The 72,089-nt window shown below is 28.0% G+C and overlaps 2 protein-coding genes across 2 annotated transcripts; one reads left to right on the top strand and one right to left on the bottom strand.

The window, feature by feature from the left end:
• Nucleotides 1-20,908: 20,908 nt before the first annotated feature.
• Nucleotides 20,909-34,161, bottom strand: LOC135928116 (guanidinoacetate N-methyltransferase-like). The gene is made up of 5 exons (XM_065464470.1): nt 33,831-34,161; nt 33,461-33,724; nt 25,644-25,859; nt 22,908-23,113; nt 20,909-21,837 (listed from the first exon to the last, which is right to left on the bottom strand). The coding sequence occupies exons 1-5, from the start codon at nt 33,994-33,996 to the stop codon at nt 21,700-21,702; spliced, it is 990 nt and encodes a 329-aa protein (XP_065320542.1). The 5' UTR covers nt 33,997-34,161; the 3' UTR covers nt 20,909-21,699.
• Nucleotides 34,162-52,534: 18,373 nt separating this feature from the next.
• Nucleotides 52,535-54,739, top strand: LOC135928811 (serpin B11-like). The gene is made up of 3 exons (XM_065465275.1): nt 52,535-52,965; nt 53,748-53,912; nt 54,481-54,739. The coding sequence occupies exons 1-3, from the start codon at nt 52,535-52,537 to the stop codon at nt 54,737-54,739; spliced, it is 855 nt and encodes a 284-aa protein (XP_065321347.1).
• Nucleotides 54,740-72,089: the final 17,350 nt, after the last annotated feature.

Raw genomic sequence — 72,089 nt, 5'->3', positions numbered from 1 at the left:
GTAGAGATGGAAGTAGAGAAGATTCAATGTGATAAATGCAGAGAGGAATGTTGTAATCGATAACAAAGAAATATGGGATACGTGGATAAAAAATGTATGAGAAAAATTACTAAATGAGGAAAACATGAGTGGGGAGATATATGGGACATGATAAGATTGAAGGTTCCGACTGTAGGTTTGAAGAAAAAAAAGCGGTATAAAGATGAAGGAAGGTAAAGCAGCAGGCCCAATAAGTTAATGGATAAAATAATCACGAGAAAAAACTATTACGGACGTATAAGATTTAAATGTGAAGAAAGGAAAGACTGATTCAATATAGCAGCCCAGATAAATGGGAACCTAAAAGATATGGTGGTGTGAGAGGAAGCTTAATGATAGATTACGCGGCTTTCATCTGTAGAATATGCCTGAAAGAGAACCATGATAATGCTAATTTAGAGAAGGGTGGCTTAGATATTGGTATTGAAGCTAATTTTGATAAAATGGGGAAGATTGTCATTAGGGGGTGATTCGCCGTACACAGATTTAGGTAATGATTCTATTGTTTAAGCTGTAGGAGAAGCTTTATACCCTACGACGGTAAAATGTGGACTATGAAAAAGGCTTACGAAGCTAAATTGGCGGGCAAACTTGGAAAATCCCCATGAAATGATGATGCATATATATTTTAATTAAAACCTATATAAATTACAGAAAAAGGCTGAATATCTTAATTTTTATTATAAAACATGACTAAGAAGAAAAAAACATAGTAACATTATATTTTTATTATTATTAATGAAACGCCTTATCAATAAAAATAATTACATACAATTTTATAAAAAACCGTTGTGAATCTGTTAAAAAGTATTTATAAGAGTTTGAAAAATAAAAAATCTTGAAAATTAAAATTTTTATTCCTAATTTGATCTAAAAATCTTCAAAGTTATGTTAAAAAATTATGAAAATTTTTTTTCAAACTCTGATTTGTAAGGCTTCTACTGCAAAAAATACCAACAGTTAGTCTCATCTCAAAATGATAATTAGTTATTTCTTTATTGGCATTTTATATTCTTTTGTGTTTATATTAAATTTTTGCATATAATATTACCTCAGCCGAGTTGCCTAGTGAGTACAGCCCTGGGTCCTTTAGCCCTGGCGTGTATCTTATCCGCCACCATGTGCTTAAGCTTCTGGTAGTAGAGTTGTAAATATAGGCCGATAGTAGTTTACCCGTTGGTTAAGAGGTGAAAATCGAAAACGATTATTTTAAAATGTTTTTTTTTATTACCCTTAAGGCTAAGGTTGTGCGATTGTTTAGTCAAATAATATACTACTATTGTATAAGCTTTTAAACTGAAAAATAGAGAGGCCAGATGCTAATCTCTTAACTAATTCTAATCATTGGAAAACGTCTAGTCTTAATTTTTTTTGTATGTGTTTATAATATTAATAATATTATTTATTCATAGATTTTCAGGATTTTTTTTTCACATACCTTTCAAAATAGAGCAAAAAATGAAATGATCTTAAATAAATGGAAAATTTAAAATAGCAGGGAATAGATCGCTTTCAAAGGAAGGGTGTCTAGGCATTGTGAGCTGGTCTGGTCCCTACCAGTTTGAGCCAATTTTACTTTCGATAAAAAAGGGTAGGACATGATCAAGAAGTTACGAATATTGAAGTATCTACTGATGAGGAATTGACTTAGAGATAATACCTATGTATGATGAGGGCGATATTAAGGAAGATTAACTGGTAGCCGTTGATTGTCTTTGCTAATACATTACTAAATAAATTCTTGGAGCAATTTATGGGGAATAGGTATTTTATTTCCAAAATTAGTCAAAGGAGGTGTTGCAGACAAAGTGTAGGAGTTAGACGACTTTGATTTGAAGAAATGAAAATTGGGGATTTAATTGCATTCATTGAATAATGAATCACTTCATGGAGCAAATATTAATGATATTTTGTAATAAATTATGGAAAGATCTCCAAATTAGCTATTGGTGATGAGTGATACAATTTAAAAAAAAAATATGGTAAAATTATTTTGAATTGATGAACATAGAATGGTTATTATAATTATTGATAATGAAATATCGAATCTGCAATATGAATATTTATAATAAAATTCATCATAATTTTATAAATATAACACATACTATAAATCAAAATGTTTATGCATAATAATTAACAACACAAATTCACCATATGGTTCTCTATCGTATATTCTTAATTAACTGTTTTTATATAAGGGAAGACATTGCTTTTTATTACAACACCCAAAGAACACACACAGCAGCTTATTGATTAACATTCAACTTGATATTTTTTTTCAGCAGATAAAATAATATAATTTTCATAATAAAGAGGACCTCTCTAAAACTCATAAAATCTATAAGCTATTGTGTTCTTTGGATGTATATTTTAAAATTACTTCAAGAATATTGATTCAGCTTGTATCACTGGATTCTGGGAGACTGGGATATAACTCTGAGTCATCAGCATTAGGCATAGAGGATTCATGGGAACTTTTGGAAGTTATACAGATAGAGTTAGTTGATGACAAAGATGCCGGTAAATTGAAATAACTTTATCTTTAGATATTTTTCTTTTGACTAAATATAAAATATGAAAAGAAAAATGATATTTTTATGAAGAGTATTATCACTTTAATATAAATCATTGATGCACCGATACCACCTTTTTGCCATTACAAATATCCCAATATCGATAAATAGCGATATTTATGTATGAAATTTAATGAAAATAAAAAACACAATAACTTTATCAAGTTGTAAGTAAATTTCATTAACTTTTATCTATATAATAACATTTTAAATATAAATTGAACATATTATATCACAACACAAATTATTATTAATATACTTTTAAGCCTAAAATTATTCTCATAAGGTAAGCCGCTGAGCTAATGATTAATTTTTTGTTTTCAAAATTGGAAATATTGGTAATCTATACTTAGTGATCTACAGTGGACCCCCGAATCAAATTTTTTTAAAATTTGACTCGAAAGCCCTGACCGGAAATAAAAATAACAATTATTTGTCTATCTGGTCCGGTCGGAATTTATTTTGAAAATAAAAAAATTTAATTTTTTTTAAAATTTGAATAAATATTATCCTCGTTTCTTGCAAGAACTTTGAAATATTATCAATTTATTACACAAAATTGAAATATATCATATTTAAAAAAAATTTAAGCCTCACACGACTTGGTTCAAATTTTTATAAAAAATTTTAGGCCCAAACCCAACCAGCCTACACCAAAATTATTTTCAAAAAATAGGCCTGGACCAGGATAGACAGATCCCTAATATGTATACTTCTATGAAGAAGAATTTATAAAAAACAATATAACAAATGACTCCTCCAATAATGAAATAAAAATTATAAAAATGATAAGTTTAAATATTAAAATCATTGCAAATGTCATGTATGGCCGAAATGAAAGAGTATAAACACTGCTTCAAAAAAATATTAATATAAAAAAAGTGCCTTGTATACATTGCTACAACTAGTGTTACATAATTGCTCCATTTGAGCCGATTTTAAAAAAAAACTCAATATTTGAGCCAGAAAAATATTGTCTAAGCCACGAAATTACGCTTATAGATGGCGAAATCTTTGTGTTATTTACGAGCAAAATCTTAAGGATTGCGTAATATTTTTCTGGATAAAATACCGATTTAGCCTTTTAAAAATTGGCTGGAGCGATTTTTGCATTATTAGCTACAATCACAAGTTGCATCTTGTGGTTCAAAATTGGTATGATTATAATTGTTATCAATTTTTTTTAATTTTTTTAAAATTTATCTAATGCCTTGTGTAATTTTTTTGAAGGTTTTAACGTATCCTGTAAATAATCTTAAGATTAGACCAGAGGTTAATATTATATATATATATATTTTAAAGGGATCATGACTATCCGGGATCTTCACGGGATTTAAAAAATTAGGTTTGATAATTAAGGAATGATAATACGGGATTATCACGTTTTAATCGTGATAAAGAGGAATCTTATTTTAAAAGCGTTTTCCACGAGTTTCGTTTAGTTTTTAATTTTCAATTTTGTTTTTTTTGGCCTTATGATATAAGATATGTCTAGTATAGGGTATCATTCGATAGCTAATCAAAGGATTTATTCAACTGGAGGTCAATCACTGCCCCAGTGATAATACCGTATAGTTCTTTATCCTTTAAAAAATTGAAATTTTAAAGGGATCCCTTTAAATCCCGTGAAGATCCCGTATAGTCATCATGATTATTTTAAAAATTACGACATTTATATAAATATCATCTTGCATTTAAAGAATTGTATAAATGCAACTCATCTACATTAAAGAGAGTTCTATCGAGCACTAGAGAATCGTTGAAAGATCGATATAAACAATATTTAGTTTTAATGGCTTATGGGGAAAAAATAGCAAAGATTTTTTATTTTGATTTCATTTATGTTTAAAAATTTTAATGTAAATAGCAAAATATTTTATATGAATGCCTAACTATTTGTTTTATTTCAAAAAAAAAATATTGGCTTCTTTAGGTAAACAGTTGCCCCTCCCCCACTGGAAATCCCTGGCTACAGCCCTGGATATCTGCAAAAAGATAAATATCAGCTAATACTAATATTCAATATCTGTGCATGTCTGATATAAAATTTAAATAATATTCGAAACAAGATTTAAGTTTTATCAATTCGTAAATCAAATTTTTTATAAATTAATAATACATTTACCAATCAGGTATGGGATCTTAATCTTCTTCCACACTAGATTTTTAACTAAATGTATAGAAGGTATTTTTATTTTTATTTTTATTTATATAATAATCTATATATATGCCTTATTGGGATATGATTCATGGGCATTTTGAATCTTTTGATCTTAAATCATCATCATTCACTAAAATTTTAAATATCTTAGTTGACCGGAGTGAATCTCAAACAGTCTTGCAGTGAGCTTTAGAATTAATCATAATCAAAAGTAAATTACAAAATAATTATCACAAATTTATAGATAAGTTATCATTATAACGCATGCTGGAATAGAATTCCGGTCGTATCACATTTTTAAAATCAAAAATAGCCCCTTAGTAAAAAAAATTTCAAATCAAGATATTCCAAATCTTCATGGATTCATAGCCCTATATTTAAAATTTTAGTGAATGATGATGATTTAAGATGAAAAGATTCAAAATGCCCAATCATATCCCAATAAGGCATATACAGTTTATTATATAAATAAAAATAAAAATACCTTTTATATATTTAGTGAAAAATCTAGTCTGGAAAAAGATTAAGATCCCATACCTGATTGGTAAATTTATTATTAATTTATAAAAAAATTGATTTTACGAATTGATGAAACTTAAATCTTGTTTTGAATATTATTTAAATTTTATATCAGACATGCACAGATATTGAATATTAGTATTGGCTAATATTTTTGGAAAGTTTAGATAAAATATTTTAAAAGTTTTATTACCAAAAACGTCATGAGTTTAACCTTTAATTGCTTTCTTTAATTTTCTTCACCTTCATCAAGGAATAACCCTTCTTTGTTAAGATCGGGTTAGGTGGAATTGAGAAATCAAGATAGCCTTTAAATAATAAAGATAAATATAAATTAAAATTATTGAATGATTTATATGAATTGATCTTTGAAATTCTTTCAATTTATATTGGGTAAAGGTGTCATCATATGTATGTTGAAAGGCGAGAAAAGGAGGTCTCCTTCCCTGGCCCCGGAAAATTGTAAATTGTTTAATATTAAGAATATATAAAGATATAATATTTATAAAGATAATAAGTATTTTATATTTAAATTTTTTATTAATAACCTTTAAATATTTAATGAATCCTAAATAGACGTAACATATTTTATCTTTGACAATTTTTTCCGTCTTACATATAATGAAAATTTATTTTATTTTATGTTCTTGATGACGGTGATCAACTATTTATGATTTTAAATTAATTTAATTTTTAAAAAAATTACCTCTGGAACCATAAATTTGCCGGGTTCTATGTATTATTTATTAGGGTAAGAAGGAGAGAAAAGCCCATCTTCATGGTATACTTAACATTGATGTCGAGTTTATACTTATATTGAATTTCAAATAAATTTTATTTAGGATTAGATTCATAAATTAATATATGATTTTAATTATTATTTGTAATTTAATAAAATTTCATTTTGATAATAAAGGGAAATTTTTTTAGAACCATTTCTTATTATACTTCTAGAACGTAAGTCAACCTCTGAACTGCGTACGAGTTATATCAAGAAGATTTTTACTTATTAATTACATAATGGCGGTTATTTGCTAAAATAAAAACTTATTATGGAGAAGGTTAGAAAGTGTGGAAAAATTTTTTGGATGCTTTTTATTGTAGAATATATTTAACAGTGTTCATTATTGAGTTGCCAACAACTTTTTTTTAAAATCCAAGTAGATAATTTTATATATACAAAGTTAAATAGCCAAAGTATTCTATAGAAGTGTAAAAAATATTCAAATTAAGAAAAAAAAATTTTCACCAAAACTAATATGTTTTAACGTAATTTACATAGGGATTTAAAAAAATATATAACCAAATTAAGATCTAAAATAGAATATTTATATATAATTTGTAACTAAGAAAGAAAGAAATTGCATTTATACAATTTAGTAAAAACTTAAGTTGAGATTCAAAGGGCTAATTAGGATGTAACAAATATATACTTTCATTGGGGGTTTTTCACGCTGGCAGGCACCTATGCTTCTTTTTCTGGTCATCAAACAAGGCTTTGAAATAATGATTGTAGATAAAATATAAATTAATATATAGAAGAAGAAAAAAAATACTTAATATATAATTGTTTGGTTATGTGACAATGACATATATAATACCTAGACTGACGATTCCTTCATTAAATGCATTTTTAAGCGTCAGTTAAAGCAAATCAGCTGGACCCGCCATTTTGGTAACACATATAGTAGTTAATCATCTCATGTTAAAAACTACTATTAAATTGATAACTTGCTTCCTTATTATTATCTCGATGATCCGATAATTCTTTAATATAGTTTGCATCGGATATCGGAATAAATTAGGCTCTCGTTTAAAATTTTAATAACGATTAGTGTAACCAAGATGGCGTCCCCAGCTGATTTGCATTGATGCACACTTTTAATGAATGAATCGTCAGTCTAGGTATCATATATGTCATTGGTATTCGAGCGATATTTTATAGGTGAGTATTAACATATACGCTACATATAATCTATAAATTTATAATTAACGTTGAAAGATTATTACAAGTTTTAGAACCCCTTTTACAAAGAAAAGGAAACAGAAATATTTTTTTGAAAAATAGTAGAGGAACAGGAAATAGTTCAGATTCAAAAGTTTTATTGTTAATATAATTAAAAAAGAATAAATAAATTTCTAAAATATATTCTTTCACTGGCCTTTTCTCTATTTTTGTTTGTAAGTTGTTTTCCCTTGCTCGTCCCAAGGCTTTTGAAATATTTTATTGTAAAATGCTCAGTATAATATTTGCTGGTAAAATATTTGGAAGCATCCCACTCCCCACCCCCTCACCGCTTTCCCTTCTCTCATAAAAAAAATATTCAAATTGATATGTAATAATCTTATTTATAAATTCACAATTATTGAATATATAAAGCTTACATGATATACTAATTATCCACCTATCAAATATTACTCAAAAATATTCTACCAGCAAATATATATTATAAGTATTTTATTGTTTCCGTACAAAGCCTTGGACGAAGTACAAAAGGGAAAGGTCCAATCGAAGTATATATTTTCGATTTATTTAATTTATTTGAATTATATTTCAATCAGACTTTTGAATCTAAAAAAACTATTTCCGGTTATTTTAAAAATGGTAGTGCTTCCGTTTCTTCTTAAAATTTGTTCTTTAAACATATAATTTATAATTATCTTCATATTCTTTCTTTCAAGATCTCTTTTCAATCATCCATCCTCTCCTACCATTCAAGAAACATTTCAAATAAATTATTCTCTCTTTTCCTAAAATCCTCTATTATTATTATCTTTTTCCCTGTTTTTTTATAAAAATTAATATTTTCTAGCGATATTTTATAGCACGGGGAGAGTGGGGTAGATGTTGTTTTTTTGCTTTGTATTAAATGCTTTTTGTTTTATAGAATAAAGGCATTTTATACTTAGTAAAATTAATTGAATAATAAAAAATTATAACGAATATATGAATTTTAATTAGGAAATTTGTTTTTGCCATTTATATCTTCACCCATCTCCTCATTTTTTTTTCTTCTCATCTTCGTACTCCTCATTTTCATAATCCTCATATTGTTTACACTTGTAATCCTCATCTTGGTTATATTTGTATTCCTCCTGGTTCTCCTCATACTCCTCATCGTGGTTCTCCTCGTATTCCTCCTCTTGGGTCTCCTCCACTTCGTTCTCTACATCTACACTCTCCTAATCTCCGTCGCCTTCAACCATCAAAGCTTTAAATCTGAAAAAATGTAATAGTTGGTAATTTGATCTATATTTTTATTAGTGGATAATTAGTATACTATACCCACTACATATTCATGTAAGGATGAATCAGATTGCTTATCACCAAGCGGAGGAATACGAGGAGAACCACGAGGAACAGTATGAGGAGAACCAGGAGGAGTACAAGTACAACCAAGATGAGGATTACAAGTATAATCAATATGAGGAATACGTAGATGAGGAGAAAAAAAATGAGGAACAGGGTATAGATATAAATGAGAAAACCAAATTTCCTAGTAAAAATTTATATATTCGTTATAATTTTTTATTATTCATTTAATTTTACCGAGTATAATATGCCATTATTCTATAAAACATATTACTAGTTTTAATTCTTACTTTGCAATATTATATTTTCCCATGAGGAAGGGGTCTGGGTGAAGGGGGGGGGGGGTGTTAAAAAATTTAATTCTTTGTATGAAACTTAGTAATGTAAAACTAATGTGATGTATGGAAGAGGATAATAGTTTGACGATCTCATTTACATTTATATGAATATATTTGATGATACTAAACTTTATCCCACTATAGCTTAAAATATTTTAGCAACAAGTATTTATTAAGTGTTTTTCAGTATGTAAATTCATATTCCATATAGCCTTGATTTATGCTGATGTGAACAAATAGAAGCTTAGAGATAAAAACGGCAAAAGAAAAGCGCAGTAAAATTATATAGATATATTCGTTATCATTTATTAATTTTTTTAAATATATACTTACCAGAATTTCAAGATGGTATTCTTTTTCTTACAAAATATCCAAATTGTCTTAAAAAGAGGAAAGAAAAAGAAATCGATAACATTCATTGTACGTTAAAATACTTAATAGATATTTGTTGGTAAAATATTTTAGGGATCTAAACAGGTAGAAGTAAATACACACTTGATATTGATATAAATGGAAATCAGAGTGTCCATATAAAATCTTCAACTGCATACCACTCAATTACATACTCCAAATAAATTTATTTCTATTTCTTTTTTAGGAAATTTTTAAACAAATTATTTTTTCTTATAATCAATGATTGTTATCAATTTCTTTTCCTTTTTTTTAAAAGAAATTCGGACTTAGTTTAGACATTTATAAAAAATATCCATCTTGAAACTCTGAAATATATTGGGAAAATAAATCATAACGAATGTAATACTTTTACTTTCTCTTTTGCGCTTCCTTTATTCAACAATCCTTTTAGTCCTGATCAGCATAAACCAATGCATTAAAATGCATTATTATATAGTATGGATTACTTTGATAAATATTTGTTTTTGAAATATTTTAATCAATGTTTTATAAGTGGATAAATAATGTGAAGACACTCGCTAGAGATTCATGTAAAGCTGAATCAAATCGACCATCCATAAATTAAATAGTTTAATAAATGGGGGTGGGTAATATTTTAATTTGTTTTACCGGCATCATCCCCTGGACTGTGCCATCATCGTCATCTTCTCCCATAAAGCATCCACAACAGCACCGAATGAATAGTTTCAACATATTTTTTTCAAAGTTTTACCAAAATAGTTTTTAATAATTATTGATTGTTAAAAATTTCTTTCTTTAAAACAATCAATTACTTTTGTTATGAGCGTATTTTTTTTTTCTAATAAAAATGTTAACATAAACATTTTATATTTTCCATTAAAGAAGAAAGGCTTATCAATTATCAATATTTTTCGACAAAGTTTTTAAAAAGAAAATTTTAAATTGCATTTTCTGATGTTATGGAGGTGCAGATCTCTAATTTACAGATAACATTTTAATACAAAGTTATAGAAGCTCATAGCTAATGTTTAGAATATGGTTATTATCACCAACTAATATTTATTTGTTATTTATTAAATAATCATGAGAACTGAGAAAGTTTAATTATAGTTCTAATAAATAATGGCTCATTATAAGATTTATTTAATTAATATCACGGGGTTGTTATAATATAGTTAGTGGATAGACAAATGGTGTAAAGGCATGGTCACACAAAGAAAGTGACATGATGTTCCAAATTAAGACAGATAAAGGTACTTTGAGGAGACACTTAGATCAATTAAGATTAAGAAACTGTTTTAACACACTTATTAATGACTCTAAGGATTCTTTTAAGGAGGGAAGTGTGGACAAAAATATAAAAATTACTGAAAAGCGGCCTTTGGCCATGCTAAATTTTATTTATGGGTGTTAACATGTAGACATTGTTTACATAATGTTTTTGAAGAAAAGTAAAAATATTATTTTTTATCTTGTTTTATCTCTTTTTCATATCATTTATATAACATTTTTACAAAAATGAAATTAGAATATATAAAAAAAGGTTAACTTAAAGTAAAACTAAAATGAAAATATAATTTGAAAGTAAAACTTAAATAAAGATATAATATGAATAATACACGTTGAAATTTTTAAAATTAAAATAAAGATATATTATGAATAATACACGTTATAATTTATATTATTCAACATTTTCCTTCTTCTAAAAGAAGCCTTCTCATAATTTCAATTAAGCTGTCATAATTAGTTTGTTGTCCAAGTGGTTTATCGTTTTGACCATCAAGTTGTTTCACAAGTCATAGTAATCGTTGGCTTGTCCCAATAGTTGGTTTGTTTAAATCGATTTTGCACGTTGGTTTGTTTAAATCATAAGCTTGATATCCTTATCATAAGTTATCCTTATAAATCGTGAATTTGTCATGTAGCTTGCTTGTAATGCTAAGTCATTATTATTATCAATTTTCAAAATTGTTATTATCATCAGTAAGTTACGAATAATGAGAAATAATAGTCATCTAGTTGGATATAAGAATAAATGAAGAATGATAAATCAATAAGATTATTATATAATATTTTTAGTTTTCATTTTTTTGCGTTTTAGTGTAAGCGTTTTAATATTTAATTTACTTTATGCGTTTTAATATTTAATATACTTTATGCGTTTTAATATTTATTTTTATATTTTAAGTTATGTAGTCTTTTAAATAATCAGGTTTTTGTTTAATTCGCACTGGTCTAGAAATCGGTGTTATATCATTTTTATCAGTAATTTTTATATTTTTGTCCACACTTCCCTCCTTAAAAGAATCCTTAGAGTCATAATTAATAAGTGTGTTAAAACAGTTTCTTAATCTTAATTGATCTAAGTGTCTCCTCAAAATACCTTTATCTGTCTTAATTTGGAACATCATGTCACTTTCTTTGTGTGTGACCATGCCTTTACACCATTTGTCATCACCTTGTACTTTGTACCAAACAAAATCTCCTACGTTAAAGGTTCTATTTCGTGGTAAAGTAACGTTTATTTTATTCTCCTTCTCCAACGTTTTTAATAAGTCCTATTTAACTCTAATATCTCGATTGAACATTCTCTTAGAAGGTGTAACTCCTATAGTATCATTACGCGTATTTCTGTAATTAAATAAAAATTTGTCAAGTGCGATGTCTAAGTCAATTTCGATATTCCTTTTCATATGTGTTTTGAACGTTCTTACCATGTGTTCTACCTGGCTATTTGATTGCTGGTGATAAGCAGATGCGAGCACATGTTTGATACCATAATCATTGCAAAATTTTTCAAAATCATTACTTGTGAAGTTAATGCCGTTATTATAGTTTCAGGTATACCATATAGCATAATAGTTTTAAAATTTTTTTTAAAGTATCATCGGTCGTAATATTTTTAACAGGAACAATAATTGGAAATTTACTGTAGGCATCGACTATTATCAATCAATTTCTTGTGAAGAACGGACCGGCATAATCTATCCAATGGTATTTGTATCTTTTTAGGATTGTCATGATATATATTACAATCGTCACAACATTTCACTTCCATATCTATGTCATTATTTATACCAGACCACCACATGTAATCTTTGGCTAAGGATTTGATTTTTCCTGCTCCCAAGGGACCTTTATGTATTGACTGTAGTACATTTTTTCTCATAGAAGACGGAATTATGATTTTGTTGCTTTTGTAAAGACAATCCTTAATTATACTTAATTCCAATTCAATGTTTTTATAGATATTATTCTTTATAGGCCTATTGTTCTTAATATCATTTATGACATGTTTTAATTCAATATCTTTCAAAGTTTCATCACGGTCTAGGTGGTATAATTTTAGGATGGGCATCTCTTTTTAAATGAAATTTGACACTTGCTTTGTTGATTGGCCCGTTAGTCAATTTGGATTCGCACTCTTTAATCAATTTTTTTATTTCATCTTCGTAATTAGTGTCAATATATGCTATAAATTTATTTAAAATATTTTTGAAAGCGTTGATCCATGTACGTCCCAACAAGGCATTTTTCCTTGATTCAACGACTACCGCTTGTAAATATTTTGAGATACCTTCATAAGTCACTTTAACTTGTGTAATGCCGATGATCTTAATTAAATTTCCGTCATAAGCAGTAAGTTGTAACTCGGATTTCTTCACATCTCATACCAAGATTTTTAGCCAGATCATGAGGTATGATAATATGTTTGGTACCTGTGTCGACTTGCATAGTTGTAAAAATATCATTCACTTTTAAAGTAGTCATCATTATCTTTATCATTAAGCATGTCCACAGATAAGTTGTTAATAATAAAATCGTTATCACTTTTTTCTTTGTAGAATCGATTTTCTCTTCAATATCCATATAATAATCATTGTTGTTGTATTGTATTTGCTTTCTATTACTGTTGTCGCTACCACTATATTTATTTGAATTGTTGTTATATTGTATTTGCTTGCTCTGACTGTTGTCGCTACCTCTATAATTATTTGAATTGTTGCTCTAGGATTGGTAATTGTTACGATTTCCGTCACCATATTGGATCTGTTTTCTTTGATTATTATCATGCCATGTATTATTTCTACCATAATTAGATTGATTATTATTGTAGCGATAGTTGTTGTAGTTATAGTTATTATAATTATCTTGGTATCTAGAATTATTATTACCGTAATTCCTATCATAGTATCTAAAATTATTATTATTGTCGTAATTACTATTTCAATTCCTATTATAATTATTATCTCTATTATCATAATTATTTCTAAAATTATTATCAGCTCTAAAATAATTATTATTGTTTTCTATTTATGTTGTTAAAGTTTTTATCTTTATCAGACTTTTTGTCGTGATTCATATAACTTATATTATCAATATATGGTTTATCATTAATACTTAATCTACTTCCTATCTCCACCTATTCCTTTAAGGTTAAATTAGTATTTTTACAAAATTTATATTTTATTTTATCATTTAAGGTGGACGTTCTAAATTTTTCTTTTATTCGATTATGATCTAAAAAATCACATTTTTTATGCAACTTTGATACTCTAATGTACCATTGCATAAAGTTCTCACTAGAATTATGGTATGATAAGTTAAATTTGTTGATTATAATATTTTTATTCTGTATGGGTAAAAGGTAACCTAATTTCTTAATAACTATCTTAAGATCTAATACTCAGTATTTGAACAAATTGATTTAATATTAACAAACACATCATCAGATACATTATTTAGTAAAGTATTTATTTTAACGGAGTCCGGTAATGTGCTGGTCGAATAGTAACTAACACTATCTAAGTAATCAGTGAGTGGTCCAATAAGTTTTGGGAACTTATAAAGTGTGAAATCAGGTAATTTTATGTCCATTTATTGATAATTTTTATAATATATCACATAAGCATTTAAAAATAAAAATGACACGTTTATATTTTTGTAAATATACATTGGAGTTTTATAAACTCTACTATTGTTCAAAGCAACGTAACATCTCTTTTAAACTAAAGAATAGAAGACATATCTACTGGTAGGTTCTCGAGTATATTGGGCGTCACAATTATGAGTGAATTCCCAAAGTATATCATAGAACGAGACCTCGTGTGGTAAGTTTATTAATTTAAAACAAAACATCGAATATTATTTACCTTTTGAAAATTATCCACCTTCAAATAGAATTGTGTGGAAAAAAAAAATTTATTTATTTAATGTTTTCCATTAAAAAAATGGAAGAGAAAAATTTTAAAAAAATATATAACGCATGGTGGCGAGTTTTTTTTTGCCATCCTCAACCGGGATACAATGAAGAAAAGTAAAAATATTATTTTTTATCTGTTTTATTTCTTTTTCATATCATTTATATAACATTTTTACAAAAATGAAATTAGAATATATATAAAAAGGTTAACTTAAAGTAAAACTAAAATGAAAAAATAATTTGAGTAAAACTAAAATAAAGATATAATATGAATAATACACTTTACAATTTATAAAACTAAAATAAAGATATAATATGAATAATACACGTAATAATTTATATTATTCAACAATTTCATTTTCAACATGTTCCTACCAATGATTTATTTTTTCAAATATTATTCAATTGAAAATGGTTAATTGATAAAACACAAGAGCGGATAAAAAAATATCCCAAATTATTCTTTTTTTCTCTAAATTCTAACAACCTACTTATTTGAAAATTTCAAATTCCTTTGTAAACATTTGAAAGAATTGGTTAAATTTGGTATATTTCTTGCCTAGTGTTGTTAAATTGGCTATTCTAACAGTTAGAATAATTGACTAGCCTTGAGGCAAGAGTGCATTCTTTTAATTGAGTTATCCTTTGAGTTTAAACCTGATCAATGAAAAGAATATTGAAAAATACCTTTCTTCATCTATATTTGGATTCATCTCCTCAAAATTTGGAAAGGAACCAAAACTCAAAAATTTTAGCGGAGCTGGCTTCATTCCCCTATTTTTCCTTACAATATTGCTGATTGTATTTGAAAAATAACATAATTCTTCAATATTTTCATATTTAAAACATGTTACCTGACAGGTGACTATTATTATTAAGGCTCATCTATCAAAAATCTGCTATATTCGATTTTTATCATTGTAAAATAAAAAATACAAATTTATCGATTGGATTATTAAAAAAGGTACAAAAGATATTCTCATATTGTAATAATTAGTAAAATTATTATAGAATGTCAAATATTGCTACTCAGCGCAAGCTTGTTGAACAATTGAGAAGTGAAGCTAGAACCAAGCGTACTCCTGCCTCCACTTCTTTGCAAGATATGATCAGATATTGTGATGTGAGTATGAATATTACCTAACTTTTAAACAATTAATTATTATAAAGGATAACAGGAATGTTGATTTTTTGTTGATTGGATTTGCAAGCGAGAAAGCCAATCCATTTAAAGAGAAGAGCAGTTGCCTGATTTTGTAACACATTCTAATTTTATATTTGGACCAACTGCAATTTGCTTAAATAATTTATTGAATAAACATATTTTAATAGAATATACTTATTTATCTTTTAAATTATTTATTGTATAATATTTAATGTTATTTTGTCTTTGTTCTCATTCAAAAGAAGGCATATATTATTTTATAATATAAACATTTATCTTATACTTGTAGAATAAAATCTTTTTATCCTTGAAGGGAATTATTATAATTTAATGGCAAAAAAAACTTGCTCTCTACTAAAGCTTAACATTATATGAGCCAAAGAGTAGATTTTTTTTGAATTAACATTGTATTTTGTTACCCCGTAATAATATTTAATTTATAAATGCATAAAATTCAATTTTTATTAATTAATCTTGAAATTTAAATATATTATGGATTGTTTATAAACATTTTAAGGGTTTTCTCTTATTTGTTTTATATTGTATTATGCCATTTTACTTGTGTATTCAACAAGAAAGGTATTTATTTATAAAGGTTTGGTTAAGTTACATTTTAGGGGCAATTATAAAAGCTATTATAGTTCGATATGGTTTCTACAGCCTAAAATTAAAAGTGGCATCAGATTGGTGTCACTATTTATTTTTGAAAAAATATTTTATCAGCCATTACTTTTTTAATGTATGATTAGATTATAAATAATAATCCTATTTAATTTGAATGAGTGATCAATCATATAAATATACAGCTATATCTTGAACAAAAAATATCCATTTACCTGGGTAGGATAACACAAAGAAAATTCCACTTGAAAGTAATTGGGTCTAGTTAGATAATTTCTCTATTCTAAACAGGTTAATAGAATGGCAAAACTTATTTTTAGCCATACCAAATTATATCAGCTCAAGTTTTATATAAGGCATGGATAATTGCACTAGGCAGGTTAATTATTGCTCAGCACCCCATTTTGTAAAATGAATTGATACTACCCATTTACATGAAAAAAACATTTCGCATTTACACGAAATTACAATGTTGTCTATTCGGAATTGCTAAAGTGATTTGACACGTTTTTGTATCTAATATACTTTTAAAATGTATATTTATATCAGTCCGATATATTTTATGTATTGGTATTGAAAATGTATACTTTCTTATACTTTTTAAATCGAGTACTCATTTTTTTAATACATAAGAAAAAAGATATCTAAAATGTTTATTATTTGATAAAATTAATTAATAACGTTTTACTTATGTGGCATAAAGGCAATAAATTGAAATTTTTTTAAAATTTAGTTTTCAATTTTATATTTTAAATACAATAATTTGTAAAGAATTTCATCAATATATGTTGATGATTTTGAAATAGCTACTACGCTCCACCATTCCAAGCCTTTCCCATTTGCAACAAGCTTCTAAAAAATTGATTAAAAAGAAATCACACTTTTTTGATGAACCTGTGCGACAAATTAATAAAAATATTTATAATTACACAAAACCTTATTAAATTTATTTTAGCAAAATGAGTAAAGATTTCGCCATTTTTCGTTTTGGTTCCGGTTCAGAAATGTCAATCAAATGACTTTGCAGGAGTCTATTTCCTATAGTATATAGGGAGTTATTATGGGATTCCCCAAAAATAAAAAAATATTTTCTTTTTCGCCTTATCTAATCTTTTAATGTTCTGATCTCATCTGCGATATAGGGCAGAAGTTCCTTAAAATGGACCAGGTAATAGCGAGTATGGGGCCATTCAAAACAAAAAATAAAATACCTTTTAAAATAAACTCATTTAAATCAAATTTTTTTTAAAGAATAAAGCTTTGATTCTAATTCAATTTTTGTATAGCCCCCTATTTTTGAAGAAGAAAAAAAGTAATCATGGCCAGTCATGGCACTTCTCCTTTACCATTTTTTTTAAAAATCCTTGTTTCTAGATATATTATTTGGGGTGAGGGAGTTTCTATTTCTCCAATTACCGGTTTGACCTGGCTCTTACATCCTGGATTTGTAGTGTTCTCCATAAATTTTTATTTAAGAATTTGAGCCTAAACATTTTAAAAAATAATGACAAAGTTATTAATTGGTTTAATTTAAGATAAGCTGGGACCTGGCGTTCCTATTTTATTCAGAACGTTCCAGAAATGCTGCCGGCATCACCATTCCTCCCACGTTCCAAAATTTCTTCAAGTTCAGGTCCCTGAAAATGAGATTTTTTTTTGTTCATACTTCTAAATTTGCAGGTGAATTTAGAATATAATTATTAAGCTGAAATTCGGGTTATGATTTTGATTTGATGTTTAACCTTACCGGTTGTGTGGTTCTCGAATGTTCCAAATCTTAAGCAGTAGCTCCCCCCCCCACCATGCTAAGTTATTGATTGACACAAAATTGGATTTGCATATTTTCCATTCCTATCGATTGCATTTCTGGAGCGGTTGAAAAAATAATAAATACATTTTAGGTCATCTTGAAAGAAAAAAATTTTCCCCTCTATATTCTTTAGGAATTAAATGGCCGTTTAAAAAAAATGAAATATGAACGGCCTTCTATTCATGAATGTAAACAATATTCATTATATTTTTGGACGAACAATGAATTGGTTTTTTAACATTTTATTCAATTTAAAAAAAAGGTTTAAATTTTAAAATAAATTGAATTTTTTGATAAACAAAATTTTATTTTCATACTCAGCTGTTTCCTTATTTTTTTAAAGTTTTCTTTTCCTACTTACTCTAATGTTTTATTATTTTTGAAGTAGAAAGAGTCTAGGATAGCTTTTTAGCTAGTAGACTACCATTAAAACCGATTTAGCTCGCTTTAAAGAGATATGGCCAACCTATGTCGAAGAAAAAACCCTTCTCGAGGTTCTTCTGAGAGTTTGCTGATTTGCGACCCTAAAAACTATTAATTATTTTATAGATTAAGATATATCTCACGCTGTATTTATAGTAAGCGCGTTCCCAAGCAATGTGACGTTAATCGCTGAGCAATTCACTAAAGTAAGCCAATAATAGGTAATAATTTATAGATACGGGGCCAAATGATGAAATTCACGATGCTCTGACGAATCAGCTGTGATTTCGCTGGCTAGTTAATTTCGCATCGCTTGAACAAATCGAGCTCACTATAAATGTGGCCTTGGAGCAAATCTTGCATTATACCTATTTTTTTAAGGTCTGACAGATTTGCTTCAGGATTTTACCTTTCTAATGATTCCATTATCTTTGGAACAGTTGAAATAGCACGAAATACGAAAAATTTAAGAGAGCTCAAGGATATTAAACAATTTTTTATAAATTAATTCTGATAAAAAATCTCGAGATCCGTGTCCCATCTGGTCCAAATTAATTTAAAAATCAAGGTCCAAATCGAATCGATAAAATGTCAGTCCGAGTTTGTTTGGATCGAGTGCAGAAAGTCTTTTTTTTTAACTAAAAATTGGTAGATAAACATTGATAGGGGTGATAATATTTTCGCCATAAAATTATTTGGGCTAACTAAAAGAGTTGGAAACTTATGAATGCCTAGATCCTTATAAATAATTTAACTCGCAAAAGAGATGCTGTAAAGGCTATAAAAAAAATACAATACGAAAATATCTTGAAATATCATATCTGTAACCAGATATACATTTTACAAGAGTGTATGGGTATCTAGATACTTTTGGACCATGTATCTGTATACATTTAAAAAGAATCTTAACAATTCTGCTAGGAAGGCAAAAAAAACCCTTGAATGTATAAAGAACACGGTTTACTTCATGATGCCACAATAGGTGAGTGTGGTACCACCAGCGGAAAATATTTAACTAATAGGGCTATCTAAAAAAAAATCCCTCAAATTTCAAATATTTTTTTCGTAAATTACACCATTAATTTTATTCAAAAATATTTAAACAATATACTTTGCAATACAAATATTAAAAATTATTTATTGATCTAAAATATTTCAAGGATATTGTTGAATTTTCTTATTCGCATTTTTTTTTAAAAAGGGGTCTCTCTGACGAACCCTATGATTATTTCGCATTACAAAAAGCGAGGCAACTTAATCTAAAAGCTTACCTATCAGAGTTAATCGTCATTGAATCTGGATACTTTATACAGTTAGCGTAAATTAATCACCAAAGCTAAATTCGTTCTCAACTTTGCGATGCTAATAGAAATTGTACTTGCGACCTTTTTGCCAAAACTTTTACAAATAGCGTTAGGGATGAGAAAGCTGCAGAATTCGATATAATAATCCAGAAAATTCCCCTAGTCATTTTGCTTCTTCTTCAATTCCATTGACAGAGTGAATTCCGTTTATAACGACGAAAAGTTCCCCTTCATCAGGGAAAATATTTTGAATTGTTGATTTATTAAAAATTGATAGTAAAATATTATAATTTATATTTTTTTCTTAAACGTTTATTTTCAAATATTTGTCAAAAGTTACTTTTCAAAAAGAAAGTCCTTAGCTATATGATTAATATTACAATACATTGCAGATTATTTTATAAATATTATTGTTTGGAATTTAAAATATAATTTAGGCTATGACCTATATATATTTTTTCAAAAAAACCTCAAAAAAGCTTTAGTATCTTTATAAAATTATGAACCATGTCCAAAATATCCATTGAAAATTTTTTAAGATTTTGTAAATTTATAATTCCCAACCAAATTATTTTTATATTTCCCATTTTTCTAATGTTATTATAATTTGAAAAATATGAATAAATATTGCTTACTTATTTATTTTCAAAAAGTTAAAAATTTTCTTAATTTCTCTAACTTAATAACTTTTGTAGATTCAAAAAAAAAATGATTCAGCCCACTATTTTATTTTTACATTTAAAATAGCTTATTTTGTTAATTGTATTTTTGATATTTTAGGATATAGCCTTAAATAAAGAAAATTATAAACCCTTACCCCTCACCTCGTCGAAGATCTATAAATATTCTCTCGCAATTTTAAAGGAGCGCAGAATTTATTTTCCATGGGCTACCCTGATAAATCATCGCTATACTTTCGTTTATAAAGGTGCAATTGTTAATATACAAATTTATTGTTAAAAAAATGTTAATCATTTTCTATATTTAATTTAAACAATTTTTTTTTAAAAAATGTTAAATGTTTAAAAATTACTAAATTTCTGGGTCAAAATATATGAGATAGATTTATTGTATTTAAGTTTTATTTGTAATCTATATGTGTGATGATTAATATAAATCTATTTTTTTAAAAAAAATGATTAAATATGAAATGAAATATTATTTTTAACGATATATATATATAATATAAAAAAAAATATTATTTACAATTCGTTTTGTATAACGATATACCTACACCTATAATATAATAAATTTTGTGTGATAAGAAAAAAAAGACACTTAAAAATTTAATTATGCGCAGGTTTAGTTGGTGACTACTAAAAATAAAAATGTCGAGAATAATAGTTTTTCTTTTATATTTATAATAACAATCTTAATATAATCATTATTAGTAGAACTTAGGATATGCCAATGAATGCACCAATGAATATTTTTTTTAAAGAGAATAATATAAAGAAATCAATAGAAGTCACTTAACAGATTGCTATTGCATAAAATAAAATTTATAAAACTACAATTTTTTTTTAAAAAAAACTAAAAAAATATTTAAATTTTTTATTAAGTAATTTAAAATAAAATTCATGTATATATTATAAAAAGTATATATGTATAAATAAACACAGTTTTTTGAACTAAATATTGAAGAAAAAAAACAGATTTTGCAAACTAATATATAAAGTTCTTATATTAAATTTGTAACTTCAATATAATAATATATATATAATAAAATAATATTTCATAAGGGAAAAGGATGGTAAACTAGGAAAAAATATAACACGATGATTAATTTTACAAACAAGTAAATAAACTGAATGTAAACTATGAATATGAAATGGGGTTAAGAAATCTTTACATTTTATTTGGTCAGCTTAACTAGCATGACTTGTTCGTGGGAATAGTATTTGCATCCCTCGGGGACTGACACGTCTTCGAGTTCTATTTCTATGTTTTCGGGAGAAAACCCTATCTTTTTCAGTTTTTCTACTTGGGACGTCTAGAAGTTGGGGAAGATAATGTTATAATATTTGAGGAATAAAATTTTAAAAATATAAATTTGTATTTTTTTTAAAAATGTTTAAAAAGTTTGATTAGTGTTGTTAAATGGCTCGATTTGAGCCGATTTTTAAAAACGGCTAACTCAATATTTTATCCAGAAAAATATTACGCAAGCCTAACGACTATGCCCATAGATACCACAAACATTTGGACATTTATTAGTGAAATTTCGAGGCTTATGAAATATTTTTCTAGCTAAAATATTGAGTTAGCCGTATTTAAAAATCGGCCTAAATTGAGCCGTCTAACAACACTACGTTTGATAATAATCCGTTTCTGTAATTTAAAAGACGTCGGGTAATAACTATTCTAGTGGGGCATATAAAGAGATGATCGTTCCTAACCCTTAATATTGTGTATCGTCGTCTGAATATTATAGTGTCCTATATCTACATTTTTTTATTTTTACTGAACAACACTATAGTACTCAGCCAAAGACGATATGTCGTGGAGTTTTAGAAACTTCGAGATTTTTCAATTTTTTTTTTAAAAAAAACTTCAATCAATTAGCGTGCCTTTATAAAAAAATTTTTTTTTTATATTAAGATTTTGCAGGAATATTGTTTCATTTCAACCATCATATTCTTATATCATTTATCGGGTTTTCCAGGTTTATCGAGCAGGTAAACCAGATCCCCCCACGATCCCTTTTTTACGGTCCTGCGCATCGCTATTTGTAAGGCACATTATTCTCATGTAACAGGTGTAACTTTCATCCTTATTGTGATAGAATAATACCCACCTAGTGAATCAGACAATTTCGGCATGCTGAAATTCAGCGGGTAAAGTTCCTTACAAGCTGGAACAGAGATTCGGGCATTTTTAATTTTTTTTCAAAAAAAAAAGAACGGGTGGGGCAAGATAAAGTTTTAAAAATATCTCTTACCCTGCATTCACAGTTAGCGCGAATTTGTATATTACGCAGCGAAATTCGCGCTAACTCTGGATTCCATTATTTTTCTTCTTCTCTTAATTATATTTTTAAAGTCATTTATTTTTCTTTTTTACCTCAAACATCTTCATAACGTTGTTTTGATATACATCGTTTTTCAGATGGTCTCCCCAGGAACGGATATTGCAGTAAGACATACGACCGCCTTTTTTAAGTATCCTGTACCCCATTTTGGAAATGAAATCGAAATGAGACTCGTTTGAATCGTCGTTACCGGATTTATTGGGCGTGATTATGTATGGATGAGAGTAGTATAATACGCCTTGTTTTAAAAAAAATTTAAAATAAAATAAGGAAAATTTAGTTTTCAAATACGGTCACCGGGTTTGGGATTCTACCCGGCACCGGTAGAAAATCAGAATTCGGAATATCTTTTGAGATTAAAAAAACGTACAAAAATGTCGATTTTAAAATATTCACATAGGTATATCCGGATCTAGATCTCTTGTCAACTGTAAAATATAATTGAGAATAATCTTTTATTTTGTAAAGGCAATAAATATATATTTTTTTTAAATGGATATAGACCATTATAATATAAACGAAATCGAACCAGAGCAAATACCGGTTCGAATAAAAATTACGGTTCTACCGGGTCGATTACCTTTAAAAACCTGTTTCCAACCTGAGTTAAAGATACAATTTAAGCTAATTTACATAAATTTTGTCTAAAATGGATTTTTTTGCGATTTTTCTGCATAAAAAAATCTTCAATTTCTGTGATCTCCAAAAAAAAATTGGTCAAAATTTTGGAGAAAAAATCTTTTTTTTTTCAAACTCTGATTTAAAATATTGACTATATATAATATTATACAAATAGTTATTTAAATTATTTTCCTTGAAAATACAATTAAGCCGTAATTTTTATGAATCTTTTAAGTCAAATTATATATATATAATATAAAGAAAAAGAAGAGAGAGGGAATAGTTGAGAAAACTTCTATTATGCTGATTAGGGTAGCTGGCTCTAGAGATCTGCAGGCCCGAGGCCTAATTCTATTTAAAATAGTTGGGTTCGGGCTGGGCCGGGCCTAATATTTAAAAAAAAAATTCGGGCCGGATCGGGTCGGATTTTGAAATTTTTTTAAAATATATCTAAATTTATCAATTTTATATTGAATTTTTTAGGTAAAATAAAAATATCTTATTTTATTTATTGAAACTAAACGTCATATAACAAACATGTCTTGAGTAATTATAAAAATTAATTTCTATATTTAAATAAATTCAAGCCGAGCCGGGTCGGTAAATTTTTTTAAAAAAATTTCGGATTCCTGCCGGGCTGGCAAAACTTTTTTAAAAAAAAATTACGGGCCAGGCTTGAAAAATTAGGCCCGATGCACATCACCCAGCTGGCACCATCAATTAGTAATATGCAAGATTACCTCAACATGAAAAGTGATATTAATCGATCAAAGTTTGATTGATAAAATATTATTTAGAACAGTTCAGGTATAACATTTACAGACTCTGAGATTCAAGTGACAAATTTTAAAAGGATTCGGGATTCGCTAAATAATAATGTCCAATAGAGGTTAATCCCAAAATCATTAAAGAACGTTTATTAATAGTATATGTATATATAATAGAATTAAATGGGCCAGTCATGAAATCTATAAAAAAAAAGTACGCATAAAGACCATATGGTTAATAATAATAAAAAAGATAAACAAATTTCATTCTAGATATAGATATGCTCCATTTTCAATTTTTCTTAAAATAATAATAATAAAATTATGTGCCTTAATAATAAGGATTATTATATTAGAACCGGGATGACTATTTATCATTTTGGAATTTGGGATAAGGATCAAAAATCAAATATGATTCCATTTTAGTTTATTTTATAGGTAAGAACCAATAAGATTCACCATTCAAAATTAATAATAGATAGATTAAATTTTCTATCTAATAAAAATAGTGTAATCGTTTTTTAAACTTAGATAAATTAGATATTTATTATATTATAACGATTTTTTTATAAGGGCTTTGATGTGTAATGTTTTAGAGAGTTTATTTATATTTCCGCTTGAAATGGAATAAAAAAAAAGATCAATATTTATTTTCGAAATTTTTCGAGTAAAATCTTTATAAACATTCAATTAACCAAATTCTCTTTTTCTTTCTTTGGCACAAAAAAATAAGAAATAGACAAGGTAACGGACAAGAAATAAATCCCGGGAACATTTAAAAGATGAGAACACTTCCATACCAATTTTGTAGCTGAATTTTAAAAAAATATTAATAATTATTTTTCTTAAGTCGGATAAATCATTCCTTGATAAGGACCGAAAAAAAAAATAGTTGAATAATCTTACTTTTGATTAAAATATCGCAATTTTTTTTAAAAAACAAACACTTTCATATCCCTTTTCCTTCAGTAATATTGGGGTTGCCTTTCATATCCCTTTTCCTTCAGTAATATTGGGGTTGCCAATAAAGGTTTTAATTATTTTTTATGTCTAGAAATTAAAATTTGATATGTGTTCTGAATTTCCACACGTAAATAGGACTTCATTTAGGCATTTTTACCATATGAAACCTCGAGTTTGCTATAAAAATAAAATAGCCTAGTATTCATTTTTTACTTTCTTAGAAGAAAAAAGTAGGATCCTTTTTTAGTTCTATTAGAAATGAAAGAGAACATTTTTACAACGATTCCCATTATAAGGACGCCTTACTACTAGTTAGCTAATTAAACGATTTTAGAGAAAGTATAATGAATTCTTATAATCGAAACATATCAATATATTATAAATATCTTAATTTATTTAAATAAATAAATTGAAAACCGTCAAATTCGTTTTCTCCGTATTCTTTTATCTTATCCTGCCAAGCCCCCTTGTAACAAGTAACGATATCGGGATACTCCGCTTCCACCCGCTCTTTGAGGTACTCGAATAACTGTTCGTCCTCTTCGATAATGTATATATGGCTGACATTTCCTTGAATAGCTATGGTTGATGCACCTATCCCGGTCCCATATCCTACGATCAAAATTTTGCCGCCTATTTTTTTTTGTTTGGGTAAATAAATAATTTAAAATTTTATATAAATATTTATGAGAAATGATATAATATAAGTAATCATTCAAATACTCGTTAGCCAAAAAAAAAAATTTATATCTCCGAGAAATATTATGTAATATTTATACAACTCCTCCAGGTAAAAAAATATAGTCATTAAAATAGCAACGCTCTTGACACCTGCCATTAAGGTAAATAATATAATTATTAAATAATTTTTTTAAATTTTTTAACGTCTGCAGATTTTATTTTAATGTAATAAACGAAATATGATATTTACAATGATCTTACCAGCCGCCCGTCCTTACTTAAATAAAACATGCATATGTTATATTCAAAATGTTACATAAATAGTAAATTTTGATATGGTAAAAAAAACAATTTATGGCTTCTAGGAGGAGCTCTGCATCGAGCTTTTTCCAGGTCCGGTCGGTTTGACCCGATCTAACTATTCCTCGAGGATCCGATTCTTATTCGAAAAATTTAACCCTCAAAATTTAAAGAAAAATATTGGACTGATAGAAAATATGGCCCGGTCCGACCCGACCGAAAAAATGTCTGACCATCTTGACCGATTCGAATTTTGTCAAATATGGGCGGCAGGGCGCTCATTTGAAGGAGTCCGCAAATTACCAACGTATTATAGTGGGAACAAATTGAGTGCTTTAAACGCTGCGTTGCAAGCGCCAATAATGCCTTTCAAATGGCCTCGTGCAAATTGGTAAAATTACCGTTTGGCGTTAGCGGCCATTTTAAAAAACGCAAACAAGTTTGCTTTTTCTATACCTTTTTTATTCTTCGTTTTGTAATATTATATAAAATGTAATATAAATAAACTTACTTAAATCCTTAAAAAGGAACATTTAAAAATTAAAGAAACAAGAAGGCAGACGATAATATAATTTTCAAAGACATTTCCTTTTTTTTTAAAAAAAAATTATTTAAAAATTTGAATCGACAGATATATACAAACATAGATAACAATATATCAATATAAAATAAAATATTTTAGGGAAATCCTTAATTTGGGACTTCACATGCTTATCTTCTTTCCCAAAAAATTTAAATTCTAATCCGGTTAATATAGCCGAGGAAATAAAAACAATGTAATATTCCAAATTCACAAATTATATTTTTACACCAATCGTTATCTCTTCCCTATGCCAAGCGGAACTTTAAAATTCTTAAAAAATATAGGCGATGAGATAAGAGCCCTTACATCAGAACCAAAAGAATTCTATTTTTTAAAACAAAACCTACAAATAACTATTTTAAAATATAACTATTCATGTTTTTTGGGAACTTGTAGTCCCACCTCCGTTTTTATAAAATAATGTTTTATTTTATTTTATATCGACGGATATTAACAAAAAGACAACCTCAATTTAAACAAGGGAAGAAGCGTTACGTTTTTTTTTAATTTAAAAATTACGGCAAAACGTAAACGCTCAATTTATGCGCACTATTATGCGGACAATGGTCAGAATGGAAATATTTTAAATATAATACAAGATTTAGAGGGCCCTCTAAAAGTGTAACTTTCAAAAAAAAAAGGATTTTGACCCCTTTAAGTTGGTCCTCCTTGCCGTCAAATCCCTAATAGTAAATCACATCAATATTTCTATGTTGACCAAAAAAAAAATCTTGTATGCTCACCTTATTAAGGAAGGTTTATTATTATTATTGATTTTGAATAATTTAATTTGATCTTATTAAAAAAAAATTTTTATCCTAGAGGAATTAAAAATATATAATTATTATTTACTAAAATCAGCGATATATTTATTTTTATTTCGCTTTAAAATAAAAAAATTAGTAAAATTGGATAAATATTTATTTTTAGTCTAAATTTTTTTTTCCTAGCCTGGCTGATCCACTTCTTTAAAAGGCTTTTAATGTTAAAATATAGGAAATTGACTTTGAAGGAAGCGTTTTGAATCGCAGCCAGGACGGCCTCTAATATAGCTTACAAATTTAAGTGCTTTAAATAATGTATGGTAAACGTGTAATTTTGTTCCTTATTTTTTTTTAGAAAATGCTACTTCAATTTAAGCAATTCTAGGGAAAAGGTAACGCTATAAACGCTTCTGTGCCTTTTATAAGCACTATAAACCCATAAAAACTTTATATATGAGATATTTTATCTAATAGGTCTGTAGATCTATAAGTCGAAAGGGTGCAGTTGTCAAAAAGCCCGTTTTGGGTCGATTTTTAAAAATGGCCCGATTACGGTTATAACAATGACATAAATAATACCTAGACTGACGATGCATTCATAATAATGCATTTGAAAGTGTCGTTGAATGCCAATCAGCCGGACCCGCCATTTTGGTAACCCATATGGTAATTATTCTCATGTTAAAAAACTACTTTTAAATTGATAACTTGCTTCCTTATTGTCTCGTCTCGATGATCAGGCAAAATTGAAAATAAGAATAGAAAATAATTAATGGGGAAAATGATTTGATTTTAGGCTTGTGTCCAAACCAAAGTTTCAAAACTATCGCAAATCTTAATTTTATGAAAAATCGTATGTTAAATTTTTGAGATTTATAAAATTTTCTAGAATTATGTTTTGGGTTTTAAACATGATTTTATTTTTATATTTTAAAATAGCTTATTTATTTATTTTTTATTAATGTTTCGAAAATTTGTGAATTTAAATCTTTTTGATATTTTAGACACAGACTTAAATATAAAAATATTATATGCAAAATAACATTATACATATATTTTTTAAAAAAATGGAAATTTTAATCAGCTATGATTTTATATGAATAAATATTTCTAAAAAAATGGATTATATTTTTATTCTATTTATGTTATTTTTTCAAAACTAAATTGAAAGTAAGTATAAAGTTATTGCAAGTAGCAGATTAAGAATTAAAATGACAAATATAAATTTTAAGATGTATTTTTTTTAACGTTTTCGGTTCTTTTTTTTTTGTCGCGAATACATTCAGGGAGAAAAGGCTAACATCTTAGACATAATTTCAAAATATTATTATATAATTGAATATAGAATTAAATTCCCAATCAAAAAATGCTTATATGTTTTTCTTCTTCAAGTTTCCGAAATATATATTTTTTTTATAGCAAAAACATTCGAGGAGGGCTAACATCATAAACGTAATTTCAAATATTATTATATTTTCGAACTAGCTGGTGTTGTTAAACGGTTCGATTTGAGCCATTAAAAACGGCTAACTAAACGTTTTATTAAAAAAAATATTACGTTAGCCTAAAGATTTTGCTCATAGATGACACAAAGGTTTGGACATCTATTAGCGAAATTTCGAAGCTTAGGCAATATTTTTTTTGACTAAAATATTGAGTAGCCACTTTTAAAAATCGGCATAAATCGACTACATTGAACTCCGAATTAAATTTCAAAAGAGTAGTTAATGGGGTAAATAAATTATGAAAAACCCTCATCTAACAATAATAACTTAATTTGGCTTAAAATTATAAATAAAAAGGTTTAAAAAAAAATTGCAGGCAAAAAAGTTAATTAGCCCATCATTCTCGACGTGTTAGCTACTAGTACTATTTAATTAGCTATCATAATACTATTAAAGAATATAATGTTTGACCATTAATATTCTTCAACATTTTGTCCATAGCTTTTTACAATTTAACTCTTGACACTTCCTATGCAAAAATGTATTTAAATTAAATTAAATGTTGTATTGAAATTATCAAACTTACATCCCTCAAATTAGAAAATATTCGTATTTATATCGATCCTATATATTATAGGGTATATTTACTGACGTTTTCCTATTCCTATAAAATAGGGTATATTTTAAAAATATCAAATGAATAATATATATGATTTTAGGGTTGAAGAATTTATCTTAAGATCTTAAATCAAATGGTTTTTGCACTGGCCGTTACATAAATTATGGCATTTGTGACAACAGAAATTGTGAATTTAAAATTATCCTACACAATTCAAATAAAATTATATTGCATTTATATGCATTTAAAAATAATTAAATAATATCTATAATTCGGCCATAATCGTGGTGTTAAAACTATAATCCTATTGTATTAGTATTTGTTATTATATAGAATGTTTCATTGATTACATGCCTATTTTCGCCAATTTCTGTTTTAATTCGTTGAAATTTATTTCATACATTTTTCCCAATTCTAAATATTGTAGTAATAATATTCGAAGAAAAATATATCACTCCTATTCCACAATCTGTATATACAGTTTTCGAATAAAAATAGATCACGTGTGAGAATAATATTTTCGACCAATAAAAATGGAGTTGGACTTGTATTTTTATTAATTAACTCTTTTTAAAGTCGTTTTGAGACAATTTCTAGAGTTTGGATATAATAATTGTTCATTTCTATCTAAAGAAACATAATATTCAATTTGATATGGGGTTCCCCTATAATTTTCTTAAGCGTCTAGAGAGGTGTCAGAAAATTTGATGGATTGTTATGGACATTACATACTTTATTTAATCAGGGTAACTAATTCCTGCATAATATAAATAAAATTTATGAGAGAAAATATTTATATATGCCATAATTATTTGGAATATAATAAAACTATGTAAAAAGGAACAATTTGAAATTAGAATAGAATGTTTTTTTAACCATATAATTCAATGACACCTCAGAATAATAGATGTTGGTCGATGAATTATATCAATTTTACCAACGAATTCATTGCTAATAATGGATAAAGCTACTATTCATCGAGTGAGGTATAATTAGTGGAAATTAACCGAATATTATACTTTTTACCACTCTAATTCGCCATAATTAAAACCAATCGAAAATGTTTGCGAAGTTCTTAAAAATTAATACCGTTCAAAATTATCCGAAACCAATTAACCGAATAGAAAGTATATTGTTACTGCTACGCATATTTTTGGCAGTTATTTTATATATAATTTTTCAAATTTTTATTCTCACACCACAAAATTTGTTGAAAATGGAATTCGATGCATTCCTTTAAATGATTGAATTTATAATTGATTTGTAATGCATAATATTTTATATACTTACAATAAATGAACAGCAAATGGTTTTATTTTATTTTTATGTCCTCGAATTGACCATTAAAAAAAAATCTAAACAAATAAGAACGAACTGAAAACCCTAAATTCGAATTTTTCATTATGTTTATTAAGAAATTAATCTAAATTTCATATCCTAATTTCCAATCTTTAGATAACTAAAAGTAAAATTAAAATATTTGAATAATACTTTTAAATTTTTGAAAAAATTATAAAACATTTTCCCACTTTAAACCTATGTCCCAAAACATAAGAAAAACTATATTAGAACTAGTGTTGTTAAACGGCTCGTTTTGAGCCGATTTTTAAAATAACTCATATTTTAGCCAGAAAAATATTGCCAAGCCTCGAGATTTCGCCAATAGATGCCCAAACCTTTGTTCCTTCTGCAAACAAAATCTTCAGGCTTGCGTAATAGTGTTCTGGGTGAAATATTGAGTTGGCAGTTTTTAAAATTCGGCTCATAACGAGCCATTTAACAACACTAATGCGAACGTTTTCACATTTTTTTAAAAAAAAATTTTCCATAAACTTTTGACGTTATTCTTCATTTTAACCTTTTTAAAACTTTTAAATTATTAATAAAAATTTTTTTTATATCAAAATGTTTTTTTATACAAATAATTACGGGAAAGTTTATTTAACCATATAAAGAATGTCATTTTACATTATGGAAATATTTCAACAGAATCATATTATATTACTGGTAATTGGTCATGACATCATTTAAAAAAAAAATTATCTAAATAATTCTATTTGAAGTTTATTAATAACTTCATTGATATCATATCATATCATATAAACTTAATGTTGGTTTTTTTTTTAAAAAAAAACTAATATTTATTTCTTTTTAACCCTCACCCCTCCCAATACCCGCCCCTTATCCACCATTGTTATTACCTTTCAATCTGACAAAATATCATACAATTTTTTTTTTAAACAGGTAATAAAAACTTATTTAAATATTCACTAGTCCGTGTCCCAAATCAATAAAAAGAAATAAATAAATGGTGAAAAAGGGAAGGATTCATAATTATAAAAATTTGTATTTATTTTTTATATTTTTCATAATGAATGATGGGTGAGGCGATTGTGCAAATAATGATAATATTTTATTATATTAGGTTAGTGTTTTCTTTCTTTCTTTTCATTAACAACAAACACAAAAAATAGATAGAAATGGAATCTTGTATAAAAATGTAATTAGTTTATAAAAGGTAAAAAAAAAAATTGAATAATTAATTAATTAATTTGTCATTTATATCTTACCTTTAAAATAAAAAGTTTATTTTACGCTTAAATATTAATTTTTTTTATATATATTATATATTATAATAATTTTTAAAAATAAATAAGTGAATTGTGTGATAATTTAAAAAATATAAGTATACCAAGGTATGGGATTAGATTTTGTGATGTTTATTTTTTTAAAAAAATGTCGATAATTAACGTCAACTTATCAATTTTTTTTTAATTTATAATTTTCTGTCGGTAATAGGGCGTTGTTAAATTCCATATTTTAGCCAGAAAAATATTGCCTAACCCTGAATTCAAATGTTAGCGCGAATATCGCGGCGTAGAATACAAAAATGCAGTGTATTTTGTATAATTCGTGAGGAGTAAGACTATATTTCGCGAATACATGACCAAATATTTGTGCCATTTACCGAACAAAAATCTTCAGGCTTGCGTAATATTTTTTCCAACAACCCTAGGATAATTGTTTGATGATTTATTTACTGTTCGAAATATGTTGATGAATATCTTTAAGTATAAATAATAAGGTTACGGCTACACCACCAGAGCAATTCGAGTTATAGCGCATGTTTATAAAAGATTAAGAACAAGAAATCTCCCATTAACAAAAAAAAGAACTTCAAAAATGTCAATCGAAATTATCGTCTGGTTATTTCTCGTTGTATTAATTTTGAAGAATTTCCATATTTTAAAAGTGTAAGGTATTATAGTATCTTTTTTATGTACCTTTTCTTTAATATTTGAAGATAAAACATTAAACCATTCGAAAGCTTAAATTTGGCATTATAGCCTGCTTAAAATGAAAATGCTAAGATTAAAATATTCTTATCAATATCCTGCCAAGTCTTATTTATAAATATAAAATCAATTAATAATGAAGAACAATTTCACGCTTCTTGTTTTAAAAAGAAAAATAAACAAATTAAAGATTCACAAATCAGGGGGACAAATAGACAAAAAAATATATAAATTAACGTCAAAGATTATCGATTTTATCTTGTTAGCATGTATGTTATTAGTAAGCTTTTTTTTAAAGCGAAAAATCATTGCCAAATAAAATATTTTTGTATAGTAATGTAAAATATAAATTAAATATTATCGATAAATAAATGGATAATAACATTTAAATCACTAAACGCAAACATTTGCAGAAAAAGCAATAAGAAATGAAATGTAAAATTATTGCAAAAAACGAAATTTGGATATTAACATATTTACTCGTTTTCAAAAATTCCTTTTTATATGAATAATATTTATTTATTTGTATTTAATTTTATTATTTACCTTTCGCTCCTACAAATGATGCCATTTTTTCTACGTAAGTATCTTCCCATTTCAGTTCCTTAAATCTTTCCGGTAAATCTTCGATATCGTCTGCTTCGTCGCTATCTTTGTCGTGAACTCCTTCATTTTCGCCGGAAAAATCGCTGTCTTCTGGCTCTTCTTCCAGATAATCATGTTCCTCCACCTCGTATACCTGCTTACCTTCGATAGAATCTCCCGTATGTTCATCGTCGTAATCGTCTAAATGACGGTTATTTTCGTGGGCTGTTAAGTTTTATAAAAACCATATAATAAAAACATTATTCAAAATAAATATTATAAATAACGAAATTTTTAAATATTATAAGAAAGAAAGGTATATTAAACGTACCATTTTCGCCTTCGGGATGTTTCTTACTTTTTTTGTCAATTAATGTATCTTTATTATTCTTCAGATTTTCCGTTTCTTCGAATTGCCTTTTTCTAGTACTGGTGATATTTTCGCTATTATTTGTAGCGTCTCCATTAGAAAGATGTTGACCATTAGCAGACGACATTTTTTATAAGAAATTGTTGCTTTCGTTTTTTATAATGAATATTTTTGAGGTTTGGTAATTAAATTAAATTTAAATAATTGAAAGAAATTAATTAATTTATAAATAAACTTTAATTAGTATAAAAAGAAAAAATTCGAGATCACAAAATTTATAATATAAAAATGAGAGTTTAATAAAAATAAAATAAACAAAATGTTTTTATCTATTTAATTCTTATAAAAAAATTTAAAGCTGAATAACGATTATTTCGATATTTTACGTTCAAAATTCAAAATATCGATTTTATTATTATTTGTTTATCGTTAAATGAATTATTTATTATTATTTTTTTTACGCATTTGTAAAACACGTTTGTAGTAAAATATTTCGCGTAAATTTTATTATTCCTCGAAAAAAAAAAGATAAATTTATTTATAATATTTTTTGTATTATATAAATTTTTTTTTTAAAGTTGTTGGATAAAAATATTTAAGAATATTTAATTTACTAATGTAATCAATCTACACAATTATAATTAAATTTAAATGTCGATTTTATTGAATATTTTTTTTAAATATTTGAATATAGCACTTACATTAACGAATGGAGAAGGGGTAGGGGGTATGAATATTTTGTCTGTAAATTTTTTGAAAGAGGGGGTGGGGGTGGTAGGCATATGGAAATAGGGCAAACTGCTGTAAAAATTTATTAAAAACTTTTTTACAGATCTATTATAATATACAGCTAAACATCGACCAAACACATAATCATAGTTATTATTTTTCAAGTAAACTTATTTCTGGAACTTTACTTGTTATATTTTTATATGTAATTCAAAAGGGTTATACATTATATTCTATCAGCAAACTCCTATTCATGCCAAATAATATATTATAATAATAAATTCATCGCAAATGAAGGGAAGGTTTTTAATTTAATTCTTGTTATTTAACGATTATTTTTTGATAGTTGATAGTTGAGTTATAAGTTACTTTTTTTAAAAATGTATGAAGAGAATGCCATTATTAATAAAAACATGTTAAATAATAACAGGAGAATAGCCAGGAGAGGGGATTCTTGGGAAGTGGGGGTGGGGGGGGGGGGTAGGCATAGGTTTTTGAAAAGGATTGCCTTCAGTAAATATCCTGTCATGTGATTTATTTTAACAATTATAATTCAATTTTATAATATTTTTTAAAAAAATAATCGAAATAAAATTAAAGTTTTATGTAGCAATTAAAAATAAGATATATATTTATATATACAAGGAAAGAATATAACAAGGAGCCAATAATATATATAAAAAAAGACTGCTAAAACAATATCATATGGAACTGTGGATAGAAAATAGATAAGTTCTGCACATTTCTATTTATTTTGCTTCTATTAAAAATATTCATTTGAGTCGCCAGATATAGCTAATAATCTTTCCCTAGGAAATTATGTTATTTGAAGAGGAGTATTTATTTCGTTTAAGGTTTTCAGCCGAGGATTGGCAGTTCTCATAAGTGTTCTATCGGGAAATATATCTATGCAGATAAAGTCCAGTGGGGTTATCATTTCTCTCATAGGATAAGGGCTAATCTATTAGGTTTCGCCCTTATTGGAAGGCCCATAAATTGTGGAGAGCTTGGTTTTGTTGCAAGCGTAATCTCAGGCTCCGCCTACATTCCAAAAAAATAAAATATTATTGAGACGTATTTCACGTTTGAAAGGATATTTACTTTTCAAGGCATTGTCGATATTATATTTTTTTATTACTTTCCGGTATCTCCGCCGTTAAAATATCGGCAATGCTATATATGATCTGGAAGTGGTGTCGTTATAAGACAATTCGTGTGGAGTATTATAAAAACCCGATTATAAGGTTTAGAAAATACCTACATTTTCGTTTGAAATTATCTTAACTCATTAATATTTATATAATTAAATCGAGACTGTTTTCTTTGGAGGATTGTTGGTTCAACTTAGAAGTAGAAACATACTCCTGCAAATCGCAGTCTGCGGTGGATATACTGGACAGAACAGGAAGGGAAATTAGTTTAACAAATATATTTATAGTATATTAAATATAATTACATTTTTTAAATTTTAAAATGTTGTAAATTCGTTTATTATTAGAATCCATTGAAATTTTTTATGAAATGATGCATACTTAGAAGGGTAGCTTAAATAGTCGGAAAGATAAAGAAAAGTTTATTTTACAAAATATTCGTAAAATATTTATGTTTATACCAGGGAGCCGAAACGAATATTGGTTCAGGTTCGGCTCGTAATAAAAATCTCGGTTCAGGTTAATTTCCAAAAACCGGTTTGAAAACGGTTCAGGTTGGCGTTGTTATAAACATTTTTTTTGGTCATTTTTTATTAAGATAGGAGAAAATATTTTATTTATTGTCATAATTATAATAATATTAAAAAATACATATAATTGTGGATATATAGAAGAATTTTTTTTTTTAAAAAAAGGTTAAAAACAAAATATCCTATATGATTCGTGGATATAACAATTATTAATATGGTTCAAAATTTAAAGACGTTTCCTTTAGCTTTGATAAGGAGCTGAATCGGAACAATGCCTGCCAGTGCTTAGATATTTAATTTCCCAAATATTTTTAATTACATTATTGTGCACTCAAATTCTAATACAAACTTAGATTCATTGCCAAAACAACTATTGCCCATTCGGTAAATATTCAATCTTTAGATATATTTGAGAAATAGTTACGTTTCTTCTTTGGGATAACTGTCAATAGTGATTTTTTTTCTTAACCTAATGTCAAACTAATAAGTACAGTTATGGTATAAAATTTTTAAGAAAAAATTATATAAAATATAACCCAAATTATACTGCATTCTGTTGTAGATAGTGATAGATAAAATCTTCTTTTTTTTGTTGCATCACTCGATCTCTGAGTCAAACAAAACAAGATTTGAGTCGCTTTCTCTTATAATTTTATGAAAACTATCGTTATCTTTAGATGATGTCACCTTTGGAAGCCCTACAAGATCAATGTGTGTAGATACTATGAGATCTTTCAATTTATCAATACTGTCTCCTATTTTCTCTGCTTGCGTGAAGTATTATGATGGCTATTTATTCCTTTATTATGTGAATCAAGAATTTTCTTCTTGACAATCCGGTCAATTGGAATTCCACAGGGCATTTGAAATCAAAAATTCAAAAAATATTTTCCGGAAAAAATAATGTCGAACTTTGTTGTTACAGATCTTTAAAAAGCAGACGATCTTATCATCACTCTAAAATTAGTTTAGATCATTTAAAACAAATGACTAAAACACGAAATTCGAAAATGGCGTTATTAATTTAATCCTCAAAGTTAGTTATCCAAAATATAATGATTACATCATTAGAATCTTGAAGGAACTAACCATAAAACCATTTTTAAAATCATTTCCGTCAAAATATAACTACATTCAAAATTTTGCTTGCAAAGATTGGTAAAATAGACAAAAATGTCAAAAACAGGCGTTATTTTTGGTTTTGGGTAATTTTAAAATAATCTCCAATAACAACAACAATTTAAGTCAAAATAATATTATTGAATATTAATCGGTTACAAATTATATCAATATATTATAAATCGATCACTAATTTTACTCGATTTGGACGATTAATTACAGACTACAGAACAAAATATAAGCTTTGATGCGTTTCATTTATATAAAGTGATCTTCTACATAAGCCAGAAAGTAATAGGAGTTGGTTGATAATAGTATTATGTTTCTAAACATGGCTCTCATGAAAGAAACGGAAACTTTCAATCATGATTAAAATCACTATTTTTTTTATAAAAATGACGAATTCAATTAATATAAAGCAAAATAGTTTAATTGAAATATGGAAACTAATAGAATTAATAGTAAACAATAAACGAGATGAATGTGTTTCCTTATTTTTAACCCTGCATTCACAGTTGGAGCGAATCAGCGGTGAAGTACACAAAAATTAATGTACAATTATTTCTATCAATCATACACTGCTTATTGTTTAAATCACCGTTTAAGAATTACCGGTGTTCAATGCATTAAAAAATGTTACATTTGTTAATCACTGTAAAGTTTTTATTAACGCAGAATATGTTTTTATTCAGATTAACAAAAATCAAAAGGCACTGGATCAAATAGCGTCTGAATAGGGAATTCGTTTACTGATAATTGGAAGGTAACCTGAATGCACGACAGGTATCTAGCAATGTTAGTACTTCAGTTTCGAATAACTATGAGGCCCTATTTTTAAAATTCAGCAAATTTAGCGACTGCAAAAATTTAACAGGCTGACAGCCCTATTATTGGTGAATTGTTAGATCTCACTTTGATATATGATGTTTATTTGAAATCCAATCTCTCTTTAAAGTTTCCGACAGGAACTATCAGTTTACTTAAAGTTGAAAGAATCAATAAAGCGAACGATTCGTGTTCGAAAGTCATTTTAGGATATGCCTGCTAAGTTCTAAATATTTTTTTTCCTGAATGAATGATTTGTTTAATATTTTCTAAAGGAGATATGAAAATAGCTTAAGAAGTTAGGGAAATAAATAAATTTGGATTAGTAATATTGAAGGAAAACAGAAGGCACTCTAGTGTCAACAAAAATCAATTCATTATTGCTTTAATAGACAATATGCAAAATAGGTAAATGGATGCTAATTCCGATAATTCTACTAATTAAAATACTTCATACAATTTTATCATTTTAGCTAACTTTTACAGGACAGAATTATTTAGAAAAAGATAACTGGCCAAAAACTTTGGAAATACATTTATTTGAATTTATTTTATTTTGATATATTTTTTTATTTTTAGAATTGAAATAAAGCTATTTTTAATGTGAAAATAAAATAAACGCCTAAATTATTTTTTCGAATTTACGAAAGTTTAGTAATTTTTTTATATAGAGAAATTAAAAAAATTTAATAAATTTTTGATTTAAAGTTTATAAAGTTGTGAAATTTTTACGAAAAAATAAATAAGTAAGCAATATTAATTTATATTTCTCAAACTGTAATATGAAACGGGTAGTTTTATCAATCAAAATTGGAAGTATAAAACAATTTGAGGGGAAGTTATAAATTTCAAAATTTACATAAACTTTTAAAACTTTTTAATGGTCGGACAGGTTTTCATAATTTATTATAAAGTCGAAAGTTTTAAAAATTTTGATGTTTTTTAATATATATATTTAGGGTCCATTCCATAGTCTTATTATAATATTCAATAAATTTTAATTAAAAAAAAAATCGTTTAAGTTTAAAATAATCAAAACAACTTTTTTAAAAAAATACACAAAATTATATGAATTTAAAAAAAAAAATGATGGTAAAGATAAATGTCCCGGGAAAATATTCCCCCGAACTAGTGTTGTTAAACGGCTCATTTTGAGTCTATTTTGCTAACTCAATATTTTAGCCAGAAAAATATTGCCCAAGCCTAGAGATTTCAATAATATATGTCTAGATCTTTGTTCCTTAGGTGAGAAAAATCTTCATGCTTGCGTAATATTTTTCTGGATGAAATATTGAGTTAGCCGTTTTAACAACACTATCCCGAACATAAGAGGACAGGGACAAAGATAAATTTGATGTACTATGACCGTATTTGAATTAATCACTAAATATGAAAATATATAGTATTTCGGAGTTAAAACACAATCAAACTTTCTGTAATAATAAGGACATTAATTTATTTATTACCTATCATAATTCGTTATTACTTTAATTCTTTATTTTTGCATTTATAAAATTTCCTTATTGGTATCTAATTTTATCATTTCACCTAAATACACAAAATTATTCCAAGGATTTATATTATTATTAAATAAATAATTATTTTATTAGTTTTTTTTTAAAAAAAATATATTAAAAAACACAAAAGTTAAAAAAATAAATTGAGAGATGAAGGCTGAATGTTGCCATATCGCAGGCGATTCGAATCTATCCCTTCTAGCCAGCTCTAACAATCAATTTTCCGTAGACGTCTTGAAGACTTTAATAGGAAATGAGAAGGAGGAAAAAAATATAATAATGTCACCTTTCAATGCTTCTCAGAGCCTTTCAATGCTTCTGTTAGGATCTAAAGCCAAAACTTTCACTCAGTTAGCGCAAACTTTGCATTACGATAAAATTTTGAAGGACACCTCTTTGTTAACTCCAAAAAACCAGGAAACGCTTCATGAGACCATTAAAGAAATGAACGAAGTTTTGACCAAACTCTCCAAGCATGTTACACTAGACTTTGGGAATGGTTTATATCCCGATGATCTGTTTCCATTAGATTCTCATTATTTGGAAGTCATTAAGGGAATGTACAAGGCCAAAATTCGGAACCTAAATTTTATGAAAGATCCAAGTAACGCGGAAAAGATTATAAATGAAGATACTGCGCAAGCTACAAAAGGTAGAATACAAAATTTATTGCCGCCTAATAGCTTGGATAAGTATACTCGTTTAGTCTTGACCAGTACGATTTATTTCAAAGGAGATTGGAAAGATAAATTTGATCCTAGGTATATTACAAAAAATAAATGAATATTTTTAATATTTAATACGTGTAAGTCTGCCCCAAAGCGGACCGTATATATTTTTAAAAAAATTGGGGCCAGGCTGGGCCGGGCCAGGCATTAAAATGAGATAAAACCTTAAGGCCATTAACCATCGTAGGCTCATTCCAAAACGAATCGAATAGAAAAAGATGATTATAATAATCTGATTATATAATAATATGCGATCAAGTTATAAGCTAAATTAAAATGCTTATTTGGCTAAAGCAAATTTTTGAGACAAAGAGGTTTACTTATTTGTTTCCTATATCTGAAGTGAATCTGTTTTTTTAATTGTCAGAAAATGAATTCCAACTTCGAAAATCTTTTTACAAGAGACTGTTATATAAATATATATATACTTTCAGTTTGATAGGTTATCAATAGAAATGGAAAATAATTATTTTTAAGAAAAGTACATATAAATCAAAATATTCTAATAATGTAATTTGAATAAAACAAATCACCTGAATAATTTATCGAATATTTCATTTGTATTGAACAATTCAAATTATCCGTATTCATTGCTATTTGATTTCGTCTTTGATTATACCCACCAGTTGCTTAGTTGGTTAATTTTTTTCTAATTTCTCTTTATTTTTTTGCTAAAGGAAAAGACTCTAGCAGGGCCAAGATTAAGAGTTATATAATATAGAATAAAATATCATTATTTAACATTTGAAAAAAATAAAATAAAGTTTGACGCAAAAAATGGCCTTTATGAGTGACGACGGTCACGCGCATGATATACCCATGATGCAAGGCGTTAAGAAGGCTAATTACTGCAAAATTGCTTTTTCCGAACATGACGGTGTTGGATACGAAGTGAAGGTATTGAGGTTAGATTACGTAGACGAAAAATTGGCCATGTTTTTCGTGTTACCACCGCAAAACGGTTTGAGCCAATTTATCAAAGACTTAACTCCGGAAAGGTTGAACCGAATAGTTACAGATTTGCGTTTGGAAAAAGAGATCCGGGTGACTATTCCCGTATTCAAGATCGAGTACGAGACAAAACTCAAAGATACCATACAGGCATTAGGATCGGTTGATATATTTGGGTATTTTCTATTTATTTTCATATGATATCCATTTTCTTTTAAAAAAAATTATCTTAAGAAGAAAGCACAATGTAATTTAGCCAAATAATGGATCTATCTCAATTATATTTTAACATTTTTATTGTGGATATATATAAGAATGTGGTATATTGAAGAGGAAAAATTCGTTTAGTACCTAGTCGATGTTATATGAAACATAAATATTTTTTTTCAAGTTAGTGATTAAAATTTAAATATTATGAACCTTTTAACAGAAACAACGCAGATCTCTCCGGTATTACAAGTGCTTCGAAAGGAGATATAGAGCAAAAATTGTATTTGAGCCAGGTTTACCAAAAAGCATTTATAGAGGTCAACGAAGAAGGATGCGAAGCGGCAGCCGCTACTGGAGCCGTGATCGCTCTGCGAGCTATGCTAATACCTAAAGAGTTTACTGCTAGCAGACCTTTCCTGTATTTTATAATGGATATGGTTAATAGCTGCATACTTTTTATAGGAACATTCGTCATACCTAGATCGGATTAGGAGAGAGATAAAAAAACAGATACTGAGAGAGATAAAAAAACAGATACTTTTGTATTTTATTTATTTATGTATATATCTATATATCTATATAACCTTCATTACAAATTGTATATTATAATGTATTATTATGACCATTTCTTATTATAATGATATATATAATATTTCATAATTTAAAAGGGTAACATAATGATTTAAGGCTGTTAGAAATACATGATGACTAGATAAGATAAAGGATAATATTTTATTAAATTAAAATAAAGAATTACATTGCGATATATATATGATATTGATCATCGGGCCTAATTTTTAAAGGCCGGCCCAGCCAGAACCTCAAATTCCGAATTCATTTAAATATTATAGAAATCATTTATATAATTACTCAAAATAATAAGATATATGTTATATGGCGTCTAGTTTCTAAAAATAAAATCAATTTTTATTTTACATAAAATATTCAACATATAAATTTAGATATATTTAAATAAAAAATTCTGGGCCCGACCTGACCCGACCCGAATTTTTTAAAAAAATATTAGACCCAACCTACCCGGATCGGGTATAATTTTATTAAATTATTAATTTAATAATTCAAGGCGATTGGTTGGTAATTTTAATTGCGAGACACGTGGGTATAGTATAGTATGGATATTATTGATCGAATAAATAGAAATTAGAACCCGAATAAGGTCAAAATCTCAAATCCATTTTATATTATGGAAATAAAATTATTTTTTTGCCTCTTGAGTGGTAATAAGGGGTTGAAAGTGGGGAGTGATGTTCCCCACAGTAGCAAAGAATAAGGTTTGTTCAAAAGAACTCACCTGTTAACTTACAGTTTGTGCCCTATTATAGCGCTAATTTAGCTAGTATGATATAACATTGATGCAGAGGGAGGTCACTAAAGCTTTTGAAAATTTTTTCTACAAAAAAAAAGCATTTTATACCAGTTCTGGCCCTACCTTCAGCCTGGTTAGAAGAACGTATTTTGGCCAATAAGGTGAAGGGGAGTCTTATCAAGAAGTAATAGATATGTTCGAAAAAGAATATTCATATGCTCACTTATATAAAAATGAAATATTTGTTAAAAAAAAATACCGCTAATTTAGAGAGCGGCATGATTCATGTTGTTAAACGGCTTGATTTGAGCCGATTCTTAAAAACGGCTAACTCAATATTTTAACCAGAAAAATATTGTCTAAGCTTCGAGATTTGGCAAATAAATGTCCAAACCTTTGTATCAACTATGAGCAAAATCTTTAGGCTTACATAATATTTTTCTGAATAAAACATTAAGTTAGCCGTTCTTAAAAAAGGGCCCAAATCGAGCCGTTTAACAACACGATATGACATTTTTATTTTAGCGGATGGATACACAAACCAAATAGAGTGTGGTTGAGTTCTTCACTCTTGAACAATAGATGTGATAAGGAACACTTTTCCTGCTACAATTTCTCTACTCAGAACGAATGTAGAATAATTATTATAATGTAAGCAAATTTCATTTTATTAAGAGGATAAAAATAAAAACATTTATTTCGGTATTTGTTTTTGCTACTTCAATATTTTATTATAAATATTTTTCATTTGTCACAATCATTTTATAATGCTCTGGCAATTTTTAATCATTTCAAATTGTTGTTTATAAACCTTTATTTTTGGTATTTTTAATAAGATTTTTATCAATTTATTTGCTAAACATTTCTGCAATGTCGTATGAAATTTAGGAATCAATCCATGGTATTAAAAATCTCTCATTTTTTTAAAAATCATTTACTGATATACGCGAGATTTACCTATATACCAACCCTATGAATTTCATAACAATTCCGATACAAATATTTATGCTAAACCGTCGGATTTAACTCAATAAAAGTAACGAGTTGCATTAAATTGTTCTGTAAAAATGTAAAAAATAATCAACATATATAATTCGCGGCGAAGTTATACAAAATTTTATATAACTCGCCGCGACGCGGGTTACCAAAATTCCCAAAACGTTATATATTATATTTATGAAAATATAAAAAGATTGCAACCATCTTTTTTTCTTCCCTTTACATCGATAGATTAATTATACAAATTGAAAGATAAACATCTTACTAATGTGTGATAGAAATAACTAGAGTTGACTCCGCATTCGGCTTTTCAAAGGTTACTACTTTTTTTTAAAGAGGGTATCTAAGGTTTAGTTTACTTAAGTCTCATTTATAAATGCGTTATGTTCAAGCGTTGCATAATTTAACTCTATCGAAATTACAGCTGATTCTTCGATAATTATAGAAAAATACCGCTCAACTCCAAATTATATCATAGCGTTATCATCAAACGCTCTATATTTCTAAATTATACATGATGTCGGAAAACACTTTATTTGATAAGATTTATCATCAGCCATTTTTTTCTAATTGGATTATGTGTAGAAGTTATCGATTTCAAAACTTTATAAATTAAGTGACGAAAGTGGAATTTATTTATACCACTTTTCTATATCAATTAAAAATAAATATGATTGATTTTCTCTATAAGATTTATTATACTATTTTCTAATTTTTCAATTTACTTTCCATCAATATATTAAGCTTTTAAAAAATTTAAGTTTTTTGCAACATGATTTAGATATATATATATACCTTGGGGGCATACTTAAACAATATATTTATTAAAGTGACAAATAATTCTAAAAAGAGGAAAACAAACATCTAATTATAAGAAATTGATGTACATCTATGTACATGAGTAATATAAACAAATCAGTTTTTTGTATATTAGTTCTAAAAAAAAAGATATATAATTTTATAAACATTTTTTATTTTGATTTAAAGCCATTAAAATACTAAAATGAAAATAAAGCCTGAATGTTGTCATAGTCATACAGATCATGATTCCAACCTTTCACTTCTAGTCAGTGCTGACAATCAATTTTCGATCGATGTTTTGAAGACTTTACTATTATCAGACATAAAGGGCGAGGAAAAAAATATAATAATTTCGCCGTTCAATGCTTCTCAGGTCCTTTCAATGCTTCTATTAGGATCTAAAGCCAAAACTTTCACTCAGTTAGCGCACACTTTGCATTACGATAAAATTTTGAAGGACACCTCTCAGCTGACTCCCAAAAATCAGGAAACGCTTCACGAAACCATCAAAGAAATGAGTAACGCCTTAACCAAATTGTCGTCCAAACATGTCACCCTAGATATTGGGAATGGGTTATATCCCGATAATCTGTTCCCACTTGATTCTCATTATGTGAAAATCATCAAAGAACTGTACAAGGCCAAAATTCAGAACTTAAATTTTATGGAGGATCCAATGAACGCGGAGAGGATTATAAACGAAGACGTTGCGCACGCTACTAATGGTAGGATAACAAATTTATTGCCATCTAATAGCTTGGATGAGTCTACCCGTTTAGTCCTAACCAGTGCAATTTATTTTAAAGGTGACTGGAAGGACAAATTTGATCCTAGGTTTTATTTATCCAATATATGTATTATATTGTTATATTCAATAATTAAATATATATATTTCTTTGAGATTCGATCGATAATATCATTTAACGTACATATGCTGCTAATATTTTCAGTTATTTTTTCTATATTTTTTTTAATGTGATGCTTTAACTATTCAAAATAACGATATCTTAAAGAATAGGTTCGGGCCAATGTCAAAAATATTTTAAAAAATACCCAAGGCATATGGGTGGAGAAAAAAAAATTGAAATCCTGGCTCTAAAATTTTACGATTTCTCATAAATTTATTAAACTCAAATTATTATAGAATAAAAATAATAATTAATAATTATTTTTTAAAAAAAGTTTGACGCAAAAAATACCTTTTACGAGTGACGACGGCCAAACGCAAGAAATACCCATGATGCAAGGCGTCAAAAAGGCACCTTACGGTGTAATCAATATTTCCGAACCTGATAGTATTCCATACGAAGTGGAGGTATTGAGGTTAGCTTACGTAGATGAGAACTTGGCCATGTTGTTCATATTACCCCCGCAAAACTGCTTGGACCAATTTATCAAAGATTTAACCCCAGAAAAGTTGAACCGGCTTGTAAAAGAATTGCGCTTGGAACAACAAATCAGGGTGACTATTCCCGTATTTAGGGTCAGTTATGAGGCAGCGCTCAAAGAAACCTTGCAAGCCCTGGGATCGGTGGACGTATTTGGGTATTTTTTATTAATTTTTTTTATTTATAATACATTATTCAATTATAAAAATTATTTTATATTTAATTAACGATTTAAAATTTGAATAACCTTTTTTCACAGAGAAAATGCGGATCTCTCAGGTATTACGAATGTTTCAGGTGTGGAGCAAAAACTTTACTTGAACCAGGTGTATCATAGGGCGTTTATAGAAGTCAACGAGGAAGGAAGCGAGGCGGCAGCCGCTACAGGAGCTGTAGTTGGTGTCCGATCGATACAAATACCTTTACAATTTTTGGCTAACAGACCTTTCCTATATATTTTAATTAATATGGATAACGGCAGCATACTTTTCATAGGCACATATATCATACCTGGGTAAGGTTAGGGAGGAGAAAGAAGAAGAAAAAAAAACACTTATTATATACCTTTTTGTTTTAATGACGTTAACCCATAAATAGTAAAATTGTAAATTATATATAAATTTATATAGCATTTAAATTTTTTTTATATACAGAAAACTAACCCCACAGTATTATTTTTTCAACATATGGACATTTAAAATTAAAAAACGTAAACAATAAATGAAATCAAAATTTTTAATTATGATAAATCTGTCCAAGAATTTCAAATTACAAGTCACAGAGGAAAAACTTAATTTAAAGGAAGTTAAGGGTTCAAAAGTTATGTTTTGTGATGAAGATTAGAGGCCATCGTGCCCTGGTCCGTAATAAAAAAATTTTACTAAGGAAATAGAGATGAATTAAGATACAAATTTTTTTATAATTTCTAAGCTTGAATTAGAATCTACGATCGGAGAAAAAAAAAGTAAGTGTATCTAATATTTTATCCGACTGATTCCTGGGTTGAGAAAAAAATAAATAAGTAAAAATATATTGATTTCGCATTTTTTATAGGGGAAGGGGGGGTTTAACCCCAACTACAGACTACAAGTGAGAGATGTGGTAAACATTCAGTCTGAAAGGCTTAAAAGAAGACGGGTGGCTTATTAGTAGGAATAGAGAGTCCTTCCTGTTCTCAAATGAACTCATCTGTTCAAGCATTCAGAATTATATTTATGATTTTAGAATGTTTTAATAAAATGAAATTCTACCTTTTTTTTGTATCGTAGGAACGATAATACCAGGTCTCATAATTTTAACTATTTTAATATTACTAAAGAGGATCCCGAACCCTTTAAAACTTTTTAATTTTATTTTATGCTAAAAATTTTCATTTTATTCTTAATGTTTTATTATCATTTTTTAAAATAATATTGTATTTTAAAGTTTGTATTTATCATTAGTGTTGCAAAGAAACGTGGATGAAAGTAACGTCGTTACCAATGCCGTTACCTATTTGAGGAAAAGGAATTCTATTCGTTACTTATTTAAAATATAACCGAGTAACGTGTTTTTTTGAGTGACGGTAACGCAAAACGCAAAACGTTATTCGTTAAAATATAATAAAATGAAAATTTATAAATAATATTTAGTATTTTAATTTAAGTAACGAGTAGTTCCTTCATAAGTAACGAATAACTGTAAAGCGTTTCTATTTTTTTAATGTAACGAGTAACACATTTCTTTTTTGAAGTAACTTTACAGCATTAATCATTCTAATATATAAAAATGATTTAAATTTTAGTAAAGAAAGACAAAATTGGTGCTTGTTATTTTGAAATTTTATAGGTCTTGACTTCCTGTATGATCTAAACGGAATCATGGGTTTCCACAAAACAAACCCAAATTTTTTTTTTGAAAGGTTCAATTTATAAATGCGCAAATGTTTATGGCCGAATTTTCTAAAAATTAATAGGATAGGTTATATTCTACACATGTTGGAATACATTTTCTAATTAAATCAGATATTTTTAAAAATCGCTCTCGGTAAATGAGTTCCAAATTCCCTTTTCAATGACGACATATATAATCACAAGCATGCATATAGATGAGGATGAGGAGAAATATTGTTGGTTGTTGAGATTCAAACTTTATATATTGCCTATACCAAATGAATTTTTTTACTCTTTACGGCAAATAAAAAGGATTAATTTACTCTAAAAAAAATCACTATTAAAATTAGAATTTTGTATTCAAGTTCTTAAAACTCTAATTCTTGTGGCAATATAATTTTTTTTAAAAAAAAATAAATTTGGTTATACACTTACACCTCTTTTTGAAAAAAATAATATTTGAACACGAATAATTTATCAAATATTTCATTTGTATTATTCGAATAATTTAAATTATCCGTATTCATTGCTATTTGGTTTCGTCTTTGATTATGCCCACCAGTTGCTTAGGTGGTTAATCAATTATTTAACATTTAAAAATAAATAAATAAAATAAATAAAGTTTGACGCAAAAAATACCCTTTACGAGTGATGACGGCCACGCGCACCAAATACTCATGATGCAAGGACAGCAAAATTGCCTTTTCCGAACATGACCGTGTCGAATACGAAGTGAAGGTATTGAGGTTAGATTACGTAGACGAAAGATTGACCATGTATTTCGTGTTACCCCCACAAAACGGTTTGAGCCAATTTATCAAAGACTTAACTCCGGAAAGGCTGAACCGACTAGTTACAGATTTGCGTTTGGAAAAAGAGATCTGGGTGGCTATTCCCGTATTCAAGATCGAGTACGAGACAAAACTCAAAGATACCATACAGGCATTAGGATCGGTTGTCATATTTGGGTATTTTTTTTTATTGTCAGCTGATATCCATTTTCTTTTTTAAAAAAAATTATCTTAAAAAGAGCATCTTAAAGGCCAAATAATGGATCAATCTCAATTATATTTTAACATTTTTATTGTGGATACATATAATAAGAATGTGGCATATTGAAGAGAAAGAATTCGTTTATATATAAAAAAAAGCATTTTGCAATATAGTACTCAGTCGATGTTATATGACTTATAAATATTTTTTTTTTCAAGTTAGTGATTAAAATTTAAATAATATGTACCTTTTAACAGAAACAACGCAGATCTCTTCGGTATTACAAGTGCTTCGAAAGGAGATATGGAGCAAAAATTGTATTTGAGCCAGGTTTACCATAAAGCATTTATAGAGGTCAACGAAGAAGGAAGCGAAGCGGCAGCCGCTACTGGAGCCCTGATCGCTCTACGAGCGATGCTAATACCTAAAGAGTTTACTGCTAGCAGACCTTTCCTGTATTTTATAATGGATATGGTTAATGGCTGCATACTTTTTATCGGAACATTCGTCATACCTAGATCGGATTAGGAGAGAGATAAAAAACAGATACTTTTGTATTTTATTTATTTAGGTATATATATATATAACCTTCATTACAATTGTATATTATATTATAATATTATGACCATTTCTTATGATGATAAAATATATAATATTTCATGATTTAAAACCGTAACATAATGATTCAAGGCTGTTAGAAACACATGATGGATAGCTTAGATTAAGGAAACCTTTATTAAATTAAAATAAAGAATTACATTGCGATTCTATATAATTTCCACTATATATATAATAATTGCATCGGGCCTATTTTTTAAAGGCCGGCCCTGCCAGAACCTCAAATTCCCAATTTATTTAAATATAGAAATCATTTTTATAAATACTCAAAATATAAGATATATGTTGTATGGCGTCAAGTTTCTATAAATAAAATCGATTTTTATTTTACACAAAAAATTCAACATAAAATTGATAAATTTAGATATATTTAAAAAATTTCCGAATTTTTTTAAAAAAAAATTGGTAATACCACAGTCGCAAAGAATCAGGTTTGTTCAAAAGACCTCACATGGATAACTTACAATTTCTAGCCTATTATAGCGTTGATTTAGCGAGGCCCATATGATATTATGACATTGATGCAAGGGTAGATCACTAAAGTTCTATGGAAATTTTTTATACGAAGTTAATTTAGCATTTTGTACCAGCTCTGGCCCTTCCTTCAGCCTGGTTAGAAAAACCTATATGGCCAAGAAGATGAAGGGGAGGCTTATCAAGAAGTTATATAAATGTTCGCAAAAAAATAATACCCATATGCTCACTTATATTAAAATAAAATATCTGTTAAAAAAACCGCTAATTTAGAGAGCGACATAAGTCATGTTATTACGGCTAACTCAATATTTTAGCCCGAAAAATATTGTCTAAGCTTCAAGATTTCGCTAATAGATTTTCAAACCTTTGTATCAATTATGAGCAAAATCTTTAGGGCTTGCAATATTATTTTTCTGAATAAAACAATAAGTTAGCCGTTCTTAAAAATCGGCTCAAATCGAGCCGTTTAACAACACTAGACATGACATTTTTATTTTGGCGGATGGATACACAAACCAAATATAGAGTGGTTGAGTTCTCATCTCACCCTCGAACAATAGATGTGATAAGGAACACTTTTCCTGCTACGATTTCTCTACTTAGAACAATTGTCAAATAATTATAAAGCAAATTTAATTTTTATTAAGGGGATAAAAATAAAAACATTTTTTTCGGTATTCGTTTTTGCTACTTCAATGTTTTATTATAAATATATTTCATTTGACTCTGGCTATTTTTAATCATTACAAATTATTGTTTATAAACATTTTTTGGGGTATTTTTAATAAGATTTTTATCAATTTATTTGCTAAACATTTCTGCAATGTTGTATGGAGTTTATGAATCAATCCATGGTATTAAAAATCTTTCAATTTTTTTCAAATCATTTACTGATATACGCGAGATTTACCTATATATCAACTCTATGAATTTCATAACAATTCCGATACAAATATTTATGCTAAACCGTCGGATGTAACTCAATAAAAGTAACGTGTTGCATTAAGTTGCTCTGTAAAAATGAAAAATAATCAACATCTATAATTCGCGGCGAAGTTATGCAAAATTTTATATTAATCGTCGCGACGCGTAAGGGGGTTACCAAAATTCCCAAAACGTTATATATTATACTTATGAAAATATAAAAAGATTGCCACCCTTTTTTTTCTTCTCTTTTATTTTCATCGATAGATATATTATTATACAAATTGAAAGATAAACATCTTACTAATGTATGATAGAATCATAACTAGAGTTGACTACAAAGCTTTTCAAATGTTACTACCTTTTTTAAAAGTCTTAAGTCTCATTTATAGTAAACGCGTTATGTTCAAGCGTTGCGTTATTTAACGCTATAAAAATCATAGCTGATTCATCATATTGTCGATTTTTTTTTCTCTTTAGATTTCACCTTTTCTGGTGCTCCTTCACTTATCTACTGGTATCAATATCGATGGATCTCCCACCGGAGTATCTATCAAGTCTATTGTAACTTGGTAGACATTGAGCTTGAACGGCCCAGAGGTCACCATCATCCCATCATCCTAGCGCTGGCCAAGAAATCGTTATCATCTGACCCACGTTTCAGCTGGCCATCTTTTTTGGTTTATTGGACAAGTATCCTAGCACCCAACTGTCCAAGCCTGTCGGTGACCGGGGTAGCATTTCTCAGCTCAGAAATTTATCATATCATATGTCTAAAGCCATACACCATCGAAGAAAAACCCGAAAACCTTTAGCTCCTTACAAGGATTGAACCTGGGAACTTCGGTTTACAAGCCTTCATCACAAACCACTGCACCACCCCGGCTATCTTCATATTGTCGATAATTATAGAAAAATACCGCTCAACATATGTTCTCTAGCGTTATCATCATAACGCTCTATATTCATAGATTATACTTGATAGTTCTGAAAACACTTTATTTTACCATGTTTATCATCAGCCATTTTTTTTCCAATTAGATTATATGCAGATAGCAGGCAGATAGCAATGCTTAGAAGTTATAGATTTAAGTACTTTATAAATTATGTGACGAAAGTGAAATTTATCTATACCACTTTTCTATATATCAATTAAAAATAAATATGATTGATTTTCTCTATAAGATTTATTATATTATTTTATAATTTTTCAATTTACTTTCCATCAATAATTAAGCTTTTAAAAAATTAAAGCTTTTTGCAACATGATTTAGACATATATATATATACCTTTGAGGCATACTTAAACAATTTATTTACTAAAGATGCAAATAAATTCGAAAAAGAGAGAAATAAACATCTAATTATGAGAAATTGATGTAGACCTATGTACATGAGTAATATAAACAAATCAGTATTTTTGTATATTAGTTTTAAAAAAAAGATATGTATTTTATTTAAAAAAAATATATATTATTTTGAAATTTTAAGCCATTAAAATACGAAAATGAAAATAAAGCCTGAAAGTTGTCATAGTCATACAGCTCACGATTCCAACCTTTCACTTCAAGTCAGTGCTGACAATCAATTTTCGATCGATGTTTTGAAAACTTTACTATTATCAGATATAAAGGGCGAGGAAAAAAATTTAATACTTTCGCCGGTCATTGCTTCTCAGGTTCTTTCAATGCTTCTATTAGGATCTAAAGGCATAACTTTCACTCAGTTAGCGCATACTTTGCATTACGATAAAATTTTGAAGGACACCTCTCAGCTGACTCCCAAAAATCAGGAAACGCTTCACGAAACTATCAAAGAAATGAGTAACGCTTTAACCAAATTGTCGTCCAAGAATGTCACCCTAGATATTGGGAATGGATTATACCCCGATAATCTGTTCCCACTTGATTCTAATTATGTGAAAATCATCAAAGAACTGTACAAGGCCAAAATTCAGAACTTAAATTTTATGGAGGATCCAAGGAACGCGGAGAAGACTATAAACGAAGACGTTGCGCACGCTACTAAAGGTAGGATAACAAATTTTTTGCCACCTAATAGCTTGGATGAGTCTACCCGTTTAGTCCTAACCAGTGCAATTTATTTTAAAGGTGACTGGAAGGACAAATTTGATCCTAGGTTTTACCAATATATGTATTATATTGTTATATTCAATAATTAAATATATGTATTTCTTTGCGATTCGATCGATAATATCATTTAACATCCATATGCTGCTAATATTTTCAGTTATTTTTTCTATATTTTTTTTAATGTGACGCTATAACTATTCAAAATAACGATATCTTAAGAATTCGAGCCGGGCCATTATCAAAAATATTTAAAAAAATACCCAAGGCATACTCAGTTTCTATAAACAAATCCTTGAACGGGCTTGAAAATGTGTGGGGAAAAAAATTTGAAATCCTGGCTCTAAATATTTTATGATTTTCCTATAAATCTATTAAACTCAAATTATTATAGAATAAAAATAATGATTAATAATTGTTTTTTAAAAAAAGTTTGACGCAAAAAATACCCTTTACGAGTGACGACGGCCACACGCAAGAAATACCCATGATGCAAGGCGTCAAAGAGGCACCTTACGGTAAAATTAATATTTCCGAACCTGATAGTATTCCATTCGAAGTGGAGGTATTGAGGTTAGATTACGTAGATGAGAACTTGGCCATGTTGTTCATATTACCCCCGCAAAACAGCTTGGACCAATTTATCAAAAATTTAACCCAAGAAAAGTTGGATTGGCTTGTAAAAGAATTGCGCTTGGAACAACAAATCAGGGTGACTATTCCCGTATTTAAGGTCAGCTACGAGGCAGCGCTCAAAGAAACCTTGCAAGCCCTGGGATCGGTGGACGTATTTGGGTATTATTTATAAATTCTTTTTTATTTATAATACATTATTCATTTTTTTTTTTTAATTTTCAAAATTTTATTCATTTTGATAAATGAAACTGATAAGATCTTGATACAAAATTAATATTTAAAGAAATAAATTGTCGATTCTACATTTATAATTCAATTTAGAATCTATAAATTATTCATTAAGCGATTAAAATTATATAAAATATATTCTAATCATCATGTGAGATGAGGCTGCTGTAGCTGATGTAATTGGCCCTGTGAATTGCTATGGTGAGTCTTTGTCTTAAGAAGAAGCCTTCACGAGATTCATCTGTTAGTTTGCGGATTAGCGATCCAAGTTCCTTGAAGAAAGAAAGAGCACGATTCCCAAAGGTAGTCAAGGTAGTGGAAATGATGGGAATGAATAAGTGATCTTGGGATATCTCTGAATATTTTGCAATTTTTAGAAGCTCCTTGTTCTCCAGAATGTTAAGGGATTGATTGGAAGGAGTCAATGGATCAATAATAAAAATTTTATTTAATTTTTATTTACCGATTTAAAATTTGAATAACTAATCTTTTTTCACAGAGTAAATGCGGATCTCTCAGGTATTACGAATGCTTCAGGTGTGGGGCAAAACCTTTACTTGAACCAGATGTATCATAAGGCGTTTATAGAAGTCAACGAGGAAGGAAGCGAGGCGGCTGCCGCTTCAGGAGCTGTAGTTGGTGTCCGATCGATACAAATACCTTTACAATTTTTGGCTGACAGACCTTTCCTATATTTTATAATTAATATGGATAACGGCAGCATGCTTTTCGTAGGCACATTTATCATACCTGGGTAAGGATTAGGGAGGAGAAAGAAGAAGAAAAAAAATAATACTTATATACCTTTTTGTTTTAATGACCTTAACCCATAAATAGTAAAATTGTAAGTTATATTTAAATTTATATAGCATGTAAATTTTTTTATATATAGAAAACTAACCCCACAAAGTATTATTTTTTCAACATATGGACATTTAAATTTAAAAATGTAAACAATAAATGAAATAAAAAATTTTTTTTATGATAAATATGTCCAGGAATTTCAAATTGCAAGACACAAAGGAAACACTTAATTTAAAGGAAATTAAGGGTTCAAAATATATGTTTTGTGATGTAGATTAGAGACCATCGTGCCCCGGTCCTTAATAAAAATATTTTACTAAGGAAATAGAGATGAATTAAGATACAAATTTTTTTATAATTTATAAGCTTGAATTAGAATCTACGATCGGAGAAAAAAAATTAAGTGTATCTAATATTTTATCCGACTGATTCCAAGCTCCACTTTTTATTTAAATGTGGGTCGAGATAAAAATAAATAAGGGAAAATATATTAATTTCGCATTTTTAATAGGGGAAGGAGGGGGGGGGGTTTAACTCCAACTACAGACTACAGGTGAAAATGTGGTAAACTTTCGGTCTGAAAGAGTTAAAAGAAGACGGGTGGCTTATTAATAGGAATAAAGAGTCCTTCCTGTTCTCAAATGAACTCATCTGTTCAAGCATTCATTAGAATTATATTGATGATTTTAGAATGTTTTATTAAAATGAAATTCTACTTTTTTTTTGTATGGAAGGAACGATAATACCAGGTCTCATAATTTTAACTATTTTAATATTACTAAACAGGATCCCGAACCCTTTAAAACTTTTTAATTTTATTTTATGCAAAAAATTTTCATTTTATTACTAATGTTTTATTATCATTTTTTAAAATAATGTTATATTTTAAAGTTTATATTTATCATTAGTGTTGCAAAGAAATGTGGATGAAAGTAACGTCGTCACCAATGCCGTTACCTTAGTTGAGGAAAAGGAATTCTATTCGTTACTTATTTAATATATAACCGAGTAACCTGTTTTTTTTGAGTGACGGTAACGTAAAACGTTATTCGTTTATAATATAATAAAATGAATTATTATAAATAATATTTTAGTATTTTTATTTAAGTAACGAGTAACGCTTACAGCTACTAACGCGTTTCTTCATAAGTAACGAATAACTGTAAAGCGTTTCTATTTTTTTAATGTAACGAGTATCACATTTCTTTTTTGAAGTAACTTTACAGCACTAATCATTCTGATATTTAAAAATGATTTAAATTTTAGTAAAGAAAGACAAAATTGCTGCTTATGTTTTAAAATTTTATAGGTCCTTGACTTCCTCTATGATCTAAATTTAATCATGGGTTTCCACAAAACACACCCAAATTTTTTTTTTGATAGGTTCTCAATTTATAAATACTATGGCGTAATTATCTAAAAATTAATAGGATAGGTTATATTCTACACATGTTGGAATACATTTTCTAGTTAAATCAGATATTTTTAAAAATCGCTCTCGGTAAATGATTTCCAAATTCCCATTTCAATCACGACATATATAATCACAAGCATGCATATAGATGAGGATGAGGAGAAATATTGTTGGTTGTTGAGATTCAAACTTTATATATTGCCTATACCAAATGAGTTTTATTTGTCACTCTTTAGGGCAAATAAAAAGGGTTGATTTACTCTATTAAGTTAACTATTTAAATTAAATTTTGTATTCAAGTTCTTAAACTCTAATTCTTGTGGCAATATAATTTTTTTTTTTTAAAAAATAAATTTGGTTATATAGTTACACCTCTTTCTGAAAAATAATATTTGAATATATCTAGTGAAATTCATATGTAAATTTTTTTTTACCTTTGACATCTAACCTTAATATTTTAACTATTAAATTAAAATGATAAATAAAATAAACATGTAATTAAGAGATATATTATAAAGGTATCAATTTTTTATAAACTAAGTTTAAAAAAAAATTTTTTCATTTTTTGAGTTTAATTTTGAAAAACTTTCAAATAATTAAAATATTTTCAAATAATTAAAATATAAAAATGAAAATAAAACCTGAATGTGTTGGTCATCCAGCTCACGATTCTAACCTGTCTCATCTAGCGAGTGCTGACAATCAATTTACGATAGACGTCTTGAAGACTTTACTATTACATGACACAAAGGGTGAGAAAAAAAATGTAATAATTTCGCCGTTCAATGCTTCTCAGGCCCTTTCAATGCTTCTATTCGGATCCAAAGCTAAAACTTTCACTCAATTAGCGCAGACTTTGCATTACGATAAAATTTTGAAGGACATCACTTCGTTGACACCCAAAAATCGGGAAATGCTTCATATAACAATTAAAGAAATGAACGCGGCCTTAACCAAATTGTCCAAACACGTAACGCTTGATATTGGGAATGGTTTATATCCTGATAACATGTTTCCACTGGATTCACATTATTTGGAAGTCATTAAGGGAACGTACAAGGCCATAGTTCACAATTTGAACATTGCGAAAGATCCAAGACAAGCAGAAAAAGTTATAAATGAGGATGTGGCCCACGCTACAAAAGGTATGATAAAAAATTTATTGCCCCCGAATAGTTTGAATAGCACTACTCGTATGGTATTGACTAGCACGATTTATTTTAAAGGAGATTGGCACGAAAAATTTGATCATAGGTTATATATTAACAATATATATATATATATATATACATATACCTTATATCTATTTACATTTCTTAGCTACGAGTTGAAGGGAGGAACGCTTAATTATAAATTCAAATTATATAATTTTACTAACATTTAAAAAAAAAGCTTGACGCAAAAAATGCCCTTTATAAGTGACGACGGTCATACGCAAGAAATACCTATGATGCAAGGCTTTAAATCAGTCAACTATGCTAAAATCAATTTTTCGGACCACGTCGGACAGGAAGTGGAGGTATTGAGGTTAGATTATAAGGATGAAGAATTGGGCATGTTTTTCGTATTACCCCGGCAAAATGGTTTGAAACAATTTATCCAAGACTTGAATCCGGAAAGGTTGAATAAGCTAGTTAAGGATTTGCACTTGGAAAAAAAAATTTGGATATCTATTCCCTTATTCAAGATTGGCTACGAGACAGAACTCAAAGAAACTTTACAAGAACTAGGAACGCATGATATATTTGGGTATTTTATTATAAATAAATTAGTGATTATAATTTATATTATATAACAGTGACAACGCGGATCTTTCCGGTATTTCTGGTAATACTAAAGAAAAACTGACTTTGACCCAGATGTATCATAAAGCCTTCATAGAAGTTAATGAGGAAGGGAGCGAAGCCGGCGCCGCTACTGGTGGAGTGATCGGAGTTACATCGGTACAAGACCCCGTTCGGTTTATAGCTAACAAGCCTTTTCTATATTTTATAATGGATTTGGTTAATGGCTGCATACTTTTTATTGGCACATTCGCCTTACCAAAATCAGATTAGAAAGAAAAATTTACAATATTTTATTAATTTAAAACCTTGAATAGCTTATATTTAATAATCATAGTAATATAAACATTTATGTTTTTACTATTTATGCAGTAATAAATTTTTTGTATACTAAATAATTTAATAATTTGTTTTTGCATTAAAATAAAAATTAATTGATAATATGCATATTGATGAATCTGTAAATGGGAAATTATTTGGCGTGAAAGAATGTTTTTACCAATTAAATCATTGAATTTCTGTAGGTTCAATCCACAAAAAAATGGAATGTTACATTCAGCTGGTATTCTGTTTCCCAAATTTTGTTAAAATTGCATTTTTACTTACGGCGTTTGTCGATAATTTTTCACAAAAATCTTTGCAAATGATGTAATACGATTTAACCAAAAGGTCGATTAGCTCTCACGAAAGTATAGTAGTTGATTTTTCTATAATTAAGTATTTTCAATTTTAAAATAAATAAAAATAATTAAGATTGACGGTATAATTATTTATTAGGTGAAATACCATATTTTGGTGTGCACCCGTTTTGTAAGTGAACACGGCTACACTTTGTTTCGAAAAAACACATGGATCACCGCTAAAACGAGAGGATCCTCTTTAACGCCGCTCCTCAGCCGCACAAAAATATTTATTGAAATCTGTGAAACTATTTAATATATCGATAAAATTGAGCCGAGTTGATATTCATATTTTATATTTGGTTCTTATTTCAGACCATAAAACATGGGATTGTTATCAGTATCTAGAAGATACGGAATTGGAGAAAATAAGATTTACATTTCCATCTTACAGTAAATATTTTTTCCTCCTTATAAAAGAGGTGGATCTTAAATGAAACAACTTTCTTGGGGGTAACAGCTCATTGGATAGACTCGAAATCGTAAGTTTGCATAATTAGCCTCTAAAACAATTTGAAGGTAAGTATACTTGATGTCTTGGCCAAAATTATTTTTACATACACATAGTAGTTTTGAAATCTAGATTATGATAAAACCATTTTATTGATAATTGTTAAAACCTCTGTGAAGGCTTTCTGGTTATCTAATTTAATAATTTTATTATATTTTATTTTTTTTTTAGAATATTTGAGGATAAAATTTGTGAAATTAATGAAGATTTTCAAGGTGTCGATTAATTTTTTACCACAACATTCATGATGTGCCTGCCAATTAATCAAGTGGCCATAATTGATGCAGAGAAGACATTAGAAATTAGAAGCTATAATATCCCAAAGCTTATTTTAAAAGTATGGAAATCATATTATGAATTCATGTTATTGTTAGATAAAATGTTTTCCAAAAAATTACAAGATTTTTTTTACCCCAGTATTTTAAATAATCAAGCAATAGATGACGAATCTTTAATGCAATCAGTTTGCGCCTGGGCATATTATTTTTAAACTCAATATATTGTAATCAGATCGCAGGCTGTTTTGAATGCCATGTGCTCCATTGTAAATTCATATCAAAAATTAATCGACACAACAAAATAAACACACTTATTGCCACATTTCTCAATAAGGTAAACCTCCAGTGCAATCTTGAACCTACATTCTTCATAGATAAAAAAACGCCCCTGACGGCAAAACTATAGTCCCCTTTGTATCAAGCAAACCTTTGGTCTGTGATTTTACTTGCATATACCTAGTGTTGTTAATTAGTTGGTTGTGTAAAACCCAGACCCGGGGTTTGGGTCTAAAAAACGACCAAACCAACTCTGAGCACATATTCAAAATTTTAGATCTTAAACTTTAATATGTTCTGAGATATAGCTAATCAAAATTTGGGGTAAAATAGACCCCACCTTTGTAGTTAAGGGAGTTTTTTCCACCTTTGTAGTGAAGTGTTAAATTTATAAATTTTAAAAAAAAGAAGAAAAAATATTCTATCATATTAGAATTTTTTTTCTTTAGTAATATGAAATAAAGAAAAATTTAAATTATTTACTAGATTAGATTGAAAATTTTATTTTCAAACAAAATATTTTTATATGGGATGGGATATTTTTTTTTATTGATTAAATCGTCATCCTCATGAGTTATAAGGTTGAGTCAATTTTTAATATATTATATTACATTTTTTTTAAAATAAACAAAAATAACATACATGTTTAATATAAATTATATTTAATCTTATGTGTGGTAATCTTAATTATTACATATAAAAATAAATAAAATTTTAATTTTGTATAGTAAATAACCAAAATATAATAATTAATAAACAAACAACTTCAAAAATATTTTCAAAAAGCATCATGAGACTTGGCCATTTCATCACTTATTATTTATACATGCATGAATGACGTTTAATTTTAATTTTTTGTTTATATTATTCATGACCCTCTTCTCAGGGCTGACTCATTAAAATGCCCAAAATATTTATGATAGGTGATAAGCACTATGTCCCCATCGTAACTACATTATTCTACCCCCCCCCCCCCTAACGATTTCGAAAATCATAAGGAAAAAAAGATATTTTTCACCTTTTTATGAACATTAACAAAACATTGCTATCACAATAATTCGATGCTTAAAAATTCTTGGCCCCGAATAATTCACTTAGCATTTTTCTTTTTAATCTTTTTTGTAGGCATTTTTTTTTTTAAATTAATATATTTGTTCTTTTTTAAAAAATATTTTTCATGTTTTTAAAATCGATTTATCTGTAAACCTGTAATATATATCAGAAACGGGTCGAGCTCTATTTTTATATTTTAAAATATAACCATGCAGGGATAATATTTTTTTAAAAATAAAAAAGGGGTGAGGCCTGGCATTATATTTTTAAAACCGAATATTCCAAATTGCCACTAAGCTATAAAAATTAAAAATAAATGTAATATACTTTTAAAAAATAGGGGCTTGAAGAAAAATTTATTTTAAAATTAAATCCGGGCCGGGGATGAAAAATCTGAACCGGGTCTTACAAATGGCACCTTTGCAGGTCTCTGATGTATATTTTTATTTTTTTCAATTAAAAATTTTACATTTAAAAATTAAAAATAATTTTATACAATTAAATTGTCTTTATCTTCATATCAAATCATTGCCAAGTTAGATATAAACTTAATTATCAAAAAATGAATCGTGTAAATGAAGAATCTAAAAGGAGTATTACTAATATTAAATGTATATTTTATAATAAAAATTAATAAAAATTAATAATTATAATAGAGATTATTAATAAACAATTTTATTTAACCTAATGGATAGATGGTATATCTTTTAATAACTAAATGTAATTAATAAAAATAATTAGGGTAGTATGTAATTTTACATCCGCGAGGTGGAGTTTATTTGTATTCAACATTGTATTTAATATTTTTGTGTCAATTTCGAAAATTTAAACATTTCTTCTTAGTAATTATTAGTTATTTACAATGTTGACTTTATTTGGTTATTAAATAATAGTAAATATATATATAATCTCTGATTTCGTTATAATAGTATTATTAGTTAATATATTTTCTAAGAAGCTTTCCCCATAGTATGATATAAACTATCTCTGAGAGCATGTTGTCCGAATGGTTTAGCTGCTCTCGTTGTTGCATAATTCGTTAACTTGTCATTTGATCTTTATTTTAATCAATTGCTAATTCGTTTAGTTTGCTTGCCGTACTCCATCATCATCAATTGAATAATTAGGAATAATAAGAATTGATCGAATTGGATATTAATATATATGAATTATCAGTAGAATTGAATTGAATAATCGGATGTTGGAATGATAAATCAATAAGATTATGAAATAGGGTGAGTTTTATTGCTGTCTTTTATCGATTGATATCCAAATTCCTTTTTAGTGTCAACGTTTTAATTGGGAGCAAAATAGCCTAAATCTATCCTATGCATAGGATGTTCAATCAGGGGGTTTCGGTCAATGAGAGTATAAAGATGAGATAATTGTACTTAGTTATCTTCAGAGCTACCCGTGGACCTAGGTAGAATCCCTCGTTGGGACGGTCTTAGAGATCCCTTTTTCCCAGCTCTTTTAAGAAGGCCAGGGCATGAGAGCCGAACGATGTTAGAGTCGTGGCAATTAGTGGTATGAATGTATAATTGACAGGTAGCGATGGCGAATATTTAGTGAGTTTATTCGTCTCAGCGTCTAGTAGAGCATCTCTATTTATATTGGAAGGGGTATTTATATTGAAAGGGGCAAGAGGATCCATGCATGAGAAATCCCAGATTAGGAATTACTTCCTCTTCCAAGAGATCGTGGTTGAACTATCAGGCCGCTTAGTTGTAAAGACCTAGGCTCTAAAGTTGACGGGGTGCTAGCACATTTCAAGACCCTGGCAATAGTATCATTGCATTTTTGTCTAATTCTGTCTCTTCACCGTTTGGAGTGCAAAGAGTGACAGCCTTTGGAATTGACTGATGCTTGCAGAGGATACATTGATAGGATATCACCATAATACAATTAAGTCTAAGACCAATAGCATGTAGCTCATAATTGCTTAGTAGCTGATCATGGTTTCGCGATGGTAAAGCCTTGAGAGAAATTTGTACCAGCTGCCTGCGGAAATGAAGAAAAGTAGCTGGGGTTGGCTCCTCGATTTAAGGTATCAACGGAGTTGCCAACTAAAGGATAATCGCAATCCTTCTATAGTGCCGATGAGGGTAGATCGACTCATTTGCCTCTAGTAATCGTTTTTCAAATTTATTTTTAGAGTTATTTAAATTACTTGATATTTCGAATAAATAACTGGAGAAATAAATACAGTTGCTGGTTATATTTTTAAAAGTAACTTGCATACATTCAAGCCTGTCTAATTTGGGCTCTCGATAATCAGGAAACTCACTAATTAGCCCAAAATTTTAATTCCCAAACAAATGCATATTAACAACTATAAAAAAGTGCTTTGATAAATTGGGCAAAAAGTGGGCGTTTGTTTGTTTATTTTTTGTTTGTTTATTTTTTGTTTGTTTATTTTTTGTTTGTTTATTTTTTGTTTGTTTATTTTTTGTTTGTTTATTTTTTGTTTGTTTATTTTTTGTTTGTTTCATTGATTCAATTTATATTATAAAATTTTATCATATTTTTAAAACTATTAATATCAAATAAACAAAATTCATTAAGAAAACAGATATAACAACGTTTTCGTTAATTAAAAATCTAAGTAATCATACTCAAAAAGAATGTGCTAGAAAATTTAATTAAAAAAAAATATATTTAAAATACGATTGAATAATAATCTTACTAAACTAAGAATATAACAGATGGTAAAATGTTTCTTTCTTAAAAAGTAAAAAAAAAAGAACTTGATAAATTGGACAACAGTCTCAGTTGGGTAAAAATATTGGTCCCATCGTTGCCTAAATTAGACAGGTTTGATTGATCTCAATTTCATTTAAATAATAACTATCTATATTAGAGATCTGCAAAAGTAGGCCCAGCTTGTACCTGTCCCAAACCCGGTGATGCCCGAATATATTTTTAAAAAATTGAGGCCGGGTCGGGCCGGGCCTTGGAAATTTTTATAACTAAATTTATAAATTTTATGTTGAATTTTTTCTGTGAAATAAAAATATTTGATTATATTTATAGAAACTAGACGCCATATAATATATATCTTTTATTTTGAGTATAATTATAAAAATTAATTTCTATATCGGCTGGTAAATTTTTTTAAATAAAATTCTCAGGTTAGGGCCGGGCCGGCTAAACCTTTTTAAAAAAATTTCGGGCCCGACCGGGCTTGAAAAATTAGGCCCGAGGCAGATCACTAATTTACATTACAAGTTACTTTATAATTTTATTGTGTATAACTTGGCATTAAGAATATAATCTTTTGATTATACAAAAGTAACCAAAAACTTTTCTCATTCGAATTGCATTCATTATCCGACATTCGTTTCAGTCATTATCCGACATACGATTCATTTTACGAATATTAGTTTATTGAACGAATAAATTCGAATATTAGTTATAAATAATTTAACAAACAACCTTTAATCTAATTTAAAACAATTATAAAAAAAATATATGATTACTTATAACGAAATTATTTTATTATTCTAAAAATAATAGTATAAACATAATAAATACATTTCAAACAGAAATTAGTAAGTAAGGTTAAATATAAAAAATTCGCACCCAAATATAAATATCACGAACACGCGAATATTTTCAAAATAAGAGGCAGGCAAGCAAGTTTAAAAATACTTTAGCGGGTGGAACAACTTGGGATGGCTAATATTTAAATTTCTTTATTTCATAAATATTGCATGTTTTATAAATAAGTAAATATATTGGAGACCGGCAGGCCCGGACCAGACCTTATTTTAATTTTTTTTTAAATATACAAGGGCCGGGCCTAAGATTTTTTTTTAAAATAAACTGGAAGCCAAGCCTGGCTATATATTTCAAAGTATTTTTAAAATCGCAATTAGTATCTCTAAAGATAATAAATCAATGTAATATATTTTTTACAAAATCAGGGTCGGGTCGGGCCAAATTTTTAAAAAAACGGCTCGAGCGGAGTAGTGCAAATTACACCTTTATAGGTCTCTGACAAAAATATTTAGAAAACGAACAATAGACTAAGCCTACCCAAGTAATTAAATACTTAGCGGGCGGGTGAAATTAAGCTAGTAATTTATCTGTCACTAAGCAACAAATAAGAAATATTAACAATTATAATTGAAATATAATTACAATTGAAGGCTTTATAAAAGAGGATGAGGAGAAATTTTATTGGTTGTTAAGATTCAAACTTTATACATTGCCTACACCAAAAATGGGTTTTATTTGTCACTCTTTACCGGCAAATAAAAAGGATGCTCTATTTAAATTCACTATTTTAATTAGTATTTTATATCCAAAATAAAAAATGTTCTTAAAAACTCTTGTTTCTAGTGGCATTGGCATTATGATAGTTGTACCTCTTTCTGATTTTTTTTTGTTTAAAAATCATTTTGAAAAGGAAAAATAATATTTGAATATATCTAGTGAAATTCATATGTAAATTTTTTGTTTACCTTTAACATCGAACCTTAATATTTTAACCACTAAATTAAAATGTCAAATAAAATAAAAATCTAATTAAGAGATATCTTATAAAGGGAACCATTTTTTTTATAAAAATTTTCTTTTTTTGATTTTAATTTTGAAAAACTTTCAAATAAATTAAAATATAAAAATGAAAATAAAACCTGAAAGTGTTGGTTATCCAGCTCACGATTCTAACCTGTCTCTTCTAGTTAGTGCTGACAATCAATTTACGATAGACGTCTTGAAGACTTTACTATTACATGACACAAAGGGTGAGAAAAAAAATGTAATAATTTCACCGTTCAATGCTTCTCAAGCCCTTTCAATGCTTCTATTCGGATCCAAAGCTAAAACTTTCACTCAATTAGCGCAGACTTTGCATTACGATAAAATTTTGAAGGACATCTCCTCGTTGACGCCCAAAAATCGGGAAATGCTTCATATAACAATTAAAGAAATGAACGCGGCCTTAACCAAATTGTCCAAACACGTCACTCTTGATATTGGGAATGGTTTATATCCTGATAGCACGTTTCCACTGGATTCTCATTATTTGGACGTCATTAAGGGAACGTATAAGGCCATAGTTCAAAATTTGAACATTGCGAAAGATCCAAGACACGCAGAAAAAGTTATAAATGAGGATGTGGCCCACGCTACAAAAGGTATGATAGAAAACTTATTGCCACCTAATAATTTGGATAGCACTACTCGTATGGTATTGACTAGCACAATTTATTTCAAAGGAGATTGGCACGAAAAATTTGATATTAGATTACATATTAATTCATATCTATATCTATCTATACCTGATATCTATATACATGTCTAAGCTAGTTATAAGGGGAACACTTAATATTTATATTCAAATTATAGAATATTACTTAACATTTAAAAAAATAAGCTTGACACAAAAACTGCCCTTTATAAGTGATGACGGTCACACGCAAGAAATACCTATGATGCAAGGCTATAAATCAGTCAACTATGCTAAAATAAATTTTTCGGACCACGTCGGACAGGAAGTGGAGGTATTGAGGTTAGATTATAAGGATGAAGAATTGGGCATGTTTTTCGTATTACCCCGGCAAAATGGTTTGAAACAATTTATCCAAGACTTGAATCCGGAAAGGTTGAATAAGCTGGTTAAGGATTTGCACTTGGAAAAAAGAATTTGGATATCTATTCCCATATTCAAGAGGGGCTACGAGACTAAACTCCTAGAAACTTTACAAGCACTAGGAACGCATGATATATTTGGGTATTATTTTATTATAAATCAATTAAGTCATTTAAATTTGTATTATATAACAGTGACAACGCGGATCTCTCCGGAATTTCTGGCAATACTAAAGAAAAACTGTGTTTGACCCAGGTGTATCATAAAGCCTTCATAGAAGTCAATGAGGAAGGCAGCCAAGCCGGCGCCGGTAGTGGTGCAATCATCGGTAATACATCGATCCGAGACCCCGTTCAGTTCATAGCTGACAAGCCTTTTCTATATTTTATAATGGATTTGGTTAATGGTTGCATACTTTTCATTGGCACATTCGCCTCACCTATATTAGATTAGAAAAAAGAATTTACAAACCCATTTGCATAGCTTATATTTTAATAAACCGTTTACATTTCTATTGTTTTTATTTATTTTAGATTTTTTTTTAATGAATAATTTGATTAGCAGTTTATTAAAATAAAAAATTTAGTGAAAAATTGAAACTTATGCATTTTGATAAACCTAAAAACTATTAGCAAGCAAGTATTCTTAAACATTGCTCAGCTATTCTGAAAAAACTTTATTTTATTCAACCTCAATGTTGAATATAATCCTATTAATTCTATGCGTTATTAAATTTAGAAAAATTCCATAAAATGTTCCAAATTTTGTTAAAATTCCATTTTGGCTCTTGGCATATGTCTATCATTTGGCTTGTATTATTAGAAAAACTCCATAGATCTATCCCGAAAATCTTTGCTATTAACATTTTATGATCCGATATGTTGTATTACGTAATTGTTTTAACATCATTGAACTACCCGTAAATTTTAGATATGAAAATGGTCGATTAGCTCTCACGAAGGTATAGTAGTAAATTTCTCTATAATTAATGATGATATTTTCAATTTATTCTACCAAATTTCTTAAATTTTCCTGCTATCTTCACCATTTGGATAGTACCAATAAAATTTTTCATTCCATAGGTATTTAAATAATTTGACAACATTCACTAGGTATGAAACATAATCTATCTCTACTAATTAGTTTAGGACCACATCTTTCGGTTATGGGTATAAACTTGTCAATGAACTTCTGTATCCGTTTGTTGATGAGAAATATGATCCATGCCCAGCTGTTGCAAGCGTTTCCTGAACTGATAAAATCAAGTCAAAAATGGCCATGTTTTTACCTTAGCAATTTGTTTCTTGGATGCTAATAATATTAATTTTTTTCCTCCACTAATAACCTTAAAAGAACAAAAGATGAGATTTTTTAACTTGCCCTTAAAACCGTTCTCCAATTGCATAGATTTCATTCTGGAAATTAAATGTCATTGGAAACTATTAGAAGAATTGTGGGAAAGTTATAAAAATAATTAAGCTTGATAGTATTATATTAGGAGAAGTATCGTATATTTTCCAATTTTTTTTGTGTTTTAATTATTCTTGGTATGCAGCCGTTTTGGGAGTTAGGTGAGATAACCGCTAAAACGGTAGTGAGAGCTAGCTCCTTTCTTAACGCCGCTCCATAGCCGATCCTTTAATTTTATTGCCTAAAATATTTAAAAAAAAAAAATCTTAATATAATTAAAATATTTTGTTGAATGAATAACAATAAATTATATTTATTTAAATTTACGAAACTATTTAATATATCCGAAAAATTGAGCCGAGTTGATATTTATATATATTTTTTCTTATTTTCAAACTTTAGAGACTATATAATGTTATTGTCAGAATGTAGATGATGCGGAATTGGATAAAATAAATTTTATTTTCTATCCATCATTAAATATTTTTTTTCTACTTCTAAAAGAGGTGGATATTAATGATCCTAATGAAACTAACAATTTTCTTGGGCATAACAGTTCATTCGATCGACTCGAAATCGTTGCTAACTGAAATTATATTACGTTCCAAAAAATTTTGCTTATAGTGGTCGTGAATATTATTCGAACTTTGAAATATTAATATTTGTAGTTTATAGTTTTTATTGTCTTTCTACCAATGAAGTCACACTAGCCTCTACAATCTCAGGCTATTCAAAAATTTTATTTTAGCAATTACATTTTTTTTAAAGATCTATTCCCTTTTTTTAGGAATATACTTTTCAAAATTTTTAGTGACTTTTCAAATTTATCGAGGGACTGAGTCCCTGTGTAGCCCCACCCCTAAGTGACGCTACTACTTGCTTATAGATTTTTCTATGAAATGATTGACAGGGACAGATTATCTAATTTATTAAGCTTCAATTGTGTATAATGTTGTTAAATGGCTCGTTTTGAGCCGATTTTTAAAATTGGCTAACTCAATATTTTAGCCAGAAAAATATTACCTAAGCTTTGATATTTTGCTAATTGATGTCTAGACCTTTGTGCCATATATGAGAAAAATCTTCAGGCTTGCCTAATATTATTCTAGACAAAATATTGAGTTAGCCGTTTTTAAAAATCGGCTCAAATCGAGCCGTTGAATAACACTAATTGTGTATGTATATTTCGATTATAATAGTTAATTTTGCTTTATTTGTTGTTAATAACAGATAAAACACTAGCTAAATTTTAGCCTATCCTACCAGGCAAAATTTTTGTGGAAAAAATTATACTCTTTGCGTAACGTTTTAAATAAACACTGTTTTAAATATAAATTTTAATTTAGGGATATTGACATTTATGACTGATTTGAGAGTTCATTTAAATCAGATTTTTCAATTATAATGAAGAGTGTGTTAAGATCCATTTTTTTTATTATACAAAATTAATATAATAATTTTCAAAATATTTTTTTTTTACAAAGTAGATTCCAATTATATATTTTTGTTATACATTTCAAAAGTTGATTTTGGTACAAAAATTTTCCTTGTTTTCCTAGCTGATAGGTAAAATATATTTGCTATTATTATATGATCAATAATATTTTTTTATATATAATGCATAATAGTAATTGTTAAAGTATCACGTTTTCAATTAAAACGAAAATATATTATAATCTTATTTTAACTTGCGTTTTCGATAAAAAAAAATAATATAAAAAACTTAATTTTACCCTAAAGTAATGTAACGGGTAAATTTTATTATTGTTTCTTTCTTCTTACATTATTATAATATACATTAACTTAATAGTTTTGTTTTTATTATCACTAACTTAAAATTATTAACATTTTTAAAGTGACTGTTTTTTATTATTTTACATGATATATAAAGCTTAATGAAAAAATATTAGAAGGGAGATAAAATGTAATTTATATATTTACAAAATACAAATACTTAATTCAAAATAAACATTTTTTTATAAAGCGCACAATATAATAATTATATCTATAATTAAGGTATGATTTCAATGATGATATTTCTAATTACAATCTATTCTCGATAATTCTTCACTTATAATGGTGAAAGTAACTCGTTAAAAAAGTTATAGTGGAGTGGATTAGATAATAATAAAGTTAAATCTTTAGCTGACCATTTTGGTATCATCAAGACTCACAGCAATTTGGCTGGTAAGTAAAATATTTTTGCATAATAAATCTATTTATTATTCGATGTATTAAATTTTTAGCTGGTGGCCAAACATGAAAATGAATATAGTTATTGTGATATTTAATAGCATAGCAACGCGAGATTTGATAAAACCCGCAATGAATTGCATTCAATTCCTATTCCAGCAAAGGTAGTAAAGGTGATTACATAACATATCCTTAATTTGAAATTTTTTATAGTTTGGTCATATTTAATTTTTGTTTGTATTTTATATGCCTTATTAATAGTCTGATTATAGCTTACATGTATGTGGCACTTGTATTTGTTAGTTATGTTGGTTTAGTATATTGAATCATATAAATTTTATGTCAGCTTTTACCATCTATTTTGAATTTTTTTACATGAAAGATATAATATATTCATTTATAATTTCTATAATATTATCAAATACAACTAATGGGTTAATATAACATAATCTAAAATAAAAATATAATTAGTATATAATCTAATAATTAGAACTTATGAAATATAGTGCGCCCAAATTGAACGTCAACGCATGCGAACTAGATCTGAAAATATATAAATAAAATTAATATAGGTCTCTTCCTCAAGTAACAATTGATGTTTTTTCTTGTTTTTTTTCTCTTTAGCTTTCACCTTTTCTGGGGGTAAGCTCCTTCAATATCTCTCTCCACTTTATGTTATTCATACAATCTCTTTTATCTAATTTATAATTCTTTATATTGGCTCTAACTTTATGGCCCCATTGAAGTTTTGGCCTTTCTCTTTTACGTTTGCCCATCACTTCCAAACTCTCAACTTTATTTCCTATGTAGTTCATAGGCCTTCTCATTGTGTGCCCATACCACCTAAGTCTGTTTACCATTAACTTAGTCTTAATGAGCACTACCTTTAAACTACTTAGTATTCTTGTACTACGAACTATATCCTTTCTTGTTACCCCAGCAATCATCCTCAGCATTCTCATCTCCATTAGACTTCTCTCGTCTGATTCTTTGGTTGGCCATGTTTCCGATGAAATATAGAATAGTTGGATGGAACTGTAAATTTTTGCCTTTAATTTGTGTGAGATTCTTTTGTCAAATAGCACTCCAGATAAAGATCTCCACTTTAACCACCCTTGATCTCTTTATCTCTTTTTCTATTGTGCCGTTTGTTTGTATAGTGGAGCCCAAATATTTGCAGCTTTCAATTGACGATATCTGCCATTCATTTATATCAATACTCTCTGTTTCATCTCCTCCTATCACCATATACTCCATCTTTTCTCTATTTACTTTTAATCCGTGCGTTTCTAAGATCAACTCACTAATCTTTATTTCATTTCATCCTTAGATTCGGCAAGTATCACAATATCATCTGCAAATATCATGTTCCACAGGACTGTTTGAGGTATAGACTCTGCTAATACATCTATTACTGTAATGAAGAGAAGTGGGCTGAGCTTGATAAACTCCTTCGGCTATTGTGAAGCCTGCTGAAGTACCTGTTGTGCTACGGACCATTGTTGTATGGCCCATATACATATCCTGTATTATTCTTATATATTTTTCGTGAACCTTTTTGTGGCGTAGCGCCCATCAGATAAGTTTTCTTGGGATTCTATCGAAGGCCTTTTCTAGATCGAGAAAGACCATGTGTAGCTTTTTGTTCTTTTCCCTGTATTTTTCACTCATATAGTTTTAGACAGTGTGACATTAATTTTATGCCCCTGTAATTTTGACAATTGTGTGGATCCCCTTTATTTTTGAAGATAGGAACTAGATAGCGCTGCCTCCATTTTTGGGGAACCTCTTCATTTTCAAGTATTTTATTGTACAGATTTATGAGGAGATGTATTCCATCATCTCCTAGTGCTTTAAGGCTTTCTATTGGAATATCGTCTGGATTCCTAGCTTTGTTGTTTTTCATATGCTTGAGGCGATTATTTCTTGTTCTGTTATGGTTGTACAAGGTTTTGACATGGAGTATGTGGGGATTAAAGTTGAGAAGTTCCTGAAAATATTCTTTCCATCTATTCATTATTTCTTTTTCCTTTATTATCAATTTCCCATCTTTATTGGTGATTACTTTCAGAGCTCCGTTTATAACCCTAGAGTTCTTTTCTTGCT

This window comes from Gordionus sp. m RMFG-2023, chromosome 4, assembly GCF_954871325.1.
Source record: "Gordionus sp. m RMFG-2023 chromosome 4, tfGorSpeb1-WG-v2, whole genome shotgun sequence".
NCBI classification, from domain to species: Eukaryota; Metazoa; Nematomorpha; class Gordioida; order Chordodea; family Parachordodidae; genus Gordionus; species Gordionus sp. m RMFG-2023.
This window is presented reverse-complemented; position numbering and strand designations above follow the sequence as displayed.

What these genes read in the sequence shown, in the direction of transcription:
- LOC135928116 (XM_065464470.1), bottom strand. Translation starts at nt 33,996, where the DNA reads ATGTCGTCTGCTAATGGTCAACATCTTTCTAATGGAGACGCTACAAAT. An exon ending in ACATCCCGAAGGCGAAAATG is followed by an intron (nt 33,725 to 33,830) that starts GTACGTTTAATA and finishes AAAACTTAACAG; the next exon opens with CCCACGAAAATAACCGTCAT. An exon ending in CGGAGAAAACGAATTTGACG is followed by an intron (nt 23,114 to 25,643) that starts GTTTTCAATTTA and finishes TTTTAAAACAAG; the next exon opens with GCGTATTATACTACTCTCAT.
- LOC135928811 (XM_065465275.1), top strand. Translation starts at nt 52,535, where the DNA reads ATGAAAATAAAGCCTGAAAGTTGTCATAGTCATACAGCTCACGATTCC. An exon ending in GTGAAAATCATCAAAGAACT is followed by an intron (nt 52,966 to 53,747) that starts GTACAAGGCCAA and finishes CCCGCAAAACAG; the next exon opens with CTTGGACCAATTTATCAAAA. An exon ending in GGATCGGTGGACGTATTTGG is followed by an intron (nt 53,913 to 54,480) that starts GTATTATTTATA and finishes CTTTTTTCACAG; the next exon opens with AGTAAATGCGGATCTCTCAG.